The following is a 72089-nucleotide window of genomic DNA, read 5'->3' as shown; positions in this document are numbered from 1 at the left end:
GGGGGGGGGGGGGGGGGCACCTCTTAGTCCAGGGGTCTGCAACCTTTAAGAATTTAAGAGCCACTTGGGCCCATTTCCGAAAAGAGAAAAAAAACTGGGAGCCGCAAAACCATTATAAAACAGATATGACCCCAATATGCACAAATCGTTAGCAGATATGACCCCAATATGCACAAATCGTTAGCAGATATGACCCCAATATGCACAAATCGTTAGCAGATATGACCTCAATATGCAGATATGACCCCAATATGCACAAATCGTTAGCAGATATGACCCCAATATGCACAAATCGTTAGCAGATATGACCCCAATATGCACAAATCGTTAGCAGATATGACCCCAATATGCACAATCCTACAGCAGAAATGACCCCAATATGCACAAATCCTTAAGCAGATCTGAAAAGAAAAACCCATTTACTCACCTAGTCAGAAGAACTCCTGTCACGATCTCCTCCTGTCCCGACCTCCTTGTGGCGCGCAACTCCCTCAGCTCCTCTTCCTTCCTTCCGACGTCACGTCCTGCCTGCACTACACTGCAGGGCTACGGGAAAATGGCCGCCCGAAGCCCTGCACTGGTCCGGCGGCCTCTCTGATAGGCTGCCGGCCAGCTGGCAGCACACGTCACACGCGCACATGTAACAAGCGCGCCGCAGCCACTGACACTCACTACCGGTGTAGTGTCAGAATGGGCAGCCCTGCAGCACCGGAGCCGCGACTAAGCCGCGGCCTAGGAGCCGCGGCAAAGGTGAAAAAGAGCCGCTTGCGGCTCCGGAGCCGCGGGTTGCCGACCCCTGTCTTAGTCTAATAGCAATCAGTGTGTGAGGGCTGGGGTGGGAGGGATGGAGGGGCGCAGTTTGGTCTCTCAGACTTGGGTGCTGGTGGACCTTGTCCAAGCTCTGCTTCTCATTCTTGAGCTCCCATGCAGGAGCGTAACTAGAGGGGAGCAGCCACTGCAACTGCACGGGAGGCCAGAGCTGTGGGGGGCCCCAACTACTAACCTTTCCTGCCTCCAATAAAAGGTTTCATCCCTCAGATCAGGTGTTTTTGTGGCTACACTTGTTATGGATGTGAAGATTATGATGGTCACACTTGTTTTACGACCCTTGCGAGATGGCTGGAAGGGTCACCAAGGGCAGGTAAAAGAAAGGGTGTAACCATTGGGGGGCCCCATGATTTGTAGTTACGCCTTGCCAACAGGGCCGGATTTGTACTCTATCGGCCAAGGCTACTGTCAGCAGCTGCCCTCCTTCAGTGTAGGCACTAGTCAGCTGACCCTTCCCTCTAGCATAGGTAGCCAGATAACCCTTCTCCTTCTCCAGTTTGGATAACCTGATGACTCCTCCTCCTCTTCCCTCTAGCATAAGAAGCCAGATGACCCCCCCCATATAGAATTCTGCCCGCCCACCCTTGATCCTGTGGTGCCATGGCCTATGTGGCCTTGGCTTAAATCTGGCTCTGCATGCCAACTGTGAAAACAACCAATCAGAAAGAAACACCTTACCTCGAGATTACCCTGGCCAAGCTACAAATTACATTTTTTTATACTGGAAAGGGTTTTTCTTTTTTTTTTTTTTGACTGCTCTTGAGAGAGCTCTTCACATGCAGGTTATAAGCTTGATAGAGCGAACATCCATTTTTCTTGTTTCACCATCAGCCAAGTAGGTGCAATGATGTGGGATATTTGTGGTGCCCCTCTAGCTCCAGCTATGAGCTACAAGCCAAGGAGGGTTCTAGCCCAGAGGGCAGCCTACAGGTGAGTCCACGTTCAGGTTTGGCCCATTTCTGCGAGCGTTGCACCAGACGCTTTACAACGGTTTCATTTCATAACGGCATGTATCTTGTTTATCAAATTTTTTTGCAGAGCACCATGAAATATGAGCGCCACTTTCTCATAAGTCAGCAGTCAATCGGTGACTGCAGTGGAGGCCTGTGACTGCCGCTATAAAAATCCTACTGCTAAAATGTTGCTACCCCTATTGTCACGCTAACAGACTGATCTATGGAAGACTGCTACCCATAAAAACTTTGCTACCTCATCTTGACACTTATTCCAAACCTTTACATTAACCCCTTTTGGAAACCTGAACCTAACTTCCCTTCTTTACTGTAACCACACCTGAACCTAACTTCCCCTCTTCACTGTAACCACACCTGAACCTAACTTCCCCTCTTCACTGTAACCCTTGAACCTAATGCTAACTTCCTCCCTTACAGGCAACCTGAAGTGAGAGGGATATGGAGGCTGCCGTATTTATTTCCTTGACTGGGCCATGGAGTCAACGTCGAGGAGTCGTAGTAATTTTGGGTACCTGGACTCAGAGTTGGTGATTTCATAAATGTCTGAGTCAGATGATTTTTGTACCAACTCCACAGCCCTGCAATTGTACCAATAATAAGCCAGTCTTCCTTGCACTGGTTTTGATCAATCTGTCCCAAAGTAACAAAAACTTCTATAAATTTGTGAGCCCACCTCACCAAATATAAAAACCAATGCAAAGCAGAATGGTTGTGTTTACAAATTGCTCCATTTTCCTCGGACATGATAAATCGGTTAGGTGTGCTAAAGTACAATAATGCATTGTTCAGGTCACATCTCATCACTGATGCCGCTCTCCTCTGTGTTTCTTTCTTACACATCTCTATAAGGTCTTCAAGCTTTCATCAAAGACATTCTGGTTGGGACATGTCTGCCATTGTGGACATCAAGCCCATTCCTGTAGCACCAGTCATCCAACACATTCTATGCATGATGCTTCCTGGCTTCTGTTTCCACTTACATGTCATCAGCCTACCCATCCAGCCAGCAGAGATGATTGCTTCTTTCTGGTTAATGGATCTTTCCACTCCACACTGTAGATACAGCCAGTTGTTCTTTGTTTCCTTTCTACTGTTGAAAAATAAAGTATGCATCTTATGCCTAATGTAGCAGCTGCTGCTTTCATGGGCAGGAAGTGCCTAGAGCTCTCCAAGCAGGCTATTGTCCCATTCCCAACTTTGTTCATGTTACATGGAGTCTCTTGTCCAGCAAGGTGGAGCTGTTATTAAAGCTGTAATTGCTGGACTTGTGAGCTGCATATTCAGTCCAAACTAAGCATTCAACTTACTGGAGATTCACCTCTCTGGAAAAAGCACGGAGGCGGAGCTTATGTCAGTTAAAGAGGAACGTTAACCCCAGATTGAACCTAATTAGTAGCTGATACCCCTCTCCTACACAAAGTATTTTCCTTTTCTCAAATAGATCATCAGGGGGATCTGTATGGCTGATATTGTGGTGAAACCCCTCCCACGGTGTGATGTCACAACCATGGTCCTGAGAGTTTACTTTATAACCTCATTACAATGTAGGAAATGACTGCTCCCTCTGTGGAATGTTCGTTTACTGAGAGTTCTATGTACAGTGATGCACCTGTACTTAAGACATTATAGACTTACTAGTAAAAAGGCCCGCCCATTAAAAAACAGGCGCTAGGTCACAGACACTACCCCCCGCAATGCGCGCACATACGCGTCCCGCTTGCTCATTCCCCACCACTGTCTGAAGTACAGTATGTTTCCAACTGCCAAAACAGCAAGCAGCAGCTACATCACCTGCCAGCAATAAAAATGTCACCATGTGATAAATGTCAGAATATAAATGGGGGATTTAAAATATTTTACAATGAGCAAACACTGACTAAATCATTTATACATAATTATTGTAAAAATGAAGCACTTTTTTTATTACATTATTTTCACTGGAGTTCCTCTTTAAGACTGTTATTTTTAAATTTGAGAATGTAAATCTGGGAGAGGAAAGATTTTACAATGAGCAAACACTGACTAAATAATCTATAAATTGAATATTGTAAAAAAATAAATAAATAGGCAATTTTATTAATTACGTTATTTTCACTGCCGTTCCTCTTTAAAGCGGACCTGAACTCAGAATTTCCTCTTTTCTCTAAAAGATACACAACAGCATAATCACCTTTAAAGAAAACATTTATTTGTTACAGCCGATTCAAATCCTGCAATAAATCTGCAGTGTCATGGAAGCAGACATATTGTTAACATCCTGTGTTTTCAAATTAGCCTCTCTGTTGTGGCAGTCAGCTGACAGGGAAGAGATCAAATTACAACTTGTGATTAGACCCAGATGAGCGGAATTAGACAGGCTAAACTCTCTAAATATATACAGGGTGCATTTCGCTATGTTTTCCTTCTGTCCAGTGCAAGAGCTCAGCTCCACTTTAAGCCTGGTACACACAAGCATTTTTGAATAACCAATGTTACCACTTCCATGTAGTAGTACAGCTTACCTACAGAATATGCTCACTGTATTCACACTCTGTTGATGCTCATACTACATTGAAATGGTAAAATTGGTCAGTGATTGGCCAATCACAATAGGATGTGTATATATGCACTCTTAAAAAATGGCAGCCTCCATGCTATACAGAAAACATTGCTATAGTGTTGTAGTCTGAATATCCTAATACATGACCCTATCATACATACTATTATACCCCATAGACTGGTGACCAAATTGTCAGACATAGGGCTTCCATATTCAACTTGCCTCTGGATTAAGAACTTTTTGAGCGATCGTCCTCAGAGGGTTAGAGTGGGTACAAATTTTTCCTCATCTATCAGTCTCAGCACTGGCTCTCCTCAGGGCTGTGTGCTGAGCCCCCTGCTCTATACCCTCTACACTCATGATTGTGTTCCTGCCCACCATAGTAATGCCATCGTTAAGTTTGCTGATGACACTACAGTGGTGGGGCTCATATCAGGGGGGGATGAGTCTGCCTATAGGGATGAGGTAGAAAGGCTGGAAATGTGGTGTAGAGACAATAATCTGCTCCTAAATGTAGCTAAAACCAAGGAGCTTATAGTGGATTTTAGGAAGAAGGCAGATGACATTCAGCCACTTATTATAAATGGAAATATTGTAGAAAGGGTCACAGACTTTCGGTTTTTAGGAGTTACTATTAAAGAGGACCTGACTTGGGGGTCACATATTGCTGAAGTAGTGAAAAAGGCACAGAAGAGGCTATATTTTTTAAGGGTGCTTAGGAAGAATAATATTCTTGAGAAATTGTTGGTGTCTTTTTACCGCAGTACAGTGGAGAGTGTCCTAGTCTACTGTCTCTGTGCGTGGTTTTCAAGCTGCACAGTAGCACAGAAAAAGCAGCTTCATAGGGTAATTAAGGTTGCCCAGAGGATAGTGGGCTGTCCTCTTCTTCCATTAGAAGAATTATATACTTCTTTTTGTTTCAGGAATACTAAGAAAATTTTAAGCGATGCCTCACATCCAGGACATGTGTTATTTGAACATCTGCCTTCTGGAAAACGTTTTAGACTTATAAAAACTAAGACAAACAGACTAAAGAACAGTTTTTATCCTTCAGCCATTTCTATGTTAAATGCTGCTAAGTGGCCATGTTGATAAGGGGTGTGTGCAATGCAATGTATGTAAGAATGGAATGTTATGCTGTCTTTGCTTTTGCTGGAAAATTGCACTTAAGAATTTCGTTGTACAATTTCGGTTGTTACAATGACAATAAAGATTTTCTATTCTATTCTATTCTATTCTATACATACATACATACAGACAGTACATATTCTAATACAGAGGCCACATAAACATCAAAACACCCACATAAAGTTTGGCTTGTTATAGCCTGCGCTCACACATCACCTTTATACATCTAATTAGAATCCACTTGAATGTGCCGGTTCTTCACTCCCTTAACCACTTAATGATAAGCTGACTTTATAAAAATGTCCTGTTAGAGCCTCTTAATGGCTCCAGAACGTTTTTACAAGTCAAACAGTGCTGCTTCCGCTGTGCACGTGCGTGCTCCCGCGCGCTCCCATGTGTGCACGTGCGTGCACGTGAGATTAGTGGGGAAAAAAACCACCATAAAAAAATACACCTTTATTTCCAAATACTATATTGTCACCATACTTTGTACTAGGGACATAATTAAGATCTTGTTATAACCAGAACAAATAGGCAGATAAAATGTGTGGGTTTTATGTACAGTAGCAGTGTTTATATTAAAACTATAGGGGATGAAATTTGAGAAATGGTGTATTTTTTCATTTTTTCCTTGTTTTTCCCATTAAAATGCATAGAAAATAAAGTAATTACTAAAAACAAATATCAACCCCAAAAAGCCCAATTGTTGGTGAAAAAACAAGATATAGATCATTTCATTGTGATTAGTAGTGATTAAGCTATTGGCAAATGAAATGGATAAGCACTGAGAGGTGAAAAATCGCTCTTGTCCGTTAGAGTAAAAACCGCTTGGGGTTGAAGTGGTTAAGCTAAATCCTCATAACAGAAAAAACATAGTGTGATACTGCCACCTCTGCTGAAAATCAAGAATCACAGCCTCTCACTAGTGTTGATCGAACACCCAGTTATTCGGGCTTGGGTCGGCGCGGCCGAACATAATCCAGATGTGCGGGATAGTGGGCCGAACACCGAGCCTAATTAAAGTCAATGGGGACCCGGGCATGCATGGGTCCCCATTGACTTCAATTAGGCTCGGTGTTCGGCCCAACATCCCGCACATCTGGACCATGTCCGGCCGAGCCGACCCGAATAACTGGGTGTTCGATCAACACTACCTCTCACCCTTTAGGATGCTGCCAACCCACAGACAGCAAAACAGCATATGTTGTCTAATCTAATCCACCACCGATCCAGTGTTCCTCCACCTACAAAATGGACCAATCAAATTCTGCTGTGACAGGATTGAAATGGTCCATTTACAAGCTGTGTAAATTTGCATACAGAATTTGCATAATCAAGTCATAATTATTTGCATCTCAGTGACCATCGGTCAGATAATGTGGTAGGGGTGTCTCAGCACCCTATAGGAAAAAGTACAGGAGACAAAAGCGGGAGCCCAGTAGTAAAATACGTCAGTGTAAAAGGTGAATGGAAATAGAAAAAAAACGCTACTCACAAAGGAGGGTTGCAAGGGGCAACCGACCGCAGGAAGCAGGTGGAGACCATGAACCCGACTCCACTCGGGGTATTCCTAGCCAGGACTTAGATGTAGTCGCTCTCTTAAGTTAGAACGGGGACAGGTGTCCACCGTGGTGAAAACCATAGGTGGTCTGTCACCACCCCTCGGACAGGGAGTGTACGGGGTATACTAAGCACAGTTGGGGAAAAAGAGGCGCCCTGGTTGGATACGGTAAATAAAAAATCTTTTGTAAATTTACAAAGATTTTGCCATATTCGGTTAGCTACCCAGTGATATTTTTAGTTTTTAAGCTGTTTTTAGACGCTTTTATCTAACCAGGGCGCCTCTTTTTCCCCAACTGCACATTGGCCAGAGGTGAGTCATTTCATGAAAGCACACATTGGTTGTATAGAAAGTACAATCAGGATCTGATGAGGATATTGATAAGAGTAGCACCATGTGGCGAGTGCAGGTATGCCACTTACATTTTATATTATAACATGGAATGCTGTCTGAAAGTAGTTGACATTTCATACACTACTAAGGAGGTGCCATATCTGCAGGTAACACATGCTGCTACCCTTTCATAAAATACTTCACTGTCTTAGAAAAATACTACACTTTAAAACATGGCTACTGTTGGAGTCTGCAGTGCTAAAATAGCCAATAGGTGTGAAATACAAGCGATTACTTGATTTTTCGAGTGGTTGAGCCTCTTGATTATTTGGGAATTGAAGCCAATCTGCACTTTTTATTGATTTTGCCATCCTAGCCAACACCAGGAATTTGGCCCAGCCTTCCAGAGTCATTCATTCCACTCCTCTAAAGCAGCAGGGGGCATGACTTCATGGGTTGTGAGATAACGGGACAACATGGGGCTTTCTGGGATATGATGCAGGGAATTGTGGGGAAGGTAGAGCCCGAGGGGGGGGGGGGACCATCCCCCCTTCCCTGCCGAGTGTGGCCATAGCTTTCCCCCTCATTCTGCGACCCCTCCAGCCCCCCAAAACGGCCCTGAGCGCGTTGGGGGGGTAGGGGGCCCGCTTAAAATTTCTACAGGGGGGCCCCTGTCCAGGATGGTAAGTATAGGCATGCCAAGTATGAGTAGGGGGGGGGGATTGGGGCAGCCAGCACACTTGCAGAATTGTTTGCCCAGCGGATCAAGATTTAACTACTTTCGGACCGAGCGAGTGCGAATCTACGTCGGGCAGGGGGCGCTGCGGTCCTGACAGGACGTAAACTCTACGTCCCATTGACCGCGCGCCCCTGCCCGTCTCCGCCGCTCGGTCCGCTCTGCCCCCGCCGCTCGTTTCTGCCCTGCCGCCGTTTTCATTGGCTCCTGGCCCTGTCATTCATGTAAGCCGCTCTCATTGGCTTACATGGAGTGACAGGGTCAGGAGCCAATGAAAGCGGCTCCTGACCGGCGCACAGCGCTCTGCCGTCATAGCGACAGCAGAGAGAGCAGCCTGCGGCCGGGACAGAGCGGTGTGTTCGTCGGGAGCGGCGGATCATTGCGGCGATTCGTCGGGAAGCGGCGATTTACGGGACCAGCACCCTCTGGTCCTTAAGGGGGCAGAGGGTGCTGGTCCAGAGAGGGTTAAAATGGACCTGAACTCTTGCACAAGACCGAAAGAGAAAACGTAGAGAAGTGCACACTGAATGTACTTCGAGAGTTTAGCCTGTTTAATTTTCCCTCATTTGTGTCTAATCACTAGTAGTAATTTGATCTTACCTGTGTCACATGACTGCCTATGGCAGATAAGCCAATTTGAAAGCACAGGCTGTAAACAATATGTCTGCTTCCATGAATCAGGAAGTAGAAAACTGCAAATTTATTTTAGGATTTGTATCAGGTGTAATGCTGGGAATACATGGCTGGATTCTGAGCCATTTAGATGGCTCAATAGATCATTTCTGACATGTCCGATCTCCCGCCCAATCGTTTCGCCGCTCGATTCCGCATTGAGGACAATGCAAAAAGATAAGAAAAAGGAGCGGAAGATAAGAGAATCGCCTGCGGAATTGAGCGGGAAATCGATCGAGCGGGAGAATCGAGCGGCAAAATCAAGCCATGTATGCCCAGCATAACAAATAAAAAATTTTTGTTTAAAGGTTATAATTCTGTTGCGTATCTTTTAGAGCAGAGAGGACGTTCTGAGTTCAGGTCCACTTTAAGTATTTGCAAGTTCAGAAGAAGACAAAGAACTTCTGTGCCAATAGGCTCCAGATATGTAAATCTGGCCCTGGGTGCTTTGCCAATTTTGCCGTTGCTATGGAGCATCTTGGGAGTGCTCCAGCCTGGCAAGTCCCCCTAACTGTGTGGCTGCCCCATCAGCATCACGCTAAGAGCAGGGCAGTGAGTAACATCACACTTCGGCTCTGCATAGAGGGGGGAAATTTGGGGGGTGGGGGTCGCTTCTGCCACATAAAGCACCTGTAGGCACAAGCCTACAGTGTCTTTATGGATAATGTGGCCCTGAGTAACCCCTTTACTAATAAAGACGATGATGAGGCGGAGCCTTGAAATGCATAGTGGGTGACCCAAAAGCACCCAGAGAACTGTGTGGACTTTTCCCTCTTATTTCTAACTATTGCTGGTCCTACTGCTGCCCACAGCTGGATGGTTTATTGGAGGAAGATCCAGTCTGTGTGAGCCTTTACATGCTTGTTTTTATTAATTCATTCAATGGTGAATCCAGATTCAAATTGTGGGGGGGCACAAAGGTGGGATGATGACTGGCAGGTGGGGACCATTTGAGTGATCAAAATTGATGTTTGTATGGCAGATTTTAGATATTTTTTGCCTAACTCCGGTTATAAAATTAAGGCTTATTAGTTGAGCAATTATAGGAACCAAATCTAAACATCACAAACAAAACTCAGAGGCTTTTGAGCAGAGCAGCTTGTCCAAATAATAGTGCTATTATGGAAGAAAGGTTACCTACATATATACTTGGCTGGCATGCTTCAATCTTTACTTGCTAGCAAGCTGCTCCTCTGTAGACAGATCACAGACAAATCAGTCCAGCCTGTGCCTGACAATTCTGCAAGCAAGGGAAGGGGGAAGGAGAGAAACACTGTAATTCCTTATCTTAGTAGCTAAGCATTGCTGTAGACTAGAGCCTGTATTTTACAAACTGGAAGTTTTAAATCAGGATAATACCATGTATTGACTAAATTAAAAGAAAAACAGTAAGCTTTCAGCTAGAAAGAATTCTTCAGACTATTCCTGTTGACTGACAATGTTAGGACATACAATCAGAAGGCAGTAAAGACATTTGTGTTTTGCAAATGTGTCATCCAGATACATTAATTACAGGGGATCCGATTGTGAGATATTTCTGGCAAATAAGACACTTGGTTTACTTAACACGTACATAGACTCGGGCTGACCTGGAGAGTTTTTCACAGACCCTATCCTGTGCAGTTTTATCGATAAAACGTTCAATAAATATATAACACCTTAGTGAATTCAAACTTAGATTTTACTCATGAGGTAAATTATCAAACGTTCGATAAAGTGTTTGATAAATCTTAGTGAATTGAGGCCAATGTGTGCTTAGCTTCAGGCAATACGTTTAGTCTAAAAAGGTTTGCTTTTGTTCACACAGAATATAAATAAGCATATAAAAAAATGGAGGGTTCTAACTTTTATCAGAGTCTGAAGCAATTTAAAATACCTGGTTTTTTTTTTCAGCAGGCCGATTCAGCATTATAATCCAAACTGATTTACTGCATTGCGACGGCAGAACGAGGTCTTAATCCCCCAGAAATCCCAGAGGCAGAATTATTCTATTCTTCAGGGCAGAGGCAGAGCTTTGTGCTTCAGTCAATCTCTGCAGATCTCTGCCTCTCCCCGCCCCTCTCAGTCTTCTTTCACTGAGAGGGGCGGGGAGAGGCGGAGATTGATTAGACTGGAGGCAGAGCTACAGCACAAAACTCTGCCTGCCCTGGGCAGCAAAATCCATGACCTGGAAAGTCGTGGAATTTTGCCCCGGGATTTGATGAGGATAATCACCTCATTTTTTTTTTTTTTAGTACAAAAATATGCTATGGCTTGGGGGCACAGACTGCACAGCAATTGCAAAGGGTAGAGGGTTTAGTGCAGCGACCGCCCCACACGGCTCTGAGCTCAGAGGCTGGTGCTTCTCCAGCCTCAGCCAGGTTATGTCATGGGCCATCTCCCGCAGCAGAACTATGATTGGTTCCCTTCCCTCTCCACACCTACAAGCTTTCTCCATCACCCCTCAATGACTCCCCTCAGCCTGGGAGCCCATCTACCAGGGGTTATAGAACAAGTGTGGCCACAATATCACCTGATGGGGATCCATCTGTATCCGAGGAAGAGTATGCAGTTGGGACCCTCACAGCTCTGGGCCCCAGTGCATCCCTCTATAGTTACCCCTCTGAATCTGGCACAAGTCGATAATTTTTTCACTTTGATAACAAAATATGTTGAGTCGGATGTACCTAGGTTTACCAAGGCTGGATAATAGTGGAGGTTTTATTATAAACTGCCAGGTTTTATTATAAACTGTATAACAGGAAATGTTAGACATCTAACCCTTGCATGGGTCGTGGTGGACCACAGTGGAGCCGGGGATGCCTCAGCACTGAAGTGGGAGAACATCACAGTAGCAGAACACAGCTTGCTGCTGAGACCTACTCCACAGCTGGTTAGACTTCTACTGTTTACCGAACAGGTCTTAGTGATTGAAGCCAATTGCACATGCCGACCTGTCCACGCGCCCAGCATGGTTCTTGAAAGAATGAACCGCGCATGTGCAGAACATTTACGGCCACAGGCTCGCAAGCGAGATGGGTGTAAGTTTAGTATGGCATTTTTTAGTTGTTTAGGGGCACTTTATAAACAACTGTAACTACAAAAAAAAGTTAGATCCTCACCTAAGAGGATGATAGGCTCTGGATCCTCTTTGTGTCCCCTTGTTCCACCACCGGGACTCCCGACCAGCCTCCAATTTTAATGTCTAAGACTAAGAGGCCTTTGGGTCTCCTCGGAAGGCCACGATAGTCTCAGAGTACTTCTAAAGACTGAGTGGCTGTGTACTGCGCATGTGCGAGCCCGGAGACCTGAGAACTTCAGAGAAGACCTGAAGATGCAGCAGGAATAGATTTGAAAGGGGCTCTGGAGGTGGAATGAGGGGACGCAGAGAGGAACGGGAAGGCTCTAAGGCACGATTTCTCAACCAGGGTTCCTTGAGCACTTTGCAGGGGTTCCCTGGCATTCCCCCCCCCCCCCCCCCCCCCATGACAGTAGCAACCTGCGTAAGTCTCAAAAATATCCCTTTGGATCTATGCGTCCTCTCAGTGTATGCTTGCCCTAAATGGTGTAGGTGGGGAAAGAATAACAGAGCACACAATAAAGGGTTACTGTGAAAAGTTGGGGGTCAGAATAATAAGTATAAATAAGAAATCATAAACATGGAATATGGGCAAAACATAAAAACTGTTACAATTAAGTCACACCCATTTTTAAAGACCATGCCTCCTGAAAATTACATCTCCACTTTCCCCATTACTGCAAGGGTTCCTTAAAGGACTTACGAGCCCAAATTAAATAAAGTTCTGTACCTGCATGATTTTTGAAGGCACGGAGGACACCGGGTCCCTGCTGCTTAATCTCCCCCTGGTCCAGCTCCCGACCTCACAGCCCGGGTCAGGCTCTCCTGTAGCGTGGATCGGGGAGGGAGGCCCTAGAGCTGTGCAGCCGCACTCACGTCTGTGCGGACTGCGCAGCCGTACTCGCGTCTGTGTGGACTGTGCAGCCGCGGCAACCTCCGATGGCCATTTTTGAGGAGACAGGAGAGCCCGACCTGGGCTTTGGGGTCAGGAGGCGGCCCGGGGGGAGATTAAGCAGCCGGGACCTGGCGGATGGCGTCCTCCGTGCCTTCAAAAGTCATGAAGGTACAGAACTTTTTTTTTTTTTTTTTTTAATTTGGGCTCGTAAGTCCTTTAAAGGATACCAGAACCCAAATTAATATGAGAGACGGGGGGGGAGCAGGCATGTATGGTGAGCTGTCCTGATGCTCACAGCTCCCCCCTTCTCCATTCTACCCCTCCGATCCTCCTGAATGCTCTCCGGCACCCTCTTCCTGGTCAGCTGGGTCTGGCAGCACTGTGCCTGCGCTAGCCTGGCTGCACACGTCCTACAGCACGCGAACACGGCCGGGAGCACTCTGCGCATGCTACCCCCATTTCTCAGATACATGGTCTCTGGTATCCTTTAGCCGGCTCAGGACCAGCTGTAGATAAAACTATGCCGCACTTGTGGCTGTTTAAGCCTGATGCGGCATAGTTTTAACGCTGCCCGATCCCGTGCACAGGACGCAATAGCTGGCACTGAAGACAGCTGAGTTCCGTACCTCGGTCAGCAGCCGTTTTCAATTGTCTCCTGACCTCCTGATCACTGTGAGCCAATCATAGTGATGAGGAAATTGGAGGGGGGGGGGGGACATTTGGTCCTTAAAAGTACCAGAGACTGTGGTTTGAAATTGGTAAAGAGATCCTGTAAGGGGAAATCTCTGGTTCCTAATGAGCGTTGGCAACTCTTGAACAGCATGTGGCAATATTTACCTATCTGCCACCCAGCACAAGCGCAGTACAAGCTTCCGCTTGTAGGTCTGAGCTGATCTAGACTCTAGGCTATTTCCACTGCAGCCTGAGGGAAAGCTTATACCGTGCCTGCGCAGGAGCGGGTATAGGTAAATATTGCCGCATGCTGAACTGCGCTGACAAGCTTGTCGGAGGATTTTCAGGGGCTGCCAGCGCTAGATCCCCAAGACTAAAGAGGACGGGGGAAGCCTTTTTTCCTTACAGGCTCTCTTTAGATCCAGAAATTATTTGAAGGGTTCCTCCAGGGTAAAAAAGTAAAGAAAGGCTGTTCTAGGGGATCCAGAGCTTAGGTGAGTACATACATTTTTAAAGGTGTCCTGTAAAATAAATAATGAAATACCACATTCATTCTTAAATAACCCATGAAATACTGCATGTTTCTTAAAATAAGAAATCCATCTTTAAAATAAGGCATGATTTGAAAACCTTTGTGAATTGACATGAAAAATGAGTCATCAATAAAGCATACCGGTACCTAATACAGCAGAGTCCCCAGGATCTTGCAACCGGCCTGAAAAGCACAGAACTCCTCCAGCAACATCTAGCAGCCTTCCTGCAGCACCTAGCGGGTTTGAAGGCTTTGTTCACATCTAAAATTAAAATCGCTGATGCCAGCGGTTTGCGATTTTTTGCACAATGATTTTTACCACCCCCCGGCGCTTACCTGTGCGCTGCAGTTTTTTATAAAGCACTTTTCTAAGCGCTTTTGCAGAGCGATTTGTTTTTTCACTCCTTGACGCAAGTCAGGAAGTAAACTCTTTGACCCGAAAATGAATAAATACAATGTATTCGTTTATGAAAGGGCTGAGGAAATCACTATACAAAGCAATTTTGTCAGCGTTTTGCGCCTTTCCTTTACCTTCCATTATAGCCAAATCGCCTGAAAAATGGTGCAGGCAGCACTTTGGTCAGTGGAAAGCAGATGAAATGCGCTGATATGAACACTCCCATAAGGAAACATTGCACAAACGCTTTTAGGGTGATTTTCAAAATCGCTGGCGCTTAACAAAAAGCCAAATATGCCCTTAGTGAGAACATCCACTTTCCGGCTTCCCCTATGCATGGAAGCTGGTATGTCACCTGACCTGCTTTAGGTCAGGTGACACGCGGACTTATGTGCACTGATGCCGGAGGCCACTAGGAGCCCGCTAGGTAATGCAGGAATGCAGCTAGACGTCCCTAGATGCATGGTAAGTACTGTATTTTTAAAGGCTCAAAACTCACCCAAAACGAAATCCCTGTTATCCCTCAGGCATGCCGGTTAGTTGATTTCCGGATGCCTTCGCAAAGGGGGCTTTGCTGTAATACAGTCTTAGGGCCTGTTTCCACTAATGCGGTGCTATTCCGTTGTGGAGAATGCAAAAAAAAAAATTGACATGCAACAAATTTGTATGCAAATTTCAATGCAAAAAAGCGTTAAAATTTGCATGTTTGTAAATATGCAAATTTAACCACAGCAGTGCCTGTGTGCTTTTACATTGATTTTAAGCGAAAACATACGCGAATTCGCATGGAAAATTCGCATAGCGAAAACGCAGGCAAATTTCCTTTTAAATACATTACAAGCGAATCGCACACTAACCTTAAGGTGTGCAATTTCTGATGGATCTGCTGTGCAGATTTTTTTCTGCAGTCCACCACACAGAATTTCTGACAAGTGGAAACAGGCCCATTGATTTATATTGGTTATGCAGAAAACGCATGCAGACACGCTCTAGTGGAAATGGGCCCTTAATCCCGGTTCACACTAGATGGATCAAAAACTGTTACATGTAAAAACTGATTCATAAAATGGATCAGTTTTTACTTGGCATAAGTTTTTGATCCAATCCGTTAACTAGAGGACAAAGCGACATGTCCGTCACTCCAAAATTATTGCAGCCTCCCCAAAGTTGCGGATCTCTTGGGATCCATCCGCTAACAGACCGTTTAGCTGCCAATGTGAAGTGGACCTTAGTTAGGGATGGCATTGCTTAGGAGAACTCATAAAGAAGCATGGGATTAGTTTGATCAGCTGACAGATTTGCAAGGTTCTGATTTGCTGTGATGACTTCCTGGTTTAACACATGATAATGACCAGCAAATCAGAGCCTTACAAATCTGTCAGCTGATCAAATGCTTCTCTGTGAGTTCTCAAGCATTGCCATCACTAGCCTTAGTGAATTGAGCCCCATATATCCTATACAGGGCAGCATAAGATGCCTATATGTATATAAATAATAATAGGCATTTCGCTGTATAATGCCAAAAAAAGTGTTTATATGATTATATGAATAGAGAACCTTCCTGTGCATCTATGTAAACAGACTGGCACTGTACCCAGCACCCCAGAGAGGTAAGCTTACAGTGTACACTGTGCACTGTGTGCAGCAGGCCAGCCTCAGAGCTTTTCTCTCTATCTGAGACTCATGTGTCTCCTCCCCACCACAAGCATTCGGCTCAGCCCCATTTCCTGTATGAAAACTTTTATTTTTCCTGCACGCTGGCGAAGCCTTGGGGCTCCACTGAGGGGGTTTCCAACATCGCCTCGCCGGGGAAATCTGCTCGCTCATCCCTGTGTTATATTCTCATGTCACCGCTGATACAGCACAGCTTCTCTACACACCTCACAGGCCAGAGATGAGGAATCAGAGTGTGGGCTTCACCTGCCCTGTCACCATAACAACGTGCTGGCGGGAATCCCGCGCAACCCCACCCCGCCTGCCTATAAACTGGCTGCAGACTACACGTCAGCAGTAAACAAAGTGTGAGACTACAGAGAGAAAGAGCTAGCAGAGAGAAACATGGCCTCAGAGGTATCTCTACAGTCCGCCCCCCTGAAAGCAGGACACCTTCCTGCAGGTGAGTACCTGCAGGGCTTCTCCTGTGCTGCTCATACAAGCAGCTGCATACAGCCTTATTCTCTTTAGGTTAGATAATGCATTGTGGCCTGCAGGCTTTGATATACAGACAGTGGCGTAGCTTGAGATCATAGGGCCTCATAGCAAAACTTTCCTGGGGCTGTCAGATGTAGGCACTTTTAAGCAATTCCACCTGCCCATACACTATGGATATGAGTTAATTGGGCAATTTACAGTCTCATGCAATTAATGCACATCATTTATGGGTAGTGACAGAGGGTGGAGTAACACAAAGTTTATGATGAATACATTTAGAACCCACAAGGCTTCCTTTGCCTCAGGGCCCCATAGCAGCTGCTATGACTATTGCTACATCCCTGTATACAGAGCTTGTGCTAGGAGGAATTTGCTGCTGAAGGTGTTAAGCAGGCAGGGGTCACACTTGGGGGAATTGCATGTTGTTACGGCTGGTTCACCACATGGGCATCTGCAAGCGTGCAGAAAAGCATTTGATATCTTCGGGTGATTTTTCCTGGACATGGAGGCGCAGTGGTGAGTGAACCTGGAAGGGTTGGCTGGAACAAAGGTAAACCTCTTGATAACGTGGCTTCTGCGCAAAAAGCGCTAGTCTACTTTAGGGGACCCATCTGGAAACCTCATAGGGAACAGTTTTCAAATCGCAGTACCTTCTTACAATACTGGGTAGTGCTTTAATCATGAGTACTGCGGCTGGTGTGAAATGACCCGCAATCGCCTGTGTGCACTGTGCCTTAGGCAGGGGTCATGCTTTTTTTTTTCATGCAATGTGAAATCGCACTGCAAAACAAAAATGATGTATTATCTATGAGCCTGCTGTGATTTCCAGAAGCTTCTGATTTGGATTGTCAGTGGAACTTGCATGTGGTAAAGTAGTGCATGTACTTTAGGTTGCTAAACCACAGCAAAGGTGTGTTGCAGATGCTTCCGGAGATCACGGTAGGCTCATCGAGATTTTTGCATCACGGTTAACTGCATGTGACTTTCCCATAAGTATGACCTCCTCCTTACTGCAATGCGAAAACGAGTAATATGTCTATGTGCCTACTGCGACTTGCAAAACTACAACGCATTTTGTCTGCACTCTAAAACCTGAGTACTTTACATGCGCTACTTTATTGTATGCTCCATGTGACTTGCCAATCACTAATCCAGTTTGCAGATGCCTCAGGAAATTGCAGAAGGTCTTAGAGAATACAACATTTGGGTTTTGCAATGCGATAATCGCCTGCAAGTCCACCATCTCTAAACTCCTGATTTATGTGGAACAAAGGGGGCAGCATTACAATCTAGACTGGCCCAATTACCCATAGCAACCAATCAGATTTTGGAATCCTGAGAGCCTTATCAAGACCATTGTATTGAAAACTGGCGAAAAGGTGAACCGAATGCTACGTACAGCCAATTAGGTTTAGCACCGTGAACGTGGCTTAAGACTGTTGCATAGAAAGCGTAAGGTACAGTGGAGTAGTTGAGTAGAGTAACCAGAATCCCTGATGCTAGCAATGTCTATAACCTGACTGGTTGCTCTCTGCAACTGCTTTTGTCCCAATTATTATATTTGCCCCTGCCTTTAATAAATGAGTCCATATGGCAGTGTTTCTCAAACCTGTCCTCGTGATTCCCCAACAGTGCATATTTTGTAGGCAGCCTCACCTATGCACAGGTGGGGCAATTAGTGTCTCACCTACACGGAATCCATCTGAGACACTAATTACCCCCACCTGAGCATAGGGGAAGTTGCCTACCAAACCTGCACCATTGGGGAGTGAGGACAGGTTTGAGAAACCCTACCATATGGCATAGTTACCCCAACCCTGTCCTCTTGCCCACTAACAGTGCATGTTTTGCAGGAAACCACAAACATTCACAGGTGGGGTTATTAGTGTTTCAGCAGAGCTGATTAACCACCTGTGTGGATTTTCACAAAATATGCATTGTTGGTGGGCCTTGAGGAGAGTGTTGGGGAACTCTACCATATGGCATGCCAGTAGCTTTGCAGTCTTTGACCCATCCATGGAAATGGTTAAGTACCTTCAAGGCACTTTAAGACACAGGGAAAAGGGTGCTCAGGTGGGGTAATGTTGTGCTTGCGATATACTTCATCCAAAATCTTCCTAAACCACTCCTAAAGGCATACAAAACTATATACCCTTTTTCCTGGTGTACTATGAACTAAGCCTTCTAACCAGCTGATACACCTGCACAGATGTAATTTGTTGCTAGTGTGACTGTTATGACTGACAGTAGCTGGAACATAGCAGCTGGTGTTTTTTTATTTTTTAAATCCATATTTTTGTGATAGTACAGGAACCATAAACAGACCTGAACTAGAACTTTATATGGGAGTAGTTAGATTTGGGGGCCAATTAGGCATGGGCTTTCAAGTAGTTATCTACTGTAATTCGAAATTCAAATGAAGAAAGCGACTTTCGTTACGCCTATCACGCGTAATGGAATGCAGACGGCCTGAAGACTTCTGGGTAATTTAAAGGATACCACAGCCCATAGGCTGTGGTAAAATAAAGGCTGCTATGCGTAGGGAGAAAAAAAAAAAGGGCATACCGCCTCCCTCTCTCCCTGCCGTCGGCCCCCTCTCTGTTCCCACAGCTGCCGGTACTGGCCGACTTTCCTGACCCGCGCATGCTGTGCTGCGCATGCGCATTATGTCCTATAATCTTCCCTTCTGCTGTCGCATCATGACGGCAGAAGGAACGGACACTCCCCCGCCTTAACCCTTCCCAGCGTGTGCACTCCACTAATAAAGCTAGCGTGACATGCTAACTGGTGGTGCGGTGATTTGGAGAGAGAGAGCAGAGGGGGAGTAAGTTTGGATGGACGGATGCGGGCACTTTGTTATAGATGGTGCCTGTTACCCCCACCCATCCCAACTTACTCCCCCTCCACTCTCTCTCCAAATCCTCCAGCTAGCATGTCACGCTAGCTTTATTAGTGGAGCGCACATGCTGGGAAGGGGGAATATCCGTTCTTCTGCCGTCATGATGCAACACCAGAATGGAAGATTATAGGACATACTGAGCATGCGCATGCACAGTATGTCCGAGTCAGGAGAGACGGCCGGTACCGGCAGCTGTGAGAACCGAGCGAGGGAATTGGTGAGTATGGTGTGTGTTCCTCCCCCCCCCCCCCCCCCCCTTTCTCTCTCTCTCTCCCCCCCCCCTTCTCTCTCTCTCTCCCCCCCCCCCCCCCCCCCCCACCTTCTCTCCCTCCCTACGCATAGCAGCCTTTATTTTACCACAGCCTATGGGCTGTGGTATCCTTTAACCCCCATCCCACGGACACACGTGAAGTCATTAGACTTCATTTGAATTTCGATTCCAGTACATTACTACACGAAAGCCCATGCCTGGAGCCAATGATTAACTGGTAGCTTGTTGAATCGGCTGTCAACTCCCAAATGTGATTAGTAATTAATTTAGAAGCTGCATACATTCCAACCAAATCTACATTAATTTGTTGGGAAAGTAGTTTTGCATTGAGAATCTCTGGTGATTAGCCATGTGAAACCTTTCCTTTTCCGGTAAATGACAATATACGGATTTGAGGAACTGAAATCACATCTTTACTAGAGGCCATGGCTGAGCGGAGCAGTGCTTTTCATAGACTGTAATGGGAATCAGTCTATAGCGGTGCTCAGTAACGTCGGCTCCGTCAGAAGACGGAGCTGAAGTTGCTTAAAAAACACAATAATTCGGCCTCTAGCAATCGCTGGAAGCCGAATTATTTCATTCCCCCACTATTCATTGCGGCCTGGAGGGGGAATAGTAATTAATACGGCCCGGACTTGTTCAGAAGCAGGATCAGCTATATACTGGCTGTATCCTGCGCCCAAGTCTACCAGCGCCGATTTCATATGTACGCCGGCTGAGATGCCAGTTTACTGACCATTGTGAGGCTCTTTTCAAGTGGGTAGCTAAACATGCACGACTGCAGAGCAGTTTAGTCTCCTGTCTGCCACCCACCAGTGCAATGTAATTGCAGTAGTAACACGCCACGCGGTGGTGTTATAAGGCACTGGAAGAATGCAACATGTCGAGCCTGTGCCCTTTGGGGATGGTACCACTAACCGCATCGTGTTTGCAAAATTCTGCTTGCAGCAATGTGTGAGCGATCACTAGTCTACAGTAGCCAAATCGTCATCACTCTGGGAAATCGCAACACTTCCGCGATTCCCTAAATCCTGTGCACTTTTCGATTGGCGCAAAGCTCCCATAATGGGTCCCAGCCCTAAAAAGCAGTCCCAGTCATTTGCTTTCCCTAGGTTAATTCGCCTCCTGCAAGCACCACTGCCCATTTTGTGAGGCATCCCCCTAGGCTTTTCTCTGGCATTTTAAACTGGTCTGTTATAATATTATTATTATTATTATTATTATTATTATTATATTATATATATATATATATATATATATATATTTTTTTTTTTTTTTTATTAAAGTGGCTCAGAGCTGAAGTAAAGAAAACCTTTTATACATACATGGGGCTTCCTCCAACCCCATATGCATGGATCGCTCCCACGCCGCCGTCCTCCTCTGCTTGCAGCTTCGGTACCAGGTCCCCGCACTTCCTTCAGTCGTGGCCAGTCTACGCCGGAGAAGGGCGCCCTCTACGTATCTCTCCAGCGCCTGCGGCATAGACTGGCCCTGACTGAAGTGCAGGGACCTGGTACCGAACCTGCAAGCAGAGGACGGCGGCGGCGTGGGAATGATCCGTGCATATGGGACTTGAGGAAGCCCCAGGTATGTATAAAATGTTTTATTTTCTTTGGCTCTGAGTCCCTTTTAAGCCTAGTACACTCATTCAATTTTGATTGGCCAATTTTACCACTTCAGTGTGGTATGGGAGCTTAACTACACCATCTGTTTATAGTTTTCTAATTCTGTTGGCTCTCATGCTACAGTGAAGTGGTACAATTGGCCAATCAAAATCTGATGTGTACAAGTCTCTTGGCTTTTCAGGTGTCTGGTGAGCCAAAGGCCAAACCTGTAGGACAGATGCATGTGGAGGAATCTGCGGGAGTGGCAAAGTAGAGGCCAGTTATGTTCAAATCTTGGCTCTATCTGTTTAGTAAGCCAGCACCTACATTTAGTAAGGAGTCATTGGGATAGATTCCCTTAATTCCACTGCCTACTGAGCGCACCCTAGTGGATGCAGCTCAAGCACTTTGAGTCCACCAGAAGAAAAGGACAATAGAAGTGTCGTCTTTTCAGAATTAGTGTGTGTTCTATACTGGGTATGGGAGTGGTTTTACTTACGTTGCACTGGCCAATCGCTGCATGGACCATTTTTGGGGTGATCCTGGAGCAATAGCATCAGTGGCTGCAGAGTCATTGTGATTGCTCCAGGTGATGCTGTGGCACTTTCCGTGATTTACCCCAAACTGCTCATAGTGGGTCCATGCTCTTGAAGGGAACCCTATGTGAGAGGGATATGGAGGCTGCCATATTTATTTCCTTGTAAACCATGCCAGTTGCCTTGTAGTCCTGTTAATCTGTGCAGCTCTATAGCCTCCATTCACCCCCCCCCCCCCCCCCCCCCGATCCACTCTACAGGAGAGGGCCTGTAGTCGCACGAGACACGAGTGCTATCGCACTCGTGTCTGTGCGGACTGCGCAGCCAGCTCAGGCAGACATTTTAGAGGAGGCAGGAGAGCCCGACCTGGGCTGTGGGGTCGGGAGCCAGCCCGAGGGGCTATTGAGCAGCGGGGACTTGGCGGAACTGCACGGAGGGCGCGGATGTCGGCCTCCGTGCATTCAAATTGGCTACAGGTACTGAATATTTTTTTGTTTTTACACATTTCGGCTCGTTAGTCCTTTAATGACTTGTCACAAAAGTGCAAACAGATTTTTACCTCTACTAGGGTGATATGAGGTGAGTCACCCCCTAAAGGGTGTAACGGCTGGCACTCACAATTGCTGTCATTGATCTAGGAAGCTGTGCTTGTCCTTACATCGCCTGGTTACTAGTGGTAATGGATCTATTTTTACATCTCAGGATCTGTGACACTTTGGAAGTTACAAGAAGGGATTGAGTTGTGTTCTGTCTTTTTAACTGGATTGCAAAATCCTAAAACTTGTTGCCAAGGGAACTGCTCTGCTGGCTTCTATGCGTTTGTTTCTAAAATTTTAAATCCATCCCACTGTTCTCAACACTGAAGTATTCCTGGATTCTAGTCCTGTTTAGCGATAACAGATGTTGCTGTGTGTGATGTCAGACAGAACACAGGATCAGATGTTTTCTGGTTGCCGTGGCTCAGAGTAAAACATTTGCGGTCTGATCTCTGACTGAACAGAGCTGGTGTATAAAATCAGGCAAGCAGAATGTAAACAGGCCTCCTCTGCCCGGTGTGGCTGTACATTTATGCTGTAGAGCAGGGCTTTACAACCTTTTCAGAAATTGTACCACTTTTATCCCATGAGAATTTTTAAATCCCACCAATGATTTCACAAGATGTCAACTACTCAATAAGTGGGGGGGAAAAAGATAGTGTGCACACTTCTTATTTATTGTATTTATAAAGCACCAACATATTGCGCAGCGCTGCCCCAGTATAGGTAGTAGTAGTATGCTGCCCCAGTATAGGTAGTATTATGCCCCGGTATAGGTAGCTCACCTGGCCCTTCAGACCTCCAGATCAGCCAGGGACCCAAGCGGCACCTAGCAGCCGCGCAAATCTCTTCAAATGCAGGAAGTGACGAGTGACTTCCGCACCTGAAGGGCGCTCGGATCCCGTGCTGGTCTGAAGGGCGGGCAGGCTGTGGAGAGCAGTGCCATGGCAACGGGTGCAGTCACTGTTAGAGAAGGGAGAATGGTCTGCACGGCGTGTACCACCTGGCCAGCTGCGTAGCTCCACCGGTGGTGTGCGTATCGCCGGTTGAAAAGCCCTGCTGTAGCATAAGGCCCAGTGCACACCAAAAACCTCTAGCATATCTGCAAAACGTTAGAGGTTTTTGATTTCAGAGCGATTCTAGGCATGTTTAGAGACTTTTTCTAAACATGCCTAGCGTTTTTTGTATAGATAGAAAGAGGTAGAATTGGGAGCCCCCAATAGTGTATTATTAATGGTACAATTGCCACAAGATGTGGATAAACAGTTATGCTCACAAGTCTGGGTTGCCGGACATAGGCAACCACTCTCTTCGCCTATGGGGAAAATAAACCTGTCCCCACTCAGGTTAAGAGTCGCTCTCTGTAGAAAGGAAGGGGTGTTCACACCCATCCACCAGGTGGATAATAAATGTATAAGAGGTACAGAGGCGCCAGCAGAGTAAAAAAAAAAGCCACAATTTAAAACCGAATAAAAACGTGGTTGGCAAGGGTGGACTTGCCAACCCATCAATTACCACAAACAATTTTGTATGGTACAAATTTAATTGGTACTCCAAAAACCGTATGCAACACGTTTCGCGGGTCCAAAGCCCGCTTCCTCAGGCAAAAGTACAAAAAGGAGTAACTGAAACACACAAAAAAAACAAAGAATAAACAATAAAACTGCTCCATTGCTAGTACCCATAAGTGCAATTTTTATCGATTGTAACAGACCGGTACATATGTGCCCACATGCACGCGCGTGCTCCCACAGCATGAGGGCAGTGTCACGAACGGACTACTGTCCTGAGGATTGGAGCCTGTCAGATAGGCAATCAAATCCCCCCCCCCCCCCCCCTTCCTGTCCATACGAGTGCACCCATACATGCACAGCACAAAGCTAAAAATGTATAATGTCCAGATTAAAACCAGGATAGAAACAGAAGGGGATTCCCCTTCTCTTTGCTCCCTCCATTGCTCTCTTCGTCTGGCAACCTTTTGCATACACAGTGTTTTTCCCATGTTACTTTTTTGAAAGTGGCAGATTTTCCCATAGGCATTCATTGGAGTCAGTTTTTCTGCATCAATTCTGCGTCCAATCTGCGTGTAGTGGAAACAGGCCCTTAGGCCTCCTTTCCCACGGACTGTTGAATTATGTGCTCAGTGAGCAGTTACCAGGCAGCAGTGAGCAGTTGTAAAGCTAAGTACCCACGGGGGTACAATTGTAGCTGTCGCCGCACACGGGAGCGTGTGCGCGACAGTTCGGCGGCAGCATCCACACGGCAGCAGAGGGATTAGCGATGCGGCGGAAGCTGTCGCCGAGTTTCCTCCCCCCCCCCCCCGCCGGAAGCTCCGTGTGGTGTGTGTGGGTAGCTGTCGCTAGCCCGCATACACATGCGGGGCTAGCGACAGTTCCGGTGAGGTTGCGGCGACGACTGTAGCCGGCGATTGAACATGTCAATCGCCTGGCGACAGCTCCGACGGGCGACGGTTCGGGGCGCGCGCATCATACACACGGGGGAACTGTCGCCGCAACACGCGCGTGCCACGCGGTTGCGGCGACGGCCGTCCCCCGTGAGTATGGGCCTTGAGGGTTTGATAGGCAAACTGCCTGTGATCAGTCCCTTGTCTAGTCAGTTGCTATACATACATACACACTCCTGTCATTGAACAGACCAAAATCAGACAGTTGGGTGTATTTGTTGGACGTGTGTACAAGCCTAAAGGTGCGTACACAAGCACTACTATGACGGGTCCGTCTGACCCTCCCACTGGGTGGATGTTCTGCTGACAGTAGTGCGTGTGTAGTCTGTCGACAGACTGATGAGGCTGTTTCTGAACGATCCGCCGTCTATTACAGTAGTGCGTGTGTACGCACCTTTAGGACAGGACTACTAAATGACTACCATCATTGGAAATGCAGTCAAGATAAAACCATTGTTTAGGGGCAGGCAAAAGGTCAACCTATGTTGACAATAGAACAAAATGGTCAATGTTGGGGCAGGTGATGTGGGCAGTTCAGGCAATTCCAAATTGGGATAATGGCAACTGTAAGCACTCTTGGTAGCATGGAGAGATGGAAGAAAAGCCACTTTTTTTTTTTTTTTTTATTGCTGTGCACAGCATGTTCTCAATAACAAGACTTTGGCCACTTCCTATCTCTAGATGGAAAGATGGCCAATGAGTTGCAAACTCTTGGCAGCTTGGAAATGGAACAACTTGTTTTCTTCTCCTATTCTAAAGCTGGGTACCCACAGCCAGGTGGATCAGATCTCCGCAGACGATCACTCCCCAATCCATCTGGCTGATCTGCAAGCATAGTTGGTGCTAGGCCTGAACGATTTTAGGAAAAAGTTGAATTGAGCGATTTTCTGTTGCAAAATCGCGATTTCAATTCATGATTTCCTTCAAATTAAGCTTTGTTCCCCCTCTGTGCCTCTCTGTCCCCTGTCTCTCTTTGTGCACTCTGTGTCTTTGTGCCCCCTTTGTCTGTGTTCCCTTTGTGTCTTTGCCCCCCTTTTACTGCCTTTTTTTTTTTTTGTTTTTGTCCCCTTTGTGTCTCTCTCTGCCCACTCTGGGGGTCTCTCTGTGCCCCCTGTGGGCCTCTCTCTGTCTTGCTACCTTTGTGTCTCTGTGCCCCTTTTGTCTCTCTGTGCCCGCTCTGTCCTCTAAGCTGCAGCAGTGCTGCACATACCTTCCAGTACGAGCCTAGCGATGCCAGTCTATCCACATCGCGTCCTGCAGGCCCTAATGCACAGTATACTCCCTGTATGTCATTTGACATACAGGAACCAGGAAGTATGCCGTGCACAAGAGCCGGCAGACGGCAAGAGAGGATGGACAGCGTTGGACTCATGCGGAAGGTATGACTGACACTGCGGGCCACATACGCTGGGACTTGAAAGTTTGAAGCAGTGTCTTCAAACTTCCCCCTTGTGGAAATGTCATTGCGATATTCTCCACTTTGACGATTCCAAAATTGTGAAATTGTTGATCGCGATTTCGGTTTAAATTCGATTTATCTTTCAGGCCTAGTCGGTGCCGTCTTAAATGATCCTTTACACGATCGCAGCAAATCACCACGAACAGACACCAGTTTCTCCTGCTGTACAAATCCCCATGAACGTCTGCGGATCCTCCGACTGTTTTTGAACGACCATCATGCTGGAGTAAATTGTGATCGCCATGGGTGGCAGGCATCGTGAAAATCACGCGTTGTTAAAAAAAATGCGTGCAGCATGCGTTCCCAGGCCGCACTGGTCCAGAACGCATGCAGTGTGGACAGTGCAGTTTATGCACTTTCTGATGTTGTGCGTTGGCCTCTAGCATGCATTGCCGAAATCCGCACGGCAACGTATGCAGTGTGAACGGGGCTTTAAGGGCGGCTTTCCACTAGTTCCCGAGATGAAAGCTGGCACTTGTGCCACACAACTGTGCATTGAAATCCCTGTAGCTGTGCCATGCACGGCTATGGGCATTCAGATACACTGCAAGAATATGAAGCAGTGCTTCTGAATTTTCATGCAAATTCGGAAGCCTCCTATTGATAGGCAGAGCTTCTGGATCTGTATTCATGTGCGTGAAATCAGACATAATCAGCCCTACAGGCCCAAATTCTAATGGTGTGTACACAGATTAATGAAAGATCTTAGACCAATTTTACCACCTTCCATGTAGTATGAGAGCCATATGCTACACAGTCTATTCTATTGAGCTGAACTCCTCATCCGATAAAAATCTTTGCAAGATGCTGCACACAAAGATGCTGTAGTGTAGACATTCAAAAGATCAGTAGCTGCAAAAGATCCGTTCTGCAAAATGCATTCCTAGGTGGAAATCTGCAGATCCTCATACACACCTTGTTTAACAGACATTCATCTGCATATCTGACAATCATCTGAAGATCCATCCTGGTGGATGAATGTCTGTTAAACAAGGTGTGTGTGTGTGAGGATCTGCAGATATCACACTATGGCCCAGTGCACACCAAAACCGCTAGCAGCTCCTCAAATTTTTTTTTTTATTTTTTTTTGTTTTGAGCAGATTTCAGAGCGATTCTAGGCATGTTTAGAGACTTTTTCTAAACATGCCTAACATTTTTTGGCGCGTTTTTGTGTAGCAGATTACAAATATTATTACAGTAAAAGTTGTACTGAAAAGCTTCTTTAACAACCGCCTGGAAAACCGCTCTGATCTAGCATTTTCCAGAGCAGTTTGAGCTTTAGCTATACTTTACATTGAGGCAGAAACGCTTCTGCAAACAGCAGAAGTGCTGCAGGACCCACGTATGCGGTTTGCTAAAAACCTCAAACCACTTTTGTGCACCATCCCATTGAAATACATTAGCCAAGTTTTTTTTTTTTTTTTTTTTTTTTTTTTTTTTTTTTTTTTTTTCCCACAGGCAGAAGCGGTTTGGAAAACGCTACAAAAAACGCTCGGTGTGCACCAGGCCTTAGAATGTATTTTGCAGGAACGGATCTTTCGCAGGAACAGATCTTTTACAGATACTGATCTTTTGAATGTGTACAGCATCTTTGTGTGCAGCATCTTGCAAAGATTTTTATCTGATGGGGAGTTCAGCTCAATAGAATAGACTGTGTAGAGTATTGCTGAGTACACACATCCGATAAAGATCATTCCAAAACGGCAGATAACGATAATTGGAACGATAATCGTGCATGAAAAAACACGAACGATCGTTTTAGTGAACGATTACTATCTTTATCGGGCAATTCAACTGATCCAACCCGGCGGATTTTTTTTCACACGATAATCGTTCGATCATTATGTGTACAGAAATCGTGCAATAAATAAGATCTGTGATGTAGTACGCATGCTCAAAATCCGGAAGTTTCGTTGCTTTGTTTTGAATAACAGCCTATAACTATCGCAGTTAATGTATGGAGTCGATCATGTATTTTACCACAAAAATGTTTTATATATGGATTGTTCGTTGTGCAGCCTATGTGTGTTTACAGGCACGTTCGTTCTTTAATTTTGACATGGATTTTTTTTTCCCCCCTCCTTTAACCTATACTGTAAATGTAAAATGGTTTTAGAAAAATGTGTATTGTTAAGAGTGTAAAGTAGTGAACATAAATATATTACAACTAAAATAACGAACGACTATTAAATATTTTTACGTGTGTACAGAGGCAGCCGATTTGTTTCTGACGTCACTTCCTTTTGCGCACGCATATATTATCGATCGTTCACTTTTTTTGTAGAAATCGTTCTCATCTGTACAGTCGTTCGTTACAGCCGATAAATCCTATCTAATTTAAATATCTTTCACACGTCATTAATCGTTCGTTCCAAACTATCTTTATCGTTTATCTTTAAGGGTTTTTCCTCTCAAATCAGAGCAATTTTCACCCGTCAGCGCTCCTTCCATTCATTCACCGATAACTTTATTACTACTTATCACAATGAAACAATCTATATCTTGTGTGTGTGTGTGGGGTTTTTTTTGTTTTTTTTTTGCCATTGATTAGGGCTCTTTCACACCAGAGCCCACTTCTGGCGTTTTTAACGCAAAGTCTATACTTTGCGTTAACCAAGGTAAAAGGAAAGTCCATAGACTTTCCTTTTACCTTTCACACCCGACGCTGCGTTTCGATACGTTGCGGTACGGCGCATTTTATCGTCGGGAATCGGCGCTTCCCCTTCGGGGTAATTAACTATCACCGCCGCTACTCAGCGTCGCACCGGAGTTTCCCGATGACACGCCGCAACGCGTGCAGGAGCCGTTCTCCTGCACGCTTTTGGTGTGTAACGAGCCTTAGGCTTTCTTTGGGGGGTACTTTTTTGCTAAGAATTTATTTTATTCTAACTCAGTTTTAATGGGAATAATAATAAAAAAAGTAAAACCTTCATTTCTCAGTTTTTGGCCATTATAGTTTCAAAATAAAACATGCTACCGTAATTAAAACCCACACCTTTTATTTGCCCATTTGTATCGGTTATTGCATCGTTTAAAATTTACCCTAGTACAATGTATGGCGCCAATATTTGAAAATGTGCATTTTTTTCAGTTTTGCGTCCATCCCTAATTACAAGCCGATAATTTATAAAGTAAATGTAGTATACAGTTTTTGTATACATATTAAAGATCAGTCCCTAAGGTAACTATGTATTTTATTTGTAATTAAAAAAAAAAATAATAAAAAAAAAATAGTTATGATTCAAAAATAAAAAAAAAGGGGGGGGGGGGGGAGATGTAATATTACAATTTGGCCACAAGATGTCCTCAGTGGTGACTTCAGCTCCGTACTGTTAGTACGCAAACAGAAGCACTATGTGGACAGGATCCATGAATGGCAGAGCCGTTTGAATAGACGGCTGCAGCCATTCACTAGGGGGAATTAGATCAATGAATGGAATTTGTTTTCCCATTCATTGATCGGTGGTACCGAGCGGCGGGAGGGACGTAGTAGCTACGTCCCTGCACAGAGTTGTGGCATTTAGCAGGTATGTAGTTACTCCTCCCGGGGGGAGGGGAAATGGTTAATCTTTCAAGTGTGTACACCAATTTTGTTCATATCTAAAATTGCAATCTGAGGGCAGGTTTTTTTTTTCACTTCTGGACATCAGCCAGGAAGTGAACTTCCACCCAGAAATGAAGGGAGTTTTGAATCAGGATGAATAAATACAATGTATGTATTCACAAAAGCGCGAACGCAATCACCGCATACAGCTTTTTTTTTTTTTTTTTTTTTTTTTGCACTTTTCCTATACCTTCCATTGTAGCAAGATCGCCCTAAAAAATGGTACAGACAGCGCTTTGCTGAGCGGATAAGAAACGGACTGCTCAGATTTGAACACTCATAGGGAATCATTGCACAGTTTTGAAAATCGCTGGCGCTTAGGAAAAAAAACTGCACAATGCCCTGGGTGCGAACAAGCTCTAGGGTCTAGTGCACACCAGAGCGGTTCTGTTGCGGTTTGCGATCCGCTTGCGGCTGCGGATACGCTTGGTTAATGTATTTCAATGGGCTGGTGCACACCAGAGCTGGAGGCGTTTTGCAGAAACGCGTACTCCCAGGCTGCTGCAGATTTTGGATTGCGGATGCGTTTCTGCCTCAATGTTAAGTATAGGAAAAACACAAACCGATCTGAAAAACGGCACTTCAGAGCGGTTTACCAGGCGGTTTTTGTTACAGAAGCTGTTCAGTAACAGCTTTACTGTAACAATACATGAAATCTACTACACCAAAAACGCTTCACAAAACCGCAAAATGCTAGCTGAAACGCTACAGAAAAAGAAAAAGCGTTTATAAATCTGCTAGCATTTTGCAGATCTGCTAGCGGTTTTTGGTGTGCACCAGGCCAAATGGACTCCAGCTCTGCCCACCTGTTCTGATACATCCAGCCCTTAGTGCACTTGTATCACATATCAGCATTATTCAAGTGTTTTACCTGAATTTCATCTACCTGGTAATGTCTGTCTTGTGCTGTGCATAATATCGGGCCCGCTGAGTCTTGGGACTGAAAATGCTTATAAAAACCTCCTTTAAAACTGCATTATTCTGTGTTCAAAAAGCAAGGTGTACACGGTGCGCTAAAACAAATCTGCATCAGCGTTATGGAAAGTAATTGAAGCCAATGTTCAGTTACTGTAATTGCACTTTAAACACAATCACAATACCGACATTGAATTGCAATGCCTGCCCATATGTCCCCTAAGTGAAACTTATAAGACTCTGCAAGAACTGATGCAAATATTGTGTGCCACGCTCCAGATAAACTCTGCTGCTGCGAATGGGAGGCCGTTGTAGATTTAATAGATGCATAAATTCACACAATTGCCCATTAGACTTGAAGGACAACTGAAATTAAATGGGTATGTAGGCTGCTGTATGTATTTCCTTTTTAAGAAATACCAATTGCCTGGCAGACCTGCTGATCCTCTGCCTCTAATACGTTTAGCCATAGACTGTAAACCAAGCATGCAGCAGATCAAGTGTCAGGCACCCTGCACACTGCAATTCAGATTTGTGATTCGGTTTTTTTTTTTTTTTTTTTTGTTTGTTTGTTTTTTTTGTCCCCCCCCCCCCCCCCCCCCCCCATCTTCTGAATAGTCACAGAAGTACCATTTCATACATGCCCAAAATGAAGCCCACCTTATGCATAAACCTCTGCTTCCCACCACTATTCCTCCCCCCCCCTTCATGTAAAAGTCTAGGGTGTAACAAGGCTAGTACAGTATTGCTGTTATGGCACTGAAGGGGCTTATTCAGGTTGGTGTTGGCTACTTCTAGCTCTTTGCACATATACTGAAGTATGGACTAGATGAGTAGCTCTACAGGTAGCTATATACTGGTAAATTGGTGGTAGATCCAGGCCCAGATTTACATTTGGGGAGCCTATAGGGGTTCTGGTACACTTACCTTTGCTGAACCCACGACCCAGTAAACCCTGAGGGACGGAACATGCTTGGCCAGTGATGGCGAAGGGCCTGTTTTTGCTACGAAGTGATGTGAATGCGGCTAACCTAATTGCATCACTTCCGCATCTCCCGATGCGGAAGTCAATGGAGGCGATCGGATGCGGCCGTGCGAGAATCTGCAGCATGCTGCAGATTCTCGGATCGCTCCACACAACATGCATGCAGTGGAAACTATTCCATTGCTGTGCATGTGTTTCAGGACACCTGCGGTGCGATGCGGCTATGTAGCCTCATCACACCGCACCTAGTGGAAACGGGCCCTAATCTTGGCATTCCAGCTGTGGTGGAATTAAAAGTCCCATGAGACTTTGCAATACAATACTTGATAACTAATCATAAATTGCAGAGGCATGATGGGATTTGTAGTTTTGTCAAAGCTGGAGTTCCAAGGTTAGCCACCACTGCGCAGTACGTGAAAGTTTTGCTGTATATGCGCTTGTGCATTTTAAGTGCTTGTTTTGTGCTTTGTTTCTTTCTTTTTCCTTTTTTTTTTTTTTTTTTTTTTTTGCGCTTCGTACATAAAAATCATGTGTTATTGATATGCAGTTTATGCTAATCACTAGGAAGTCGGCAGGAAACAGAAATGTCGTCAGACTTAATTTAAAAAAATAAAATAAAATAAAAATGCAGTACTTCCTGGGTTGTGGCTTAGGTTTTGATTTGGGAGGGGGGCTGGGGCAGCTTGTTAATGGATTGACAAACCACAGGTAAATAGCAGGCTAGCAACACGCAGATTGTCGCTAGCCTGGAGGTATTTTGATGGGGGGGGGGGGCAGCAGAGCTTTGGGTGAGTTGCCCGGCAGCAGGACACAGAGGCATGTCATTGTGCGCAGGCCGGTGTCTTATTACAATTTTTTCCATAACACTCCAGGACAGGTACACTTCGAGACCTGGCTCCTCCCAGGAAACATCCATGAGCCTCTCTATATCTTTAATGTAACCACAGGAGTCCGGCAGTATGGATGTTTCCTGTTCTGGGAACAGGTCTCTCTATATAGAGTGCTACCTGTCCGGGAGAGCTTGGGGGGCTAAGGGCGGGTGGCATTCAGACGGGGCAGTGAGGTTGTGTACTAACCTCTGCCTTTTTTTCTGCCTCTGCTTGTCGGGCTCGTGGGCATCTGGTGGGAGCAAAGAAGACCACGGCGAGGACGCAATGTGCGGTGGCTGCCGGCCAGGGAGTGGACGCACGGAGGAGTAGGCTATTGCGGAGGCGGACGCCAATTTTTCTCTGAGGTTGCCAGCATTCAGGATGGCGGCGCGGACGTTTCCGGCGGCCGTCTGACGTCACTTCCGGGCGCCGGGTTGAAGAGCCGTGGTGTCCTGGCGTCTAGCACACTTGCGCATGGCTGCAATGGAGAGCGGGTCAGTGGCTACCAGCTCGGACGGCCTATCGGCTGGAGGAGCGGGCGGTTCTGCGGCGGTACCTGTAGCTCTGCCTACAGCGGTGCCTGCAGTGAACTCCTCCGCAGCACTGACGGTGACGCAGGACAAGAATAGGAAGCCGGAGGGCATAATTCCAGTTCCAGGAGGGGTGAGACATTAGACTGTGTGTCTACTATTTTTTCTTATATGTCTCATTGGTGCTACCATGTGTTTATTGATGACTGCACTACTGGTAGTTCCTAGTATGTCTGTACAGGGCTATTTTTCCACAGTGGTGTATTTCTTGTAGTGGAGGCTCTGAGACAGCAGGGAAACAGGGCTGGTATTGCTATTGGTGTTTTTCCTGTTTTTTTCTTGGGTCACGGTCACTATCCTCTCAGCTGTGGTGGAGGCATACGTTTTTTATGGCAAGTGACTGATGTAGCGCTATTGTTATTGTGTCTTTCAGACTGGGAATACTGAGACTGGTGATAGCTCTAGGCCCAAGCCCAGTAGGAGATGCCCAGCCTGCAATATAAAGCTGACATCCTCATGGATTAAAACTTTCTGTCAGCAATGTACCTTAAGAGTGCTTAACGAGGAATCTGCAGTGCCTTATAAAGAATTCCTAGGAATTATGAAAGAGGAGATGACTGATTCCATCAAAGCCTTCAGGGAAACGTTAGCTAATTCCTTAATACAGACACATAATGTGGCGGATCAACCGGTTGCTCCGGTTCCGAGTCCGGTAGTTCTCAGCCAAACTACGTCGTCAGCAGGGGTTTCTGTGGCACCAGGGACTGAGAATATTTCGGGGTCACAGCCACCAATCACGACACATAAAAAAGCAAAATCCAAATCTAATCGTCCGGTGTTATCAGACTCAGAGCCAGAGGATGATTGGGAGGACGTGTCTGATGATGTATCAGAGGATGAGGTTTCAGATGTAGAAAAAGAGGCAGAAAAGGAGAAACCTTCCAAATTTAAATTTCCGGCAGGCGAAACAGAGGAATTGTTAAGCCATTTATGAATCATTAGGGTTAAGCATTGACAATCCTAAGGAAGTGTCAACGCATGATGCATTGTACGCTGGTATGGAAAATAACCAACCATTGGTATTTCCTGTGCATGAATCTTCGAAAGTGACGATAAATAGCCAATGGAAAAACCCAGATAAAGTTTTCTTGTCTAAGGGATTTAAGAGATTTCCCTTTTCGGAGGAGGACTGTAAATACTGGGATAAGCGTCCAAAATTAGATTCCGCTTTCTCTCAAGTGGAAAAAGACAATGAGCTAGCTTTCGAAGATTTAGGAAATTTGAAAGATCAATCTGACAAAAAGGCTGAATTTGCCCTGAAGACATGGTCGGCCATTTGCGCAATATTCAGACCGGTGTTAGCAACAACTTGTGTTGCTAGAACACTGGAGTTGTGGATGCGTCAGGTCGAAAGGCATATTAAGATTGGGTCAAGCAAGAAAACTATTTTAAACTCGTTTACGGTTATGTTTAAATCTATTTTTTACATTATTGACGCAGCTACTGAAGCTATTAGGTTGACTGCGAAAGCAGCCGGTCTTTCCAATGTGGCAAGAAGACACATTTGGATTAAGACCTGGGATGGTAGTTCTTTATCGAAGAACAAAGTGTGTACCATTCCTTTTTCAGGCGATTTATTGTTTGGGCCAGAATTAGACAATATTCTGGAGCGAACTTCCGATAAAAAGAAATCGTTTCCTAAGAAAAAACCTTTTCGCCAGGGGAAGAGGTTTTTTCAAAGAAGTAAGCAAGATCCCAAAACAAAGACCCAAACGAGAAAAAGACCCTGGTCATTTAATAAAGAGCAGAGTAAGCCCAATGTCTTATTCAGAAACTCTGCCCCCAATCCGAAGCCCCAGCAATGACGATCAAGGCAAGGTGGGAGGAAGACTGGGCCTTTTCTTCCTACAATGGAAAGAGTTTGTGACGAGCCCATTCATATTGAATCTGATTCGAAACGGTTATCACATTTCTTTCCTGCGGAATCCTCCAGAAAGATTTGTGATAACCAGTTCAAGGTTGACTCCACAGGAACAGGAGGTCTTGGAGGAGATCTTAAGAGACATGTTAGCAAGAGATGTGGTATCCAGGGTCCCAGCTTGGGAACAGGGGGAGGGGTTCTATTCCAGAATCTTCCTGGTGAAGAAACAGTCAGGGAAGTTTCGATTAATACTCAATCTCAAACCCCTGAACCCGTATATCAAATATCAGAAGTTCAAAATGGAGTCGATCTTTTCAATAAAAAACCTGCTGCTGAAAGACTGCTTCATGTTAAGCATAGATCTAAAGGACGCATACTGGCACATTCCAATCGAAAAGGAATCAAGGATTTTTCTGAGGTTCGCAGTGAAAGGGGAGACGGGTTCAGCACTATCAATTCAACTGCCTCCCGTTTGGAATCAAATCAGCACCAAGAATATTTACAAAAGTGGTTGCAGAGATTGTGGCGTCTTTTCATGCTCAGGGAATCATGGTGATCCCTTATCTAGACGATCTACTGATCATTGCAGACTCAGTACAAACTTTAGTGAGTCATCGGGAGATTGTGTTGGATCAACTTCAGCGAGCAGGCTGGATAATAAGTTGGGAGAAATCTCAATTAGAACCGACACAGACGATCCAATTCTTAGGACTTGTGGTGGACTCCAGAGCACAAAAGATCTATCTTCCGCAGGCAAAAGTAGACAAAGTGATTCAAGAGGTAAAGGGCTTTTTAGAAAAGAGCTTGATAACGGTCAGAGAAGCAATGAGATTATTGGGGCTTTTAACCTCAACGGCTCCAGCAATTCAATGGTCTTTGAAACACACAAGAAAATTGCAATCATGGATTCTAAAAAATTGGGCCAAGACGGTGGTGTCCCTGGAACAAGTGCTTTGCATCACAGGGATAGTGAAACACGACCTACAGTGGTGGGTTACACCAGATCATCTTACACAAGGCAGACTGTGGCAATATCCGGTGGAGATGGTGCTCACAACGGATGCAAGTTGCTCAGGATGGGGTGCTCACGTTCAGGAATTCGAGATGCAGGGTCTTTGGCCGAAGCATATAAGAACTCAGTCCTCAAACTTCAGGGAGTTATTAGCAGTAAAACTGGCCATGATTGGTTCAATACACATAATCAGAGGACACCATGTTCAGCTGAGGACGGACAATTCGACAGTGGTAGCTTATGTCAACCGACAAGGAGGCACAAGATCAATGAAACTATTGCAGTTAGCACTGGAGATACTGGATCTAGCAGAGCAGAACCTGGGGTCGTTAACGGCAGTACACTTAAAAGGAGCCCTGAACACTCGAGCAGATCTATTGAGCCGTTCTCAGACGTCCAATACGGAGTGGACATTGAGTCAGCAGGTATTCCGAGAGTTGACGAGGCGATGGGGAAATCCAGTAGTAGATCTTTTTGCCAACAGGGAGAACTCGAAGTGCCGCAATTTTTTTCTCATTAAATATCAGGGACAAGCCAGCGGCAGTAGATGCATTAGCTCAACCGTGGACGGGCCCTCTGGTTTACGTTTTCCCACCATTGAATCTTATGTCACTTGTGCTGAAGAAATTAGCAGAATCCAAAACGACCATGATACTGATAGCACCCGACTGGCCCAAAAGATCATGGTATCCACTACTGCTCAGAATGAGAATAGAAGGGCCCCTTCATCTACCAGTGAGCGATCATGGGATCACAATACAAGGGAAGAAGATCCAGGGCCTGGACAAATGGAAGATGTCGGCCTGGTTACTGAGGAACTGATTCTTAAGAGACAGGGACTGTCCGAGAAAGTAATTGAGACATTAATTAAAAGTAGGAAGAAAAATGCCAGAGCTATCTATCTGAAATACTGGAAAACGTTTAATTTATGGAAGCAACAATCTCAGTATAAGTCTACAGAGATTGCGACTATTCTTGAGTTCTTGCAAGGCGGTATAGACAAGGGTCTAGCCTTGAGCACAATCAAGGTTCAGATTTCGGCACTTTCTGTTTTTTTAGACAAAAAGCTGGCTATTCATCCTTTAATAGTTAGGTTTGTGAAATCTATAGAGAGAAACAAACCAATTAAAGTGAAACACTTTCCCAAGTGGGATCTTTCGGTTGTGTTAAAAGCTCTGACACGGCCTCCTTTCAATTCCATAGATTCTATGGACATTAAGTTATTAACACTGAAAGCTGTTTTTTTAGTTTCAATTACCACGGCAAGAAGAATCAGCGAGCTGGAAGCTCTGTCTTGTAAAGAGCCATATTGCATGATACATGAAGATAGAATTATTTTGAGGCCGAGTGCGGAGTTTTTACCTAAAGTAGGTGACATGTTTTGCAGGAAGCAGGAAATAGTACTTCCTTCATTTTGTCATAACCCTTCTAATGAGAAAGAAAGGGAGTGGCAATTGCTGGACGTGAGGAAAACGGTCCTAGCATACCTTGATAGAGTCAAATCGTTAAGAAAATCAGAGGCTTTGTTTGTTAATTTTACGGGAAAACTGGTGGGCCAGAAAGCCTCAAAAAGGACGCTAGCCAATTGGATAAAACTGTGCATACTGGAGGCTTATAAAGTCATGGATCAACAACCTCCAGACAATCTCCGAGCACATTCGACCAGAGCGACGGCTACTACCTGGGCTTACAGGGCTGGAGCTTCACCTCTGGAAATCTGCAAAGCGGCTACCTGGAAGAACCTGGGGACCTTTGCACGTCACTACAGATTGGATCGATTATCTGCTTCAGATCAGGGTTTCGGAAGGAAAGTCCTGCAAGCAGTCAGCCCACCCTAAGGTTGGTGATGTTAATTTCTTTGTTATCATCTCGAAGTGTACCTGTCCTGGAGTGTTATGGAAAAACCAGGAATTAGCAAACCTGGTAAGACTATTTTTAGTAACACTCCAGGACAGGTGGGGGTAACCCACCCTCTTCTATTTTCTCTGTTCAAAAATATGTATAATATAATTGAATGTATAGAAATAGATTACATAAGTATATCATTGGCAGGAGGGAGGCGGTTAGACCTGTTTGGTTCATTACTTGGATACATACTGCCGGACTCCTGTGGTTACATTAAAGATATAGAGAGGCTCATGGATGTTTCCTGTTTCCTGGGAGGAGCCAGGTCTCGAAGTGTACCTGTCCTGGAGTGTTACTAAAAATAGTCTTACCAGGTTTGCTAATTCCTGGTTTCATAAATCTGTCTCAAGTTCTCTTTAAGGTGCCCTTTAGTGGTACAATTTTTCATCAGATGCAATCTTGAGAAGTATGTATATTATATTTTTTAATTGGAAGGTCATTATTGATTCCATAAACAGGCTTATTGGGGCATTTCCCCTCATCCCATTCGATCGTAAAATCCAACTTTTGGATCGACAGAATTTTTAGTTCCAATTGGACAAAATTTCCACATTGATTTTTCACCACACTGCTGTTTTCTGAACACTTCAATCAGAAAGATTGCAACTGATGAAAATATTGTACCATTAATTGCCACTTTTAGGGAGGGAACCAGTTAACTGTGACTGGCTTGTGCATATTTGGATCTCAAACTTGCTGTCATAAGAACTGGTCTGTCCCCCTCATGTGACAATAGTTATCAGGTCTATTTTAATTTTGCTACAAGTAAAGGAGGGTGGAGGTAGCACAGAGTGAAAGTGTTCTGTAGTTTTCTATGAAACTTACGGTTTTGATTTGTCAGTCAGTTGACCACAGACGGGTTCTCTGTCTTTTTCCTGCCTGTAACAGTAACCCCTGCCAGGAACTTCCTGCTTGTTGATTTATTGGGCAAGGACCAGAATAATTTCTATTCCCTGTATTGCTCTCAGCAGTGTGAGGGACTAGTCCAGACATGATCCCTTCTTGTGCAACTTCACTGATCTCTAAAGTAAACCTTTGTTATGGTTTCCTACAATAACATGCTACAGATGTTTATGATGGTTCTAAGTGCATAGGAATCCCCTGAACCCTAGAAAATGCAAAGGCCAGGTTTGTTACAAATCTGGCACCCCCCCCCCCCCCCTCCATGTATTTAATCACAAGTAGAAGGAAATGCATAGTAATCTTTATAGTAATAGTGTTCTGGGGGCAAAGTCTGGTACACACATGCATTGTTACCACTTCATGTTGTATTAGAGCTTGCCTACACAATCTTTTCAGTTTGCCGGCTCTCCTATGTGGAGGTGGTAAAATTGGTCAGTGATTGGCCGATCAAAATTGGATGTGTATTCAACTTATGCAATCACATTGCCTTAACTGTGCGGTGCTATGAGATCCACAGAGATATCAGAAATGTATAGACTGCACTGTCTGTTTTCATCCACTGCAGAATCGCAACATGTGGTTGCAGACAAAGATACGTAAACGCAGTGCAACTGTATTAATTATAAATGAGTGGGATTTCCAAAGCCTTGGAGAATAGCGTAGCAATTGCATGTTATACATGTAGCCCATACAATAAAAGTATGCTGCCCTGCAACTGGTAACGCGTGCAGTACTGCACTGGATTTGCAGGTTATGCCACTGGATTTCACAGCACCGCTAATATGCCACTGAACGTGACATTACAATATAATTACATCACTTTAGCAATTTGATTATATTGTCTTATGGCACCTAATACTTTGTCACTGACCAAATGAACCTGCAGATCAGGTACTCTGACTCACTGGCTGCATGCTTGTGATAGGTGTGGTGCTCAAGAGAAACTAAACCCTGAGGGCTTAAACTCGCACGGTGTTTTGCATTTTGAAAACTCACTCCCATTCACTTGCATGGGAGTTGCGTCAAAATCTGCACAAGCAGTTTTACTGTCCTTTTGAGATTGCAGCATTTTACCACAATTGTCACATAAGTGAATGGGAGAGCGTTTTCAAAGCGCTGCTAGTAGGTTCTAGCCCTATGGGCCCATTCACACTTGAGCGTTTTGCCGGCGATTTCGGCAAAACGCTCAAACGCTAGTGCTTTTCAAAGCACTAGGGTAACAAGTCTACGGGCCCGTTCTCAGTTGGGCAACTTGCGCTAATCTCCGCCAAATCGCCCAAAAAACGCTAAACTCAAACGTGTAGCTGCACAATTTTCTGGCGATTTTCCCGGTGATCGTGATTTAGTGCTATAGAAGTGCAAAACACGATCGCTAAAAAATCGCCAGGTGTGAATGGTGTTTGTTTGGCATTGCTCATCACAAAACGCTAGCGATTTTGCGGCGATTAAGTGTGAATGGGCCCTGAGGCTGGGTACACTCTGGGGCAAATCGCGGCTTTTTGCTGCTTGGCATCATGCAGAGTGCTGTGCATACATTAATCCCATGGGACATTTGTATGTGTTTGCGGGGGGGGGGGGGGGGTTGGGAGACTGTTCAACTGCTCCTGCACACCTGAAACAAGTGATATGTATTTTAACTGTTTTAAAACAAATGCCTTTCAAAATTGAAAATTCGCATGCAGCAAAACGCACATTTATAAAAGGGTTCACCATTTGAAACCATCCTGAGGGCTGGTACAAAGTGCTCAGTTGTGTTGCAGAATAATTCTGCTTGTCAACTCGCTGGCCATACAATTCTATGGGTCTGCCTGTTCAAAGTACTGCATTGTTACTGATCGCTGCATGCAGGCTTTGTGTTAGTTTATGTCCACCTTCCATTGCAGTTCGCGCTCATCGCATGCATTATGCAACTGACCACTGTGAATCCAGCCTTCAAGTGTACCAGAGCTTTAAAATTTAAAAATTTTGTGCATGCCTGTGGCTTCCTTCAGCCACATCGGCTCCAATAGCTTCCACGCCTCTGTCCTCTGCTGCCCGCAGCTTCGGGAACTGGGTCCTGCACCTCGTCAGTCGGAGCCAGTCTGGCATAAGGGAAGTGTGACCTCCTACGTATCTCTCCAGCAGTTGCTGGAGAGATACACAGAGCGTTCTCCTGCGTAGCTGGCCGCGACTGACTTCAGTGACGGGACCCGGTTCCTGAAGCTGCAGGGAGTGATTGGAGCAGATTGGGCTGGAGGAAGCCCCAGGTATGTATAAAATATAACATTTTACAGCTCGTTTAAGCTCTGTGTGAGAGCCAGGCAACTGGCATTCTTTATAAAGGAATGAAGATGGCAGCCTCTGTACTAAACTCATTTCAGGTTCTCTTTTGCCCACAAAGGTCATGAAACTTATGTATTCCCCCAGCAGAATGTCATGGGACATGTTGGCACGGTAACAATTTTGTAAAACTGTTCTACCATAGGACCCAAAGTGCGTAAGCTTGTCTCAAATTAGTTATGTGATCATAAATGCCAGACTAAACAGGTGGCTTTTTAGTTTTGCTATAAACCTATCCAGGGTTGGAGCTGTCTTGACTGGGTGTGGAAAGGCATTCTGGAGGCTAGGCGGGGCAGCATGACAGAAGGCTCTGGATCCAATGGGGGCAACCAACTTATTAGATCCTTTTTGGATGTAAGGTTGTGGGAGGTGTGCACAGTTGCAACAAATCCTTCAGGTATCCAGAGCCTAGTTGTGTAGAGATTATAATGTTGGCGTGACTATTTTGAAGATTTTACATTATATGGCCAGTGGAGTAAGCAAAGGGTTGGTGTTATGTGACAATGGTGGTGTTAGTTGCTGCATTCTGTACTAGCTTCAGGTCTTTATTTGGAAGGCCTGCATAGAGGGCATTGGAGTAGTCCAGCCATGATGTGTTGAAGGGGCATGAACTGGGGTTGGAAGATCCTCTGAAGGAATCTGTGCATGTTGGGAAAATATATTCTAATAAAATCCCTGCATGTAACACTTGCAAAGATCAGCTATCATCCTAGGTTTGAAAAGTTTCAGATCCAGTTGACATTAACAGGACCGCTATTTTTCTTTTCTCTAGTCAAAGCTGGTGGTATGAGAGTGTCCAAAAAGGTGACTGAAGACAGTGGAACATCTGAGAAGAAAAAACCAGCGGCAGACAAACCAAGGTATTCAATATACTTATGATTTCATAGTGAATGGGATGGTTATTTATGGCAGATTATGTATTTATATAGCGCTGATCTGTTTTGCAGTCCTTAGAGTTAAATCAGGTCTCTTAACTGTCTCTCTGCGGAGCTTGCTTGAGTCTCCCTAGCATAGTCTAAGGCAAACCTTTTTTCTTAAAAAAAAAAAACAAAACAAAAAAAACAAAGCTGGCTTATCTGTCTTTGGTATGTGGTAGGAACCCTATGCAAACATGGGGAGATCATACCAGCTCCATGCAGATAGTGTCCTGGCCCAGATTTTAAGCAAGCAGAGTGCTATCCACCAAAGACCTCCTTATGGAAGATGTTATATATTGGATGTAATGCTTATTTAGAAGTCACCAAAGGTAATTTTCATGACAGGGTTACCTTATCTCTTCAGCCATATATTTCAAATGTATGCAGTTTAAAGTTGGACTGATTAAATGTACCGTATATACTCGCAAGCAAGCCGAATTTTTCACCCCCCAAAAGTTGGGGGATCGGCTTGCTTGCGAGTCATGGGTGGGTAGGTGGTGCCCCTCTCCGCTCCGCCATCCCCCCCCCCCCCGCGGCATCGCCGCTACAGGAAGCCGCTCTCTATGGTTTCCTCCGTCATCACAGCAGCGAGGGGCGCGCTGCTGTGAATTAGTTACCGGAGCAGGACGGGGATAGAGGAAGTGGCGCCGCCTAAGGTAATAGCAGCGGGGGGAGTGGGGAGGGGCACTAACTACCTACCCACCCACCTACCCATACTGGGGCACAATGCTAGCTATACTGGGGCACAATGCTAGCTATACTGGGGCACAATGCTAGCTATACTGGGACACACTAGGGGAATAAGGCGGCCAGCATTTCCTACCCCCGGCTTATATGGGGGTCAATCATTTTTCCCTGTTTTTTTTCAGGTAAAAGTTGGGGGGTCGGCTTACATGCGGGTCGGCTTGCTTGCGAGTATATACGGTAGTTGCTGCTGCATTTGGTCCATTTCCAAACTGAAAAAATCTGCATCATATTTGCGTCAACACTGAATTTATATGTATATAATTATCCATGCCTGGCTTGGCCAAATTATCAAATCTATACTCTGCCTCTTGGACCCCCTTGGGTTTGACAGACTCTCCCCAGTGATCTGTAATTTATTGTAAATGTTTCCCAGGATGTGTTATGAGTTCTTATGTGTCAGAACACTGAAGCTTAGTACTTAATGCTTCTGTCCTCCCTTCCATAGCTCCATAGTGAACATACCAAAGGTGCAAACCGCAAGTATTCTGGATGGGTCTTTGGAAAAGGTCTGTATTCCTCGTCAACAGCTGGCTGTATGTCTTGTAGCCTGAAATGTGTGAGTGTCAGTCCTGAACTAAGTAGTCCTGTATCTGGTCTGATCTACATACCTGTTAGATCATCTGACTTGTGCACAATGTCCACTCACCTTTTGTGCCCCATCACACTTTTTTGCTCATGTCTGGAATCCCATCTGAGGTGCAGCCTCAATGTCCTTAGAAGGTCAGCTATTTATTATTCCACATCTCTCCTCCATGTGCTGCATCCACCCTACTCTCCATGTACTACATCCAACCTGGGCCACTGGCTACATGGTCCTCACAGAAACTGTGTATTTTTCACTGTGCTAGGCTTCAGAATGTACCATCTGACACGGGCTGCCATTTTTATTTATGGAAATTGCCCTACCTGCAGAGCTAATGTTCCTTGGTGAGTTCACATGACTGACCTGTGTGTGTGTGTGTGTGTGTGTGTGTGTGTGTGTGTGTGTGTGTGTTGTTTTTCTTAAATCTAAGCAAATAAAACCAGTCAAATTCCACATTGACAGCAATGCATTAGAAAGTCATAAGGCAGATATTTTAGTTTGTACTCTGGTAAAGGCACGCTTTAATACCGTAATCAGGACCTCCTATTCATGTCTTCAAATGTATGGCTTTCCTCTTCTACCTTCTGGCATCGTTGCTGGATTCAGTAACAGTTTATGAAGCTGGTTGTAAAGGACCACTATTGTTTAAAGAGGAACTTCAGCCTATACAAACATACTGTCATTAAGTTACATTAGTTATGTTAATTAAAATAGGTAATATAATCTCTTACCCACAGTTTTAAAAGAACAGGCACATGTTTGATTTCATGAGGGCAGCCATCTTTTTGGTTGAAAGGAGGTGACAGGGAGCATGAGACACAGTTCCAACTGTCCTGTGTCCTGATCATCCCTCCCAGTTGCTAAGCAACGTGAATAACATAGGAAATCCCATCATGCTTTGCACAGCATCAGGGAAAAAAAAGCCCGTGCAGTTTTCTTTGATGGGTGGAGCTTAGCTAAAAGTGATGCTTTGGTAAGAAAAACAAAGTTCTGATACTGTTAAACGCCAAGCATTTTTAGTTCTGCTGAGTAGTTTTTTTTAGTCCGGAGGTTCACTTTAAGATTTCAGTTTCTCACAGATAAAGAGCATTATAGGAGAAAAATAAATTTATCGTGCAGTCTCATACATTAGGCAGGTTTTGGACTAGTCTATCGCCTCATGGGGAGTCCTCAGTATTTCCTTTTTATTCTTTACAATGATGCCACACAGTTGGGGGTCTCCCTGCATTGTGCTCACTCAGCAACACTCTCTTAGCATGCAGAGTACTTCCTGCAGCAGGAGCAGTTCTCACCTGCTACCCACGCTGCATCGCAATGATGAGCGATTTTCTCTTGCTGCTTCATCTCACACCAGGAATAGGTGAGACAACCACTGCTGCTTCCGCTGCTGCAACTCTGTGCTTCCATAGCAACTTCCTTTTTAGCATGCAAAGGGGACAAAAAGGTGACACAAGGAAGCACAGAGGGATAAAAGTGGCATGGGGGGGGGGGGGACTACTTGTTTTCTGGCAGCTGGACTGAGCAAGTGTTGTTAAAGGCAACCTGAGGTGAGAGGGATATGGAGGCTGCCATATTTTTGCTGGTAAACAATGCACCTTACATGGCTATCCTGCCAATCCTCTGCCTCTAATACTTTGAGCCAAAGACCCTGAACAAGCTTGGGGCAGATCAGGTACTCTAAGGGCTGGAACCCACAGGAGCGCTTTTAGCAGCGTTTTGGCAGCACTGCGATACGCTAGCAGTTTGCCAAAACGCTGTGCTAATGTTAATGGATGGGGCAACTTCCACAGGAGCGTTTGCGTTTCTCAGAAACGCAAACGCAGGACCTGCAGCATTTTGGGAGCGCTAGCGCTTCAATGTAAAGTATTGAAACGCTAGTGGAAACGCTCAGCAAAACCTAAACTGAGCGGTTCTGCTAGCGTTTTGCGGTGCAGCGCAATGTAACAAAATGAAAAATTATTCACACGACCAATCAGGATAAAACCGCAAACCGCAAAACGCTACGCACCCGCTGGGCAAAAAAATACAATGTTGCAAACCGCGACCGCAAACGCGCATGAATCCGCTTGCAAACCGCTGTTACAAATTGCTAGCGGTTGCGTTTAGCCTTTGCGGTTTGCAGTGGGTTCCAGGCCTTACTCAGGGTTTACTGGATTAGACAAATACTTTTTCTGGGGTCTTGACTCGACACTGCTTATGCCAGAAGATCATCAGGGCTGCCAGGCAACTAGCAAACAAATATGGCAACCTCTATATCAGTCTCCCTTCGGGTTCCCTTTAAGTGAGTACTTTGGAATCTAAAAAAAAAAAAAAAAATCCTGAGAATCCTCACGACGAGATGGATGAGTCCAAAACATTTAAGATTTTTACAACCTATTTGAAAAAAGTTTGATACATATTATACTTGTTCCTTTAGCTTGCCCATGTCGCAGTGCAGATGGTAACAGCGCTGCTGTGTAACCTTTTTCCATTAATTCCATCTACCGGTGTGACAGGAGGTTGCAGTTGGGACATCTAGCTAGCAGTGGCTTCTCTATTGCAGAATAGATTGTACTGTCATTCCCATCTAGTGGGCTTCTGCCAGAGAAGATTGGATTTGGCTTGATGTGCTGCTTTGCTCATTGCAAGCTGTCTGTATACGGTCTGGTGTAAAGTATCAGCGAAAGGGACACAAAGCATATAAGACACAACAGCCATTTACTGGGGAAGCTGAACAGCTGTGACTGCCTCAGCAGGTGTAGCTGCAAACTTTTTATTCTAAAAGCCTGGACAGGTGCGAGGAAATGTCTTCCCATCCTTATCTGCACTTTATCACCCGGACAAGCCACTGTGGCCTTCAGAGAAGATTGGGAACATTTCTGTAGTTGCGTACTGACTGGCAGCTAATCTCTGAGATCTGCCAACAGCCTTTCATAGATCTCAGCACAGTGTTCTCAACTTTTGTCAAATGGATACATTTCCCCTCAACTATCTGGGTATTGTTCGGAAAGCTGTGCTTCCTGCAATGTCTCTACAGTGGTCTGTGGGCATATTTGGCTGGGCAGGGACCTGACATCGGCAGGCAGTGTTTTGTTTTTTCAGCTTCATATTATGACCTCCCAGGTTTTTGTAGTCCAGAAAAGTTTTTATGCATCATGGATTTAACCTTTATTTCACTTGTGGGGAAAACAGCAGATTGCCCAATCTATCTCTATAGCATTTGTGGCATCTATTGCCTCAAATGATCTGCATGGTTCATCACAGAGTTTCTTTTAATCCTGACTGGTGTGACTGCCTTGACCTATGTGTCCTAGGCCTCCTATGGCCAGAAGAACCTTCTCCTTCCCTCCCCAAAATTGCTAATAATCCTGTGTTGATGCAGAAGTATTGGATTTTCTGACCTGGTGCGTCAATATTCTAGGAGCATTTTGCACATTCCCCAATTGTCCTCCTGTCTCCCCCGTGTGTGTTTGAGTGTAAATCTAATGCAGGATGAATTCAGAAGTGTTTTGGGCAATGTTATCTGCTCCTATTCTGCCAAATGCTTCAGAACTCATTGGAAGTAGTTTTTGCAGAGCACATGGACAATGACCCAAAGCATACTGCAAAAGCAACCAGTGTTTTTTTTTTTTTTTTTTTTTTTTGTGTTTGAAGGAAAAGTAGTGGTGGAATGTTATGCAATGGCCAAGTCAATCACCTGTAAGTTTGGGGATAGGAAAGGGGACAATAAGCTAAGCTATTACTCCTAAATCCACTAGGTGTATCTATAACCTGACCACCAAACTTGTTTAACAATCAATTAAATCATGGCACTGGTCAACCGTGAAAAAGGGGAGCAGTTTATTAATGTGACTTACAAAGCATAAACAGTGTGCTTAGACGCCTCTTAAAACAGTGCTGTTGCTTAAAAAGCTGCATCATGTTTAGCCATACCCAAGCACACCACTCGGCCAAATACATGCATATGGGCCAAACTAAAGTCAAAAACTTCTTAAGATCAACATAAGAGGCCAAGCTCTACAGTCAGTCCAGTAGACCCCTACTGAGAAGGGGATCAAAAAGCAAGAGGCAAATTCAGCAAGCACCATATATTTGAAAGCTTCCTGCATAGCAGTCCCAAGCAATTGTTAGTTGTAGCTTTTAGAAAAGCTTATGTATACTCACACCTCTGGTTGTAACTTGTCTTTAGTTTAAGATCAAGAAGTTATGATAAATTTCATATTTGGGCCCCCCGCAGGCAATTGCATGCATACGTCGCTCCTCTTAACCGAATTGCCTCTCAGCATAACGGGTAGCAAGTGCAGGCACCATCACCACCTGTATAGCCGTCCATGGTGCTTCTCAGCAACTGTCTCTTGCATCTAAGCATGCATTTCACTTGCTGAACACACAACCGAAGGGAAAATGCCCCAAGAACCAGCAGGAACTGAAGGCCGTTGCGGTAGAGGCCTGGCAGAGCGTCACCAGGGATGAAATCCAGCGTCTGGTGATGTCTGTCTGTCCGTATCAGGCTGTAACTGACTGCAAAGAATTTGCAACCAAGTATTAAAAAGTTAGTTTTATTTATGATTATTATTCTGACCCATTACTTTTGGTCCCTTAAGTGGGAGGCACATATTGCAAACTGTTGCAATTGCTACACTGTTCACCTGATTTGGGTGTAAATAGCCTCAAATGAAAGCTGACAGTCGGCAGTTAAAGCACATCATGTTTCATTTCAAATCCATTGTGGTTGTGTATAGAGCCAAAAATGTTAGAATGGTGTTGGTCCCAATATTTATGGACCTGACTGTAGGGCTGGTGCACACAAACCTCTAGCAGATCCGCAAAACGCTAGAGGTTTTTGAAGCAGCTTTCAGAGCGATTTCTAGGCATGTTTTAGAGAGGTTTTCTAAACATGCCTGGCGTTTTTTGGAGCGTTTTTTTGTGTAGCAATGTCCTATTTTGTTACAGTAAAGTTGTTACTGAACAGCTACTGTAACAAAAACGCCTGGAAAACTGCTCTGATCTAGCGTTTTCAGAGCGGTTTGCCACTTAAACGTTGAGGCAGAAACGCCTCAGAAATCTAAAAATGCTGCAGCCCCCCCGAGTTTGCGTTTGTGGAAAAAACGAACCGCTTTGGTGTGCACCAGCCCATTCACATTCATTAGCCAAGTGGTTTCCCCCTGCAAGCGTTTTAAAATCGCTCCAGAACCGCTTCGGTGTGCACCAGCCCTACCATCTCTACTGTAACAAAATAAGTGCTACACCAAAATGCTCCAAAAAAATCACTAGGCATTACTGGTTGAACTCGATGGACGTATGTCTTTTTTCAACCAAAATAACTATGTAACTATGTATTAGAAAATCACTAGGCATATGCCTACATTCTCCTATAAAAATCACTTGAAAAAGTGCTGAGTGTGATTACACTAGCTCTTTTTGGTGTGCACTGGCTGTGAGTATTTGATTGCCTATTCACTAATTTTGCGGTGGATTGCTGCAGTGGCAACCTTCAACTGATCACTGGAAAAATGGTGTAACTTCCAAATAGGGCTCTAAATGTATATTGGCTGAAAGGGCATAAATCACTGTGCTGTCTAAGACCCCATAAACACTCAATGTTAATCTTCAGGTGACTGGCCAATTTTGCCACTGCCATGTAGTATGAGGGCCAACAGATTTTGATTACTGTGTAGGTTTGTTCCCACACTACATGGAAGTGGTAAAATTGGACACTCTGCAGATTAAAATTGGATGTGTATATGGACCTTTAGAATTTTTGTATTGTCTGAGCTTGGAATCCAGGGCTGACCCTCTCTATCCTCTGCAGCTGCATCACGACTACACAGCGGAATCGGCACAGTGTGCGCACCAGAAGCCTCAGCCTACGGTGGAGAAGATCGTCAATGCCAAAAAGCTCAACGTCATCCACCAGCCCCGGAAATGTTAGAAGTTTTGCTGCAGTTTGGACAACTGGAACTGGAAGGGGTCCTTTACAGTACAAGGGCAATCTGTTTGTATAACAAATGGTTTTGTGTATATATCCTAATAAAGGAATTACTATGAAGCTTCTGGGTTTGTATCTGGCCCCCTGCTAATGTCAACCATCAGTGTCACTGTGCCAAACATGGCAAGGTTGTACGGTTCCTTATGGAACTCGCAGTGTGAATATTGCCACTAGAGGGTGGACTACATACATGTTATATTATGAGTTTATGATCCACATTTAGGTCAGGCTTACAAAAAAGAAACCGATTTAAAATATTGAAAGCACACCCAACTGGACACAATTGTCGCTTAGCGTCATCTAAGTCCCCTCTACTACCGTGCATGCGTGGTCCTGTCCACACAGCCTTCTCAATCCCACTCCAGGAGGATGGAACTGTGCAAAACACTCCTGGCAATTTGCACGCAGATGGGACCCTGTAGGTGCGACTAAAGTTCCAACTGCAGATGTTCTAGAACTGCCAGCAGTAGAACACAAGGGACACTGAGGACCTGACGGACTATGGTGGGGCTGGAGGAAGTCCCAGGTAAGTTTTTTTTTTTTTTTTTTTTTTTTTTTTTTTTTTTTTTTTTTGTTTTTTTGTTCAGGAGTCTGTGGTCTTGGCTTAAAGGACATCTGAAGCAAGAGTGATATGGAGGCTGACATATTTACTTCCTTTTAAGCAATAGCAGTTGTCTGGCAACACTGCTGATCATCTTCCTCTAATACTTTTAGCCATAGACCCTGAACAAGCATACAGCTGGTCAGATGTTTCAGACATTGTCAGGTCTGACAGGGTAATCTGCATGCTGGTTACTTGTGATTCCGACACAACTGCAGCCCAAAACACCATCAGGGCTGCCAGGTAACTGGTATTGTGTAAAAGGAAATAAATATGGATGCCTCAATTTTCCTCATTTCAGTTGTCCTTTCAGGCTACTTACACACCAAGACGTTGCGTTTTTAGGGAACGCAACGTATGGCATAACGCAACGTATGGTGGTGTTGAAGTTGGACGTCAGATTGAGCTGCATTTGCATCTCTCGAAGCAGCCGCACCAGGTTAGTGTTAGGAAGTCCGGATCTTTTTAAGGATTCGGATCATTTGAATCGGATCATTGAACCGAATTATTTCACTAGGGAAGCAGACTGGGTGAAATGACTAGCAGGACAGGACTTTCCCTGCACTGTACATCCTGTATGTTCCTGTTCCTACCAGACAGACATCCACTGTGAACCGAATCTTTCATTGTGGTGATTCGGATGACTCGACTCACAAAAAAGATCCGGATTAAATGAACAATTTGTTCATGATCCGGACAACACTACAGTCCTACCTGGAGTCTCTGCAGTGCAGTGAATATTAATTAGCCATGTGGCTGGCCGCTGAGGAGGGGAGACGTCCTCCTCCAACATTACTGAGAATGTGCAAGCAGTCTAACGCTGCTTAGCCCAGTATAACGTACAGCATGCAGCACTTTGCTTAAACGTGCTGCGTTACTATGTAACGCAAGGTGGGCACTGTGAACAGCACAATTGACTTTACAGTGCTGTGAGTTAGGCTGCGTTACTGGCTGCTGTAACGTGGGACTTTAACATCCCACTGAAACCAGCCTTAAAGAACACCTGAAATAGTTAGGAAATGCAAGCCTCCTCCCCTTCCCCCCCCAAAATATGTGGTTACATCCACCAGAGATTGACCAGACAGTAAATTCCTAGTCTTTCTTTTGTGTGGCCAATAGTTGTATATGGCTCTTTTATCCATAGACTAAGGGGTTCTGAGTGTATAGGGGGAGGGTGCACTATAGAGAGCTAGAAAGGAAAGGTACCCCATAACTGTTCAATTCACAAATCTTTCCATCTTGTCCAGAATATATTACAATATATGAAATTTCAAATATGTTCAGGATGGGCTGATTTTTCAAGGGCACATGAATATCAAATGTTCATAATGTAGAAATCTTGCTTTGTCGTCCTTTGACATCACTGCTCTCTAAAACGTGTTACACACATTCATATTTTTTTTCCAATTTAACTACCTCCATAAAGTATGAGAGCTTAACTACAAAATCTATTCATAGTATTCAAAATCTGTTGGCCCTCATATTACATGGAAGTGTTAAAATTGGGCATTGAAAATTGGCTGTGTGAGGCTTACATGTGAGACTGTATCTACTTAAATAAACCATTGCTTGATGTTTGGGAGTGTCTAGATTTCCACAGAAGAGGGATCAGAGATCTAGACAGCCAGGTAATCTGCATTGTTTAAAAGGTAATGTCAGCCTCTGTATCCCTTAGTTCAGGTAGGAAACTGTCCATAATGCAATCATTCAGGATCTTTTGGGCCTACTAGCTTCTGTTTTTAATACAATCTGATATTAAATAGTTCACTTAAAATTGTACCATTAATAGCCACCTTTATGGTGTGTACACACTTGAAAGATAAATGAAAGATATCAGACCAATTTTACCACCTTCCATGTAGTATGAGAGCCATACTCTACACAGTCTATAGAGCTGAACTCCCCATCAGGTAAAAATCTTTGCAAGATGCTGCTTACAAAGACTGCTGTACACATCAAAAGATCAGTATCTGCAAAAGATCTGTTCCTGCAAAAGATCCGTCCTTGCAAAATGCATTCATAGTCTGATATCTGCAGATCCTCATACACACCTTGTTTAACAGACTTCATCTGCATATATGACAATCATCTGCAGCTCTGAAAATCCACCCTGGTGGATCTGATCTGCAGATGAATGTCTGTTAACCTTCCTGGCGGTAAGCCCGAGCTGAGCTCGGGCTATGCCGCCGGAAGGCACTGCTCAGGCCCTGCTGGGCCGATCTGCATTATTTTTTTTATTTTTATTTTTTTTTGTTGCTACACGCAGCTAGCACTTTGCTAGCTGCGTGTGCAATCCGATCGCCACCTATTCGTCTCCTTGTAGCCTATCTGTAACCTTGTCTCGCTACATGATATTTTTTTTTTTTTTTAAAGAGACTCTGTAACAAAAATTGCATTCTGTTTTTTATCATCCTACAAGTTCCAAAAGCTATTCTAATGTGTTCTGGCTAACTGCAGCACTTTATACTATCACTGTCTCTGTAATAAAGCAATGTATCTTTCCCCTGTCAGACTTGTTGGCCTGTGTCTGGAAGGCTGCCAAGTTCTTCAGTGTTGTGGTTCTGCTATGAACTCACCCTTCCAGGCCCCTCTCTGCCCACTGCCTGTGTGTTATTTAGATTAGAGCAGCTTCTCTCTTATCTTTTACAAGCTGGATAAATCCTCCTCTGAGCTGGCTGGGCTTTCACATACTGAGGAATTACAACAAGGGCAAAGCTGTTTGCAGGAAGAAAAGAGCAGCCTGAAACTTCAGTGCATGTGGGAAAGAAACACACAAATGATCTCTTGAGATTCAAAAGGAATGCTGTATACAGCCTGCTTGTGTATGGATGTATTTTGTATGTGTGGACATACTGTACATCAACCTACTTCCTGTTTTGGTGGCCATTTTGTTTGTTTACAAACAAACTTTTAAAAACTGTTTTTAACCACTTTTAATGCGGTGAGGAGCGGCGAAATTGTGACAGAGGGTAATAGATGTCCCCTAACGCACTGGTATGTTTACTTTTGAGTGATTTTAACAATACAGATTCTCTTTAAAAGAAAACTGCTGTGCTGCCCCCTGGTGGATTGTAATAAACCGCCAGGAGCGTTAAACAAGGTGTGTATGAGGATCTGCAGATATCATAGACTATGAATGCATTTTGCAGGAATGGATCTTTTGCAGGAACAGATCTTTTGCTGATACTGATCTTTTGAATGTGTACAGCGGTTTTTGTGTGCAGCATCTTGCAAAGATTTTTACCTGATGGGGGAGTTCAGCTCCATAGAATAGACTGTGTAGAGTATGGCTCTCATACTACATGGAAGGGGGTAAGATTGGCCTGATACCTTTCATTTCTCTTTCAAGTGTGTACGTAGCATTAGGCCTTGTTAATACTTGGGTGCTTTTTGCCCACAATTTTGTGCATTGCTGATTTCCGGCAATAAGTAAAGCGCTATTACAGAATGGGTTTACACACATTGGCCTCGATTCATCAACACTTAGCAAATTTGTTAACAGTTTGGTAAAATACCGAATTTGTTAACAACATTTCAGGATTCATCAAAGTTATCTACAGCTGTTAGCGAACATTTGTTAACGATTCGGTAACGATTCGCTAAAACGAAAGAGAGTGCAATTCATGAAAAAGAAAGTGGGCGTGGTTTATCGTTACATTTAGGATTAGTTATCTCCTTCACTGCTCTGTCGTTATTCCGGTCAGATCATTGCTGACAGAGAAGATGGAGCCATTTGAAGTGGTTATGTATCAGCTGAGAGTGATTCAAAGGCGCAGAAGGGCAAGAATAAGGTCTAGAACCATATCAATTTGCAAGAGAATGGATTTATTTGCTATACCAGGACATCTGCATTTCTCTTGAATCATCTTGTAAGAGAACACAGGCAGTGCCAGGGTTAACTAATTTTGCTAGCTGCACTATAATTTTTTTAGAAAAGGCTCCTATCAAATTGTGGGATTGTCCCAACCACTTCCAGAATCCTGGTCCAGGTGTTAAGCCCTATTCAGAATGTTGCTACGTAGTGCTCAAAGGACTGCCTTTTACCCACAATTCCATGGGACTCTTATGGCCTTGTGTTAAATTACCGCTGTAAAATGGAAATATCGACACGTTACCGAATTGTTATCGAATTCACACCGAATGCCGAAAAACCTTGATGAATACAACTAGAAATCGCTAAACTTCGAATTCGGTAATTTAACAAACTGGAAAAAGTTATCTTAAAGACAATAATGAATCGAGGCCATTGTATACAATGAACAGAGGCGCCAAAAGTATAAGATTAGATTAAATGAGCTTAAAAACCAACTTAAATGGCAAAATTGAAGGCGGAAGTGGTGGTCTTACCTCTCTCAAGCAGACATGACAACGACTGCGATTCAGACAGTCAAACACATTTATTAGGAACTCCAAAAAGAAATGCAACGCGTTTCGCAGGTTCAACCCCGCTTCATCAGGCAATATAGGGAGGAGTATCAAACAATCTGCACAAGGATTCAAGTTAAGCGCCTCTGTGCATTGTGGAGGGCTTGATTTCTGACTACAACTCCCCCCCCCCCCCCCCCCTTCAGCAATTGACTCACGATTCTCATTCACTAGCATGAGAACTGAAAAAAAACAATTGGCGGAACACTGCAATGCAGTTTTTGAGTGTGAATGGACCATATACTTGTTAGATTAGCATGAGATAGATTTCTGATCTATCTGATGTGTTTAGGAACCTTTTTTTTTTTTTACTAGGAACAGATTTTCAATAGAATTCAATATGAAAGCTATTGAAATCGATCTGATGGCATTTTTTTTTCAGATTTCTATTAGGTCCAATGCAAAATGATAAGCAATCTCAACAGACCGACCTACATTTTCCAGCATGTCAGATCGATCGAAATCGGCTGCAAATCGATCGGCCGCTAATTGGTTCAGTGTATAGGACTATTAAGACATTATGCCTCAACCATTAAAGTGGACCTGAACTCAGAACTCTCTGTTCTAAAAGATACACAACAGCATAATAACCTTTAAACAAAAATTATGTATTTGTTACAGCTGATACAAATCTTAATCTGCACTGCTTCTGCTTCCTGATTCATGGCAGCAGACATATTGTTTACAGCCTGTGCTTTCAAATGGGCTGAACTGTCATGTGACACAGTGGAGGATCAAATTACAACTAGTGATTAGACACAAATGAGAGGGAATTAAACAGGCTAAATTTCTCTACGTTTTTCCTTCTGTCTTGAGCAAGAGTTGAGGTTCACTCGAAGTGCTTGCTGTACAGGCTAGGGAAATGCATTTTCCGCACAACTGTAGTGTCTAACATCAACCGCAAACATTGATGGCTCTGTACACAGAAATAATCTTTCAGTGCCCACTGCCCAGGTTCACATGGTGTACTTGTACCTCCCATCCCCCACCCTCCTGCTAATGTATGTAATTGAATAAACACAACAACTTAACTAATAGAGCAGTGCTGAATACACAGCTACTTTATACATCTGCACTCTTGTTTCTGTACGTTTATATTGCGCTTTTCTCCTGGCAGATTCAAAGTGACAGAGCAGCAGCCATTAGGGTGTGCTCAGTAGGCAGTAGCAGTGTGTGAGTCTAGCCCAAGGTCTTCTTACTGAATAGAATGCTGTAGACGCACAACTGCCATTGTAGTGCCACACACCATCTCCAAGGTAACTGGTCTTTTTCTCTTTGTATTAGTAGTATAAATACATACAACTGATGTATGAAAACCTCACTAATACAGGTACATATTCATTGATAAAATGAACAGGAAATACCAGAGGGATGTCCCTGCCATTGTGGGCTTACAATCTAGAGGGTAGTGGGGTGGAGACAGCAGATGAGGCAGTGATCCTCAGATTCTAGCTATAATATAAGCTTGTTTATAGAGGGGTTTCTGAAGGGTGTGTTTGACGATTTTCAAGCTTGGAGCCTGATGGACAGACAGTAGGAGAGAATTCCAAAGAAGTCCTGGAAGCAAGAGGGAGAGGAGGTAACCAAGCTCAATGACAATCTTGTGGGAAGAGCAAAGGTTCTGAAAGTGGCTGGCTGGAAAGTGTACTGGTTAAGGGCTTTGCCTCTTGGCTCTACCTGTTCCGTAAACCAGCACCTAGTCAGTAGGAGACTTTGGGCAAGTCTACCTAACACTGCTACTGCCTATAAAGTGTGTCCTAGTGGCTGCAGCTCTGGCGCTTTGAGTCCGCCAGGAGAAAAGCGTGATATAAATGTTCAATGTCTGTCTGAAGGGGATGGTATCTGGAGATAGACAAGACGAGGACTGTTTATATTGCGGTTTTTCTCCTGGCAGATTCAAAGTGACAGAGCTGCAGCCACTAGTGTGCATGTATGCAGTGTCAGTGAGTCTTGCCCAAGGTCTCTACTGAATAGGTTCTGGCTTACTGAACAGGAACAGCCAAGATTCAAATCCTGGTCTCCTGTGTCGGAGGCAGAGCTATCCAGCTATTAATAAATCTATGTAGAGCTTTGTATGACAGTGGCTTGGAGGGACAGCATGAGAAGAGGAGTAGAGTTCAGTAGCGTAGGACTGGTGTCTCTTTGGTAGAGTGTTACAGTAACCAAGACATGAATTAATGTACAGCATGCACAAGGCTTTTAGTAGCTGTATAGCCGAGGGCTGCAGCCAACAATGCCCTGTCACAGCCTATCGCAGTAGTCTGCTATACCTGTGCCACAGCTAAATCTGTGTTCAGATTTATAACAGTCAAATTCCAGTGCCCGTTAACTAAGCGTTTGCTGGTATCTTGAGTTCAGCTGTATCCTGTCTGGTAGCTGGAGTTTTTGGCTATATAATGTACAGTAATAGCCAAATCCTGGCACACAGCGTCGCCATAGCTGCAAGTTACATTGTAGTCTATGGCCGCATCTAATGGTGGCATCTAATTTAAGAATCAGGATGTGTGCCCCGTAACTGCTACATCACAGGTTGCTTTGAAATGTGTTTTCCCAGCAGAAGTGTGATAATTTCTCTGATAAAATGATCGCTCAACTGTACTTGTAGAAGCGTTCAGATTATTTGATATTTAAGGGCTGGTGCACACCAGAGCAGTTCTGTAGCGTTTTTTTTAAATGCTTGCAGGGGGAAACCCGTTTGGCTACTGAAAGTGAATGGAACCATTTATTGGCTAACTTAGAGATGGATAAACAGTGAGCTTTCAGCTTCTAAAAAGCCTTTGTCGGACTGGTTCCTGACCAGAACTGAAAAACACAGCTTATATATGTTACGGCCAGAACCCGAAGTTTGGCCACTTCTAGTTCTGGCCGGCCACTTCGGGTTCTGGCCGGCCAATGCGCGAAGTGGCCGCTGCACTGCGGCCAATGTTAGAAATGGAATGATTCCTCTGACATTAATGTATCTTCTGGCCGCAGCGCAGCGGCCAAACGTAGAACAACTTAGTTCATTTAATGCAATTCAGCCGGCGGCTTTTTCTCTGCATCTCTCTCTCTCCTTCTCCCCCTCCCTCCCGGCTCTCTCCTATGGGCAGCCGGGCGGGGACACGAGTGTCCCCCCGGAGTCGTTCGTTGCGGCAGGGGAATCCTGCCGTTCTTGCAGAGCGGGTGCTGGCAGAAGCGATGTCTGCAGCCTCCCCGCTCTGTTTTCCTGGTGCGACGAACGACTCCCGGGGACACGAGTGTCCCCGCCTGCTGCCCATAAGAGGAGGAGAGAGAGGCAGAGAAAAAGCCGGCGGCTTGAATTGTTACATTGCCGACCGGCTGAATTGCATTAAATGAACTAAGTTGTTCTACGTTTGGCCGCTGTGCTGCGGCCAGAAGATACATTAATGTCAGAGGAATCATTCCATTTCTCACATTGGCCGCAGCGCAGCGGCCACTTCGCGCATTGGCCGGCCAGAACCCGAAGTGGCCGGCCAGAACTAGAAGTGGCCAAACTTCGGGTTCTGGCTGTAACATATACACTGACATACAGAGGAGAAACATAAAGAATGTTTCTCCTCTGTATGTCAGTGTATATAAGCGGTGTTTTTCAGTTCTGGTCAGGAACTAGTCCGACAAAGGCATTTTAGAAGCTGAAAGCTCACTGTTTATCCATATCTAAGTTAGCCAATAAATGGTATCATCCTGATTCAAAACTCCTTGCTTTTACTCGTGGCTAACACGGTACAACACTCTACTGCTTCTACGAAAGTGAATAGGATGGTGCACACCAGTGATTCGTTATTTTCCACAAACGCAAACTCGGGGGGCTGCAGCATTTTTTAGATTTCTCAGGCGTTTCTGCCTCAATGTTAAAGTATAGGAAAGTAGAAAACCGCTCTGAAAAACGTTAGATCAGAGCGAGCGGTTTTCCAGGCGTTTTTGTTACAGCTTTACTGTAACAATATTTGTAATCTGCTACACAAAAACGCTAGGCATTTTTAGAAAACTTCTGAGGCCCCATTCACACTAGAGCGTTTTGCAGGTGAGTTCAGCAAAACGCTCAAGCAATAATAACTTATGGGCCTGTTTTCAGTTGGGCGATTTGCGTTAATCACTGGCGATTAACGCAAATCGGCGCGAAAAAATTTGTATCCTGCACCATTTTCAGGCGATTTCACAGCGATGGCGTTTAGTGCTATAGAAGCGCTAATCTCGATCGCCGGGAAATTGCCCCAAGTGTGAATGGCGTTAATCGCCAAAAAATGCTAGCAAAAGTGATAGTGTTTTGTAAGTGTGAGTGGGGCCTAAACATGCCTAGAATCGCTCTGAAATCTGCTTCAAAAACCTCTAGAGGTTTTTGGTGTGCACTGGGCTGAAGGGATGTATGGAGGACACAGATGGCAGGGATCACACTTGTCTTTCTGTTTTCTGCATGAAATGTCTGACAGTGCTGCCTTCCTGCAGCACGTGAGTCAGATTTGATTCAATAAGCCCTAATTGTGCCAATTAATAGGCAAATAGAATACTACCATATATCAATTACATATACAAATGTTAAAATAATTTCAAAACCGCAAACATGAGGTAGAGTGTAGACTGTGTACCCCATGTAAGTCACTGCAGTATGTCAGAGGTGGGGTGTAGCTGGCTCTGAAAAATCTGCACATTAAATAAAGTACCTATCAGTACTATGAGACAGAAATCGATTGGAGGGTGGGTAAAGCAGACGTGTGTCAAATGGTGTATGCAGGACATGAGGCATCAAGCTGCTGGGCCATGTGGTCGACACAGCTGAAAGATGCACTCCGACAGCATGACTAATGCATCTACCCCAATTCAATCGTTAAGTAACAAAATGAGGGATAACAGTAGAACAAAGGAGTGTATAAATATGTACATTGTTAGTGCTGGACACGTTTCATGTAAATAAGATTTTGTCAGGAGCTAGATAAAGTGCTAACAGACATAAAGATAAACAGCTCTGTCCTGTGGATTGCATATGGGGGAAATTTATGTGGTGGGGGTCAAAAAATCCATTGTAGTGTGAACTAGGCCTAAGTGTGGAGGCCCTATAAAAAAACATTGTTAGAAGGCCCTGTTTCCACTGCAAGCATTCAAATTAAATGTTTGGAACACTTCCAATTTCTTGATCGCAAATACTCTAATGGAGTACCATGAATCGTGCATCATTCTCACTACGGTGACCTGATTGTGTGCGCTTCAAAAGAATCTAAAGTAAAATGACTTCCCTCTAAATTGACCCTAGATTATGATGGATCTATGATTATGGTAGGGATTAGATTGTGATCCCCTCTAAGGCAAGGGACCCACTACAAAGCGCAAATGCAATCGCTAGTGAATTGCAATTGATTTTTGGAGCGTTTTCCTTGCTCCTATACAATACATTAGAATGAAAACGCTGCATGTCCTGCGGCTGCGAGTTGCTTAATCGCAATTGCAGAGCGCTTAGGGATCTCGTGGAATCGCTAGCTCTAGTGGGTCTCAACCCTAACGGAGACTATATACTCTGTAAAGTGCTGCAGAAGATGTCAGCATTACATAAATACTAAATAATTTAGTGATTGTGGTTCAGCCCTGTTATATGGCAATTTGCAATCACAACCCAATGAGCTAGATTATAGGATAAGCAATTGTGTTCTTCCTATACAAATTTCCTACATTTTATAGTGGAAACAAGCCCCAGAGGTGTCCATTAATGGTAAATTTTGCAGCCGGTCAATCATTTCTGGTCGCCGTGGCAAAAGATCGATAACAATCGGCCTTGCCCATCAACAGCTGAATTACTGCTAATTAATCTGATGGGATTGATTCGAAAAACAGATCAGTGCCATAAATCCTAAACAATGAATCGGCTGCAAAATTGTACAGGTAATAGGCGGCTTAAAGAGACACTGAAGCGAACAAAAAATGATGATATTATGATTTGTATGTGTAGTACAGCTAAGAAATAAAACATTAAGATCAGATACATCAGTCTAATTGTTTCCAGTACAGGAAGAGTTAAGAAACTCCAGTTGTTATCTCTATACAAAAAAGCCATTAATCTCTACGACTTTCAAAGTCGTGGAGAGGGCTGTTTTCTGACTTTTATTATCTCAACTGTTAGTTAACTATTTACTTTTTCTCTGCCAGAGGAGAGAGGTCATTAGTTCACAGACTGCTCTGAAAGAATCATTTTGAATGCTGAGTGTTGTGTAATCTGCACATGTTAGAGAATGATGCAATGTTAGAAAAAACACTATATACCTGAAAATAAAAATATGAGAATATTTTCTTTGCTGCTAATCTTCTAGTAATTATTCATAGTACACAACCAATTCACTATATCATATATATTTTTTCGCTTCAGTGTCTCTTTAAGGTATCATGTTTTGTTAGTAGGTCCCTAGTTCCATTCAGCATAGCTAAACTGCTCAAAGTTGATTTACCTACCAGAAAGTCTATTAACCATCCAGTGTGCATGTGTGAAATAAATGAATATGTATATAAGTGAATTACACATTTGTGGTAGTTGTCCTGACACGTTGATTCACTACAAGAGCTTTTTAAGCGCTTGTGATTTTGAAAACCTCTTGCTAACGCAATGCTGTGGGGGATTGTTACGAAATCACATCACTCCAGTGTGAATACACACATAAGATAAGATTAGCAAGAGCTTTTAAAAATCGCAAAACACTCCTAAAAGCTTTTGTAGTGTGAACAAACCCGAAAGGCCAGTGCACATCAAAAACCTTTAGCAGATCCGCAAAACGCTAGAGGTTTTTAAAGCAGATTTTCAGAGCAATTTTAGGGAGGTTTAGAGACGTTTTCTAAACATGCCTAGCGTTTTTTGGAGTGTTTTTGTGTAGCAGATTTCATATATTGTTACAGTAAAGCTGTTACTGAACAGCTTCTGTAACACAAACGCCTGGAAAATAGCTCTGATCTAGCATTTTTTAGAGCGGTTTTCCACTTTCCTATACTTTTACATTGAGGCAGAAACGCCTCAGAAATCTAAAAAATTCTGCAGCCCCCAAGTTTGCGTTTGTGGGAAAAAACGAACTGCTCTGGTGTGCAGTTTGCGTACCAGCCCATTGAAATAATTACCCAAGCAGTTTTCAAACAGCTAGTGTTTTTTTTAAAAACGCTCCAGAACCGCTCTGGTATTCACCACTCCTAAGTGAGTGTTTTAAATGAAAATCGCTGTTTTGCATCAGACCTATTGAGGTAAGCACTAGAAAGGTGATGAGTATTTGAATACATTTTATATCAGTAGTAGCAGGTGGTTGAACTGACCACTAGAGGGAGGTGTGGTTTAAAATATTCTATCCAGTTTATAAAACTGTAATGCGTAATACAACAGTGAGGTGTTATATCTGTATCACCCAAGAAAAGAAACTTGATTGTAAGTGCTCAGTCAGCTAATGTCAGAATTTTTACTGAACATTTATGGTTGGCTTATGTAAATGTATTTGCCACAAGGCAAGCTTCTGTGTGAGGAGGCTGTCACCGAAGCAAACATGTCCTGCGTGTCGTTGGGTTAAATCGGACTACATTCTGTGGGCCCACTCACCGTACGCGATTTGTGCTTTTCTGTTCGCCTATGGGATTACTCTCGCTACAGCGTTTGCGGCGGGTTTGCAATTACTGCCGATCACAAATGCGCTGCATGCAGTATTTTCCCAGCAATTGCATCGCAATTCTGTTTCACTAGAATGCGAATCACAAAATGCAATCGCTGGTTAAAAAAAAAACTAAAAGTACTGCAAGCCTTTTATGTTTACAAGTGTGAAAGGATCCTTGGACGTTCCTCTTGGTGAAAACTGTGGCACCATGGTCCCCAACTCCACCCACCTGCCAACCTGTTGCGTGCATTGTAAGGCTAGCTGCTACAAGGGAGCAGCTGCTGCAAGGGAGCATATAGTAGTAAGGGAGCCCTAACTACTACTTCACTCTCTCCAATAAAAGGGTCCATCCTTCATATCAGCTGTTTGTGGCCACACTGTGAAGATTACGATGTCCACACTTGTTTTATGTTACCAGCAGGGCCAGCAGAGGCGAGAGAGGCTCCAGCCTCAGGGTGCAGTATAGGAGGGGGCGCACAACTCAGCTATAGTGTGTTTGAAGCAGAGAGAAATAAAAAAAAGGGATACCTGGCAGTGTCTGTAAGCCAGTTAACTAGAGATTAAATAAACTGTAATTAAAAAAAATTCCCCTGGGGGGTACTCACCTCGGGTGGGGGAAGCTTCTGGATCCTATCGAGGCTTCCCCATGCTCCTGTATCCCACGGCGGTCTCACTGCAGCCCACGGAATATTTACCTTTCCCAGTTCCAGCGGGGGCGCTGTTGCTGATCTCTGCTCAGGAATAGGACACTTGCACCTGTGCAGTAGAGTGGACCTGACTGCGATCGCCTATTTCTGCCTATTACCGATGGGAGAGCCGGTACTGCGCCTGCACTGGAGCTGGGAAGGAAAATATTTACATGCCTGCTGTTCAGTGGGCTGCAGCGAGACCGCCGTGGTACACAGGAGGACGGGGGAAGCCTCAATAGGATCCGGAGGCTTCCCACTACTGAGGTGAGTATCCCCAGAGGAATTTTTTATGTTACAGATTCTCTTTAACCACTTGAGGACCTAGCCTTTACCCCCCCCTTAAGGACCAGCGCTGTTTTTTCAGATCTGTGCTGGGTGGGCTCTACAGCCCCCAACACAGATCAAATGGCAGGCAGAGCGACCAGATCGCCCCCTTTTTTCCCCACTAGGGGGATGATGTGCTGGTGGGGTCTGATCGCTCCTGCATGCTGTGGGTGGCGGGGGGGGGAGGGGGCACCTCAAAGCCCCCTCCACCGCAAGATTCCCCCTCTTCTCCCTCCCTGCCCGAGAGATCGGAGGCTGCACAGGAATGGATCTGTCCTGTGCAGCCTCTAACAGGCTCCCCACTGTCATGTGACAGCGATCCCCGGCCGCTGATTGGCCGGGGATCGCTGATCTACTACAACGCTGCTACTGTAGCAGCGTTGTAAAAATGTAAACAAAGAGGATTATTTCCGCTTGTGTTTACATTTAGCCTGCGAGCTGTGATCGGCAGCCCGCAGGCTATTCACGGAGCCCCCCCGCCGTGAAATGACAGGTAACAGACGCTGGCTGTTTCCTGATTAAATAGCCTGCAGCTACCACTTTGCCGACGCGCGTTATGAGTGCGCGGTCGGCAAGTGGTTAAGATGTTGGGGGCCCTGGAGCGCCTCTTAGTTTAATAGCAATCCGTGTGTGACGGCTGAGGTGGGAGGCATGGAGGGGCACACTTTGGTGTCTCAGCCTTGGGTGCTGGAGGACCTTGACCCAGCTCTGGCCCAAGCAAGATGGGCCCCCAGGCTGTGAGGGTCATCAGCGGTAGGAAAGGGTATAAACATTGAAGGGCCCCATCAAAATTTTGCTGTGGGGGGACCCATGATTTGTAGTTGCCTCTGCGCACACTACTCAATGTGGCCAGAACTTAGATCCATCTCAGATCATATTCTGATCAGAGAGGGATCTAATGTATCTGATCAAATCCTTCCACAGCAAGTCTTAATTACTTACCTTGGTGGTAGGTTTTGGGTTGTTAATCCTTTTCCCTTGGTGGTGGTGGTGGGGGGGGGAGGGTGGTGACAACAATGGTTACCCAAGTGTGGACAGGTTTGTGATCCACGACTGCCTTGTATTCGGTTGTCTCTCAGATGACCTAATTTTGTGAGTATTCCATCTACTTCATACATCGTGCTTTTGGTTTCTTGTTTTTGAGTTCACAAAGAATCCTTCACCTTCTCCAATAAGTTAGTTTTTTACTCTTTACCTGTAAATACTCTTAACCCTCCTGGCGGTTAGTTGTTTTTGCCAAAAAGGCAAAAATCCTTTATTTTTTTAATTTTTTTTTTTGTTTCATGTAAAGCTACCAGAGTGGTAGCTAGTGTTGGGCGAACAGTGTTCGCCACTGTTCGGGTTCTGCAGAACATCACCCTGTTCGGGTGATGTTCGAGTTCGGCCGAACACCTGGTGGTGTTCGGCCAAACTGTTCGGGGTTCGCCGAACTGCTGAATGCATGGCCGAACAGGGCCCCTGTTCGGCCGAATACTGCCCCCCATGGGGTCGCAGACATAAGGGGGGAGCATGCCCCGATCGCGGGGGGGGTCGGAAATTCCCCCCACCCCCTCCGCTGGCGCTCCCCCCTCTGCCCGCTTCCCCATACAAAAAGTTTAAAGCAAGTTCAATAGTACCTGGTGGCACTGGCTGGCAGTGGAGTGAGGAGGAGGAGGAGTCCGAGTAGCAGAGTGACGTTGAGGCCGGGCAGCGGGCGGTTCAGCGCTAGTACCCTTGTGGTACTTCCGCCCTTTCTCTGACCTCACGTCCTCGTATGCGTCATCACGCAGAGGACGTGAGGTCAGAGAAAGGGCGGAAGTACCACAAGGGTACTAGCGCTGAACCGCCCGCTGCCCGGCCTCAACGTCACTCTGCTACTCGGACTCCTCCTCCTCCTCACTCCACTGCCAGCCAGTGCCACCAGCCCAGGTACTATTGAACTTGCTTTAAACTTTTTTTATGGGGAAGCGGGCGGAGGGGGGAGCGCTAGCGGAGGGGGTGGGGGGAATTTCCGACCCCCCCCCGCGACCGGGGCATGCTCCCCCCTTATGCCTGCGACCCCATAGGGCCCCCAAAATGGGCATGTTCGGGGGTCCCATTGACTCCCATTGAGTTCGGCGTTCGGGCCGAACATGCCGAACATCTGGCCCATGTTCGGCCTGTTCGGCCCGAACCCGAACATCCAGGTGTTCGCCCAACACTAGTGGTAGCTACATGAAACACCACTAGAGGGCGCATGTGTCCCTCTAGTGCGATCGTCGCCGGCATCAATAGCAAACAGGGGAACGCGTATATAACGCGTTCCCCTGTTTGGCTTCTCCTGTCGCCATGGCGACGATCGGAATGACGTCATGGACGTCAGCCGACGTCCTGACGTCAGACGCCTCCGATCCAGCCCATAGCGCTGCCCGGAACTCATTGGTCCGGGCAGCGCAGGGCTCTGGCGGGGGGGCCCTGTTGCGCCGCTGCGTGCGGGCGATCGCCGCAGAGCGGCGGCGATCAAGCTGTACGCGCGGCTAGCAAAGTGCTAGCTGCGCGTACAGCATTTTAAATGAAGAAAATCGCCCCACCAGGGGCTGAGATATCTTCCTGCGCGGCATAGCCCGAGCTCAGCTCGGGCTTACCGCCAGGAAGGTTAAGGCTGGGTGCACACTTGTCAGTGCGTGAAAGGTCCTGATTTCTGTCATGTGCGTTTTTGGAGTGTTTTCGGTTTTTCCGCATATGCGTTTTTCTAGCGGTATGCGTGCATTTTATTGCATTTGTGGTTCGCATATACAAAACGCATATGCGGTTTCTAAGCGTTTTATGCAAATCACTAGGAAGACAACAGGAAGTGGAAATATAAGGGTAGAAGACCGAGAGCCCAATATAGTGTAGTACGTATAGGAAGGGAGGGAGAGTATTATGAGAAGTAAGTAATATACTCACAAACCAGGGTTACCTCCAAGGTAACCACTGTAAAGGCAGGTGGGGAGAACAAGCCTGTCCCCACTCAGGAATAAGATGTCGCTCTCTGTGGATAGGAGGAAATAGGAGGGTATGTCACCCTTCCACCAAGGGTGGACTTCTAGATGCGCGGAGGTGTACAGAGGCGCCGGTAGGATAAAAGCCAATAAAAAGTTTAAAATTGTTTCGGTTGTGGTGGTGGACCAGCCAACCAAAAATAGACACATGTATTTGTAATAATCCAAATAATATACAATTTATTCATTTACTCCTAGTCATTAGGAGTAAACGAATAAATTGTATATTATTTGGATTATTACAAATACATGTGTCTATTTTTGGTTGGCTGGTCCACCACCACAACCGAAACAATTTTAAACTTTTTATTGGCTTTTATCCTACCGGCGCCTCTGTACACCTCCGCGCATCAGGAAGTGGAAATACATCAGAAAACATTTTTTTTTTAAAAAAGCATATAAAAACGCATGACAAATGCACTACATTGCGTTACCATTGGCTTTCATTATGTGCTTTTTTTTGATGCGTTGTTTAAAATTATGTAACAAAACCAGCCTTTTTAAAAATGCATGTTAGAAAATGCATACAAACCGCATATGCGTTTTTCTTTGCGTTTTTTTGATACGGCACTGACCTGGTTAAATTTGCCTACTTCCAAACATGTGAATTTTAACACGGTTTCGTGTTAAAATTCGCATGCAAACATTTTAATTCATTTTTGCGTTTTCTGCAATGGAATCACACTGTACTAGTGGAAACGTAGCCTTATCTGGGGCTTTTTCTAGCTCTTGAAGTCTCTGTGTCCCTCGTCGCAGGTCCGCTGGCAGCCACTCTTATGCGGGCCAGGTTGGTGGCTTCTGTGCATGTCTACCGATTTTGGAGGCCCGATTGACCAACAAATGTGATCATTTAATTGAATTCAGAGAGAATCAAGTTTGTTCCATTATGCGCGCTCTGCAATCATTGAACGATATCTGGGTGAATCGCTTCGATTTGTGGATTGAGCGGGATGGAAAGATATTGGGTACTGTTCACATGATTTTGATCATCAAGGAATTGATTTTTTGAGTCAGAGCATGGAGACACAACATCCTGTGGGCCACCAGTCGATCGACTTTTGATCAACCACACTGTAGTCGATTGCCCAATAGGATTAATCGCATAGTCGCTCGATGCAAAATTGCTAAATGTATGGCTACCTTTACTCACTTACTTATTTGGCCAAATCTTTCTTTGTTTTTTAAACTAACATCACTGTACTAGTAGGCAGACGTTAAATACATATATGCAACAACAACCTTACAAGGAGAAGTTGTACTCTTGAAAGCTGATCCTTCAACTAATTGTAGAAATGCGTTGATTCCGATAATACATTTAGGGCCCGTTTCCACTAGCGCGGAAACCGGGCCGAATCCGCAGAGTTTCCCTGCAGGCAATTCGCTTGGGGAAACTGTGCCATAGGAAATAATGGAGCCGCCGGCCGAATTGCTTTCCCTAGTGATTCTGCCGGCATTGCCCTCAGTTTTCGCGCGGGAGGCAGCGAATACCATAGCTGTGCATGGCACGTCTTCTGGGATTCGTCTGCGTACGCGCAGACCCGGAAGTGTCGCCGTGCATCTCGCAGCCTCGTGCGGCACAAGTGGAAACGGGCCCTAAATGACTAACTATATATGGTTTATGACAGGCTTTCAAAACTTTACTTTTCTTCTTAGGACATTATAGAGATCTTGGTTAGAACAGTACAACAGTGAAAAAATGAGACAAAAAACAAGCATCACCACCTGCACTATTCAATGTTTCTTTAGATCCACCAGGGGGAGATCTTAACTTCATATCAACTTAATTTCATTCTTCACTATCAATGCTGGTAAAGTTTGACGTGTATTTGGTATAGCAGATAAGCTGTGACAGGTTCAGACTGTTAAAGGGGAACTGAAGTAAGAGGTATACGGAGGCTGCCATATTTATTTCCTTTTAATCAATACCAGTTGCCTGGCAGCCCTGCTGGTCTATTTCTCGAACAATAAAACTGTTTCACTTAGTCTCAAAAACACACTTCATTTTATTGAATATCTGCATACAAAACCCCCAGTATAAACCCCCATAAAATACGAGCCTAAGAATGTATACCAGCCTAGCATACACAGCCGGCCGTGTCACTCACACTGCACAACCAATCACACCAATCAAACACAGAACTATACTCCCGGGAGTTCCAGATTGTATAATGTCTTCCTGATGTATAGGCTATATCTTTAGATCCAGTTCCATGTTAACCACTTGAGGACCCACCCTTTACCTCCCCTTAAGGACCAGCGCTGTTTGTTGTGATCTGTGCTGGGTGGGCTCTGCAGCCCCCAGCACAGATCAGGTAGCAGGCAGAGCGATCAGATCGCCCCCCTTTTTTCCCCATTAGGGGGATGATGTGCTGGGGGGGTCTGATCGCTCCTGCCTGCTGGGTGTTGCGGGGGGGGCACCTCAAAGCCCCCCTCCGCGGCGAAATTCCCCCCTCCCTCTCCTACCTGTCCCCTCCCCGGTGATCCGGGCTGCACAGGACGCTATCCGTCCTGTGCAGCCAGTGACAGGACGTCCCCTGTCACATGGCGGCGATCCCCGGCCGCTGATTGGCCGGGGATCGCCGATCTGCCTTACGGCGCTGCTGCGCAGCAGCGCTGTACAATGTAAACAAAGCGGATTATTTCCGTTTGTGTTTACATTTAGCCTGCGAGCCGCCATCGGCGGCCCGCAGGCTATTCACGGAGCCCCCCGCCGTGATTTGACAGGAAGCAGCCGCTCGCGTGAGCGGCTGCTTCCTGATTAATCAGCCTGCAGCTGGCGACGCGTCGCTGGTCCTGCAGCTGCCACTTTGCCGACGCACGGTATAAGCGTGCGGTCGGCAAGTGGTTAATGGTCTATTTCTCTGCAGTAGTATCTGAATAACACCAGAAACAAGCATGCAGCTAGTCTTGTCAGATCTGACTTTAAAGTCTGAAACACCTGATCTGCTGCATGCTTGTTCAGGGTCTATGGCTAATAGTATTAGAGGCAGAGGATCAGCAGGGCTGCCAGGCAACTGGTATTGAATAAAAGGAAATAAACATGGCAGCCTCCGTATACCTCTTACTTCAGTTCCCATTTAAGGTAACCATACATCTAGCGATGATGCGCAGATTCAACCAAGAGACAAATCTCTCTCTAATCGAATCTGATTAGAGAGAGATCTGTTGGCTGCCCATACACCACAGGCCGATTCCCAATCAAATTCAGCATGAAATCTCTCAGGAATCGGCCTTGTGACATCGCATCAGTCCGCCTTGCCGCCCCAACGCTGCGCCCCCCTAATGAAGAATGTCCTCTGTGCATGTAATACATGAATACATGACCTTTCTGCCCCCTCCGCTAGTCTCCACAGGCTCCAGGCGCACTCTGCTCATCATACACGCGCACCATTTGGTTGCCTTGTAATGTGGCCACATGTATGACATCTGATGTCATACGCGCGCCCCTTACTAGGAAACCATGTGGGGCGCATGTGTATGGCGAGTGGAGTGCGCCCGGAGGTGGCGGAAAGGTAATGTATTACATGCAGGGACACCTGGGGGAAATGTATCATTAGGGGAGACGGCGCTGGGGGGGTTTCGCCGTAAAATTGCACGCTGTTACCGCCGCACACCCGATTGAGCAAGTTGGCCCAACATCTTGCAGCATGCGGGATCAACACTGCGAACAATTTCGGGATCCAAATTGGTCGCATTGTCGATTGGGCATGCTCTTGGTGGCACAGATTTTCATCCTATTCAGTTATAATAATCGAATCGGATGGTCGATCGGCTGCCAAGTCGCCTGACGCATGGCCACATTTATTCTACTGTATCTCCTTAATATTCTTATAGATTTACAAATCAATAGAAAAAAATATGAATGGCGACCTCTACTGCTTGAGTAGTAAAATAGCCTCCGTAGAAGCGCATACCTAGCGCGAAACGGCTGTAAGGCTCCCCTGTGCCCAGCACCCACCACCACCGCACAGCCTTCTATATTTGGTATGTCAACTTACACTATACCTCTGATGATGTGAAATGTTACCACCTTATGGAAATAAATGCCTATATACAGCAAGTGCCGGCCGATTCACCTTGTTACCCTATCCGTAGTAAAATATCAGCAAACTACTCTCACACAGAACCCTCCCTCTACTGATACTCTAACCTTAACCGCTATGGACCCCTCACTCCTAACACTAATAACCGCTGCCGCAAAGCCGCGATTAGCGGGAATGCAGGGACATTTCCCTGCCGCTAGTCACTCCTAACACTACTAACCCCTGCCGCAAAGCCGCGATTAGCGGGAATGCAGGGAAATTAATTTCCCTGCCGCTAGTCACGACTCTTTACATTGCTGCCTGGGTTGGCGCCATTTTTACCAGGGTGCCTCGGGTGCCCTTTTATCCTGCTTCAGTAGCAGCTACCTACGCAGTCACACTGTAATAGGCGGCAGACAATGTATAGCTCCAGAATTTCTATACAACTGCTAGAAATATAATAAGCCACATTATAAACCGTAAACTTTTTTTTTTTGTTTCATTTTTGTATAAAGAGAAAGAGTTAAAACCACTCAGACTTTATTAAACCTTTATGATTCCTTGTTGTTTTCTGTGGTTGTGGTTCTATATTACCTAGTTAAGGTGGCCACACACACCATACAATTTTTTAAATATCTGTTCAATTCAAAAATTGCAATCAATTTTTCTGACTGATTGTAACATTTTAAAAATATGACCGATGTACCACACACCTATGTTCATTTTTTCCCCAATTATGATAAAAATGATTGGAGAGTCTGAGAAAATTACTTGGGTGTGTATATTAATAAATTGAGAATCTAACACACACCAGACAATCTTTAGAAAAATGTAAGACAAATTTCCAGCATTCCGGATCGGAAAAAAAATGGGAAATCCGATCGGATTTTTCAGTTGAAAAAAAAAAAAGCTTTTGATTTTTTGTGGGAGAGCCGATCATATTTATTGAATCTCCGTAAAATCGGATCATTTTATTGTATCGTGTGTGGCCACCTTTACACTGACAAGGCACAGGAATATTACAGGTACTCACAGCAGCAGAGTGCCGCTCGTTGCACAATCAGTGTGACTCGTAGAACATGGGTAACTCAAGCATTGCTATGGTAACCCCTGTATGTACACTGCAATGCATTCATGGCTCCATCACACACGGTCATGCTGCTGAACATCTATGAGACGAAATAAGCCCCATGCACACAGCCATCAATATTGGCACGTGTTCCTGACGTCATGGGCTGAACACAGCGCACTGTGCCAAACATTACAATCAATATAAGCAGGCAGGAAGTGTCCTCTCCCTATGTGACATTGAATGAACTCACACTGGAGCATCTCATCTGTGAGCGTTTGTAATGATGCCCTCATTTGCTGATAATTACTGATACTATACAGTACTCTACTGCTACTCATATGCTGATGGCACCAATGAAGCCAGGCATGCACTGTACAATACACAGTAGATTAAACAATCCATATCAATCATTTAAAGGAACCCTGAGCTCAAGCTAAAAAAGAAATTTGCATTTACGTGGGGCTTCCTCCAGCCCTCCGTAGCCCGTCAGGTCCCCCGGCAACCTCCTGGCCCCTCTCCCAGTCCTGCTGGTGGCTCTCTTAATTGGCAACTTAGGCCTGAAATCACAGGTGTGCGTCTCCGCCGCACATGCTATGCATCCTCCAGCTGGCTGGCGCAAGAGTCCTGCGCATGCGTGGTTCCCTAAAACTGAACCGCGATTGCTCCTAACTCTCACGCCGGCTGGTGTGATGACGCATAGCGTGCGTGGCGGGGACACACATGGGTGACTTCAGACCGGGAATCCCTCATTAACGGTGTCATCAGCGAGACCAGGAGAGTAGCCAGGAGGCCGGGGGACCTCGTGGGCTACGAGGGGCTGGAGTGAGCACAGATACATACTAGCTTGCGCGCTGTGCTCATTCAAAGCTGTAGATGTCATTATGGCAAATCAGTTGCCATAAATTATGGGGCATTGGGAAGCCT

The 72089-nt window shown here is 45.1% G+C and overlaps 1 protein-coding gene across 1 annotated transcript; it reads left to right on the top strand.

Annotated features, from left to right (window-relative positions):
- The first annotated feature begins 16299 nt into the window (after nucleotides 1-16299).
- DAPL1 (death associated protein like 1) lies at nucleotides 16300-49483 on the top strand. Its single transcript, XM_068245721.1, has 4 exons — nucleotides 16300-16441; nucleotides 41981-42068; nucleotides 43318-43378; nucleotides 49247-49483. The coding sequence occupies exons 1-4, from the start codon at nucleotides 16384-16386 to the stop codon at nucleotides 49364-49366; spliced, it is 327 nt and encodes a 108-aa protein (XP_068101822.1). The 5' UTR covers nucleotides 16300-16383; the 3' UTR covers nucleotides 49367-49483.
- Nucleotides 49484-72089: the final 22606 nt, after the last annotated feature.

This window comes from Hyperolius riggenbachi, chromosome 7 (assembly GCF_040937935.1).
Source record: "Hyperolius riggenbachi isolate aHypRig1 chromosome 7, aHypRig1.pri, whole genome shotgun sequence".
Lineage (NCBI taxonomy): Eukaryota > Metazoa > Chordata > Amphibia > Anura > Hyperoliidae > Hyperolius > Hyperolius riggenbachi.
Note: the sequence above shows the minus strand (reverse complement) of the source record. Positions and strands in the feature narration are given on the sequence as shown.

What these genes read in the sequence shown, in the direction of transcription:
- DAPL1 (XM_068245721.1), top strand. Translation starts at nt 16,384, where the DNA reads ATGGCCTCAGAGGTATCTCTACAGTCCGCCCCCCTGAAAGCAGGACAC. An exon ending in AGCAGGACACCTTCCTGCAG is followed by an intron (nt 16,442 to 41,980) that starts GTGAGTACCTGC and finishes TCTTTTCTCTAG; the next exon opens with TCAAAGCTGGTGGTATGAGA. An exon ending in TGGATGGGTCTTTGGAAAAG is followed by an intron (nt 43,379 to 49,246) that starts GTCTGTATTCCT and finishes TATCCTCTGCAG; the next exon opens with CTGCATCACGACTACACAGC.